General features: G+C 40.2%; 1 protein-coding gene across 1 annotated transcript; it reads left to right on the top strand.

Annotated features, from left to right (window-relative positions):
- Window positions 26,739-52,151, top strand: MYLK4 (myosin light chain kinase family member 4). The gene is made up of 13 exons (XM_021386373.1): window positions 26,739-27,359; window positions 36,990-37,029; window positions 37,912-38,010; window positions 38,993-39,449; window positions 40,291-40,310; window positions 43,103-43,208; window positions 44,076-44,169; window positions 45,222-45,331; window positions 46,412-46,553; window positions 49,976-50,046; window positions 50,730-50,858; window positions 51,361-51,513; window positions 51,864-52,151. Exons 1-13 carry the CDS (start codon window positions 26,739-26,741, stop codon window positions 51,949-51,951), a joined length of 2,130 nt encoding a protein of 709 aa, XP_021242048.1. The 3' UTR covers window positions 51,952-52,151.

Below are 72,089 nucleotides of genomic sequence, written 5' to 3'. Positions count from 1 at the left end.
GCCTCTGATGTTGTGGGCCAACATAATAAAATAGGAGGCGCTATTTTCAGAGCAGCCATTGTATTTTCCAGATTTTAAGACCTAGTGTATTAATCGGTATTTCTTAGCAGGAAGACTATATCCATTACATTGTGAATGAAAGAGATTTTAAAATACTGTATGTTAAGACTGTTAAAGATTGCTTTCTAGTCCTTATTTGTGCTAAGGCATTCTTTTCCTAAATTTTTGCATAATTTAGTGACTGTCTGAGCTCTCCATCAATGTTGTTGCTCACATCACAAATCCACTTTTGAAATTCCAAGTGGTAGCACCTGTCAAACTTCTGTTTTTTGATTGCTTCTCACCTTACGTTTGTTCTTTTGAGTTACAGGTCTCATACAAAGTGCAAAGTTCCCAAGATATCTCTTAGCCCTTGTGCATAGAAAGGTGACATGGACTCAAAAGTATTCCAAAAGCAGGGCAAGCTACCTTGCCCGAGACTGTCAGTAGGGCTGTACTTATGCAGGGACTCCTGGATAATCCTTGGCTTTGGGAGGAAATGAGCCAATAGCATGCTGAGACCAAGACTGCTGTGTCATCTCAGGACTCCATGGCATGTCCATTCCAGACTCATCCTTCCCCTTCTCTTTCTAGGGAAGAACTGTTGTCATCTGCAAGGAAAGCACCCCTAGAGCTCCCTTGTTCCTCTGAATGATGATGTGTTACTTGTGGCTATCAGACCTGTGAAGACTTAGACACATTGGTGTGATCAGAATGGCTGGTGATCTCTAGTAGACGTTGTATTTAAGAATGGTACTTTATGAACTCCCAGACTAGGGAGAGAAAGGGATAGGATCTAAGAATGTCTAGGAGGATCTTGCTCACTTTTCTGTGATTCTGGAGAAAATGTGAGTTTGGCTTCCTAAGGGATTCTGATGGAAAAGTACTACCATTTGGTCATGATGCTTCCTCCTCAGAGCAAAGTTAATCAAGAAAGAAAAATTAGAGCTATAACAAATAATTTTTAGTGAATGCATTTTCTTTCTATATGTCATACTCCATTGGAAGCATATTTTCAATGGCAGTTACCTATACTTTTGTTAAGCCTTCAACCATCAAAGAAATGAGGTTTGCATTAAAAACATTTATCCTATCCTATTAACATAATTGATCTCTTGAAGGCTGTGGATCTTACTGGTCGCGTGCCTTTTGGTACCTGTACTCTTGGACTTTTCTCTTTTTCAAGTGGCAGGTTACACATAGCTTAAAGGAGTCTGGATTACTGATCTCTGAACAAGTTATATATTTGGGCACGAGGCCGTCACATCCCTGACATGTCATTTTGCCAGACGGATAACAGCTATGACTGAAAGCAGACATCCGCCTTGTGTCCAGTTCTGTGTCTTGTCTCTGACAGACCCATTAGTCAGTTACTAAGCACTCAGTTTCCACAAAGATTATAAAGCAGCACTGGAAAACATGATGTGCAGAAGAATAAAATGAGCTTTTAAATAGCTGTTGTTTCCCTCCTTAGTTTTGCTTTTTGTAGCTGCTTAGTGGGTTGTAAAGAGCCTTTTATACTTATTGTATGCGTTATTATGAGCAAACAGAGACCCTAACTGAGATTATGTGAGGCACTGTACAGATAGGACCTACTCTGAAGAATTCATTGTCTGAACAGCTGGATAAGGGATTAGTAAAATGAAAAACAGACGCAGAGTTGCTCGTCAGGTCATGCCCTCAGTCAGTGTCAGAGACATCTGTAACATGGAAATGAAATTGCTGACTCTCTGTCTAGTATCCTCTTTACATAGCTATACACTGAGATCTGCGGGGAGGCATGCCTCAGAACCCTCAGCCTGCTGGATCCCATCCATTTCATGAATGCTTATTACTTTGCAAAGTTCCTTCATGCTATTTGATCCAGAATCTAAAATTTCAGAAATCTGCAGCAGCTTCCTAGAAGTTTTCATTATTTTTCTGATGTTCATTTACATGCAACTTACTCCTTCCTCCCTGAGATCATTCTCCTTGGTTTTTATTTAGATTGTGAATACTGTGCTGAGAGGTTTATCATAATTTTTGGAATTTGTGGCTATTAAAACATATGACAAACAGATCAGTTTTGATACATCAAAGGCATAGGTGTTTATTTCAGTGTAAAAAATTATTGATCTTGGCTGATTAGAAAAATACCTCCTTCCATTTAAAACTTCTCTTTGCCCTTGGACGCATGGCTTAGCATAGACTTCTTTCAGCTGTGATCATTCAAAGGTTTCTCATTACGAGTTACCTACCCAGCCAATTTGTAATACACACTGAGATGGAGGGAGATAAATCCAGACCATCCCTGTGACCTTTATCTTCTGGCACTCTTGTGCAATGTCTAGTGGACGCGTTTAGAAGTCACAGTGCAATAAAAATGACTTTCTAGTGCTGAGCACAGCGTGATCATTCCAAACAAGGGCCTTTGCACAGGAGAGGTCACATTTCTGTCATCTCAAACAGAAACATCGTGTAATGAACATTTTGATGAGCTGGGGGATCTTCATTTTTCCCCTTACATGGGCAATCCAACATTGATCCTCATGTTTGAATCTTACATGTGTACTGAAAATATTTCTTTTTCACTCATGAGTTAAACAATTCCCTTAGTTGCTTGTATAGAAAATGTAACTGTCAGGTACACATTGAACAGTATATAAAGAAGGGCTTTTTAGTCAAATGCGTTTTAAGTGCTTGATTGGTATTTACGAATGAAGTTCCTGGGAGAATTGAACGTAGTGTTCTATAATATGTCCTTATGCTAAAGAAAGCCCGCAAGATATTGCTATAATGCACATAAAGGAAATTATTAGTGATACTAAAGGGAGAAGAAAGTATATTTCCATAGTTCTTTGTCTTCAAGGCCAACTAAGACATAGTGGTACACAAGATCTCCCTAACTTCATGCCTGGACTAAACAGTGATTAAGCAGATACATGAGCAGACAGGTTTAATTTCATATATGACTCTATCTAGTTATGAGCCTGTTTATTTGACCTCATATCTTAAATAGTGACTATAGCTGAAGATGGTAGGAGAAAATTACAGCCTTTTATCTTAACTATTGGCAGTGAGACAACAAGGTGCAGGATAATTTTCTGTTGACCTTTGATGATACTACAGCTCTTAATAGCATCATTACATATTAAAGCACATGTTCACCAAGTGAAGTGTTGCTTTTGCCAAACCAAATATTTTCCGCTGTTTTGCTGAAATTCATGGTGTTTCATGTTTGGCAGTTCTGAATGTGGAAAAACTGCCAAAAGCATCTTGGTCTTACCTATTCTAGACAGTCCTAGAGATAACAAAGGCTTCTTATTTATGCCTACACTACACATTTTTTCCATTTCCATGTTAACAGGGAATTATTATAGTTTTGTAAGAATAGAAATAAACAGCATGGAAATACAGCTTGCTGGTGAGGGCATCTTAAAAGCTGGAGGATCTTAAGTCCATATAGCACCACTAATATAGAAGAATCACCAAAATCCAGGCAATTAGGACAAATGAATCAGAGAAATTTATTAAAACTGTTAGCTTATTTTCTATGAAGAGGTACTTTTACCTTAATCACTTATAATCCTCTAAGCTGTTCTTCTTTCAAGGCAATATTCTAGCTGCTAAAAGGCGGAGGATCCGTTTCTTTCTAGCACTACATCCATGATCAGTATCTTTAAACTCTGCTGTCTAAAAGCTTCATTTTTAGCTATAGAAAAACCCACTGTCTGTTAAAATTGAGACAGACAGAAAAGTATGAATATATGGAAACACTTAAATTACCCAGGTCTTTGAAGGTATTTTCTCTTTGTTGTCCTGCTTCCACATGGTGAAAGTGAAGTGCATACATACAACTACTGCCTCTCTTGTCACGTGTTACTCTGTTCATTAAGCACAGTACTTTCAGCTCTCTCCTAGCTGTAAGGAGAACACCTTGTACACAAGATAGTACATAACAAAATATGTATTACAATTCTTTATAATAAAGTTCTACAACAAATGTAAGTCATACATTCAACTGCAAGTCACTTGAATTAAAAATTGTTTGTTTCTGTCAGGCAGAACAACCGTGGATGTCTTTGGTTAGGAATTCACGGTTAGAATTCCTGACAAGTCAAATGGATTTTATTTAATGATCTTCTTAAAGAATCCAGATGAAATATTTTCTGCCTAACAGGAATTGCCAGAAGAGTGATTCAAAATATTTGTGAGGGCTAGTGTGGGATTTGTAAAGAAGGTTTGTGTGATGCCTGTTTGCACTATTCCTGGCCTACTTGGTCCCCCTGCTTCATTAGTGGTTATTTCATGCATGGTTAGATAATTCAGGAGGCCAGCTTAGGATGCACATTTGTTCTTTAATTTCCTCAGACGACACAAAGTTTTACTGCGTTAGAGATTACTTATGCGCAATGTAAATGAGTGACACTGGTCACATCCGAGACTTTGCAATGTAAGTAGGCAGGCCGTTCTGGAACTGCATAGAGAAGCAGGGGCACAGGGGGATGGAAAGAAACATCCAAGGTCACCCAGCAGATAACTGACACAAGCAGGGCTATCAGCCAGCCTTTCTGACTTCCACGCCAAGACTTGAGACATACTGCTGCTGCTGTGTGATCCTCTTGTAATAAAAGAAATGTCTTCCTCATCACACCTGTTTCTTATATCTGGGAACATATTCTCTCACAGATGTTGTATGAAACCCTTTGTGTTTTTATCTAGCATTTGCCAAGTATGTGGGAGATCTTTTTTTTTCTCAAAAAATTCTTCAGTCATCTCCATTTCAGCATTGTGAGACTGCGGTAGAGAAAACTGCCTTCTTACTAGGTTCCAAAATCAAAGGAATGCCTAATTGGAAGAATATGAATTGGCAATAATGATTTGAGATGTATTTCCAGATCTGCCAAGTCTCGCCGAGTTCCCAGGATCTCCTGCATCTGGAATCATATGCTTAATGTAAGCGGAGTCTGGCACTATGAATCGTTTCCCAAAGTCTTCAGCAAACACCAAAGAAAAAAATAGACTCTTTAAAGTTGAAATATATAGATATCATTAACACTTGACTTCAGAAAGTGAATTATGCAGTTCTGCGTAGAAATCTTGATAATTTATAGTAATTAAGCAATACATGGAAGGTTAAGAAGAAAAGAAGTGCATATCTGTAGTGTTATATAGAAGTTTTATCAGCATGACTTTGGAATGAGGCTTTATATTTGAGTTTCAAATGAAACACTGAAGTTTATGCCAACAAAACATTTCACAGGGAAAAAAATTAACATAGATTTGTAGTATCTGTTGACTCATTGTTCAATATGTGTTCTGATTTTTTTTCTCGTCAGCTTATAAAGGCATGCTTCCTTCAGTCTTTGTGGTACTCCACTGTAGTCCCAAAGAGTCATTAGTTATCTAAGAACGAGACGAAGCTAAAAGGTGGGCTTCTGAACTACATCAGGCATTTAGTAAAGTACAGCTGTCTGTTAGTGAATTATAATTGCAAACAAGCAAGTACTGTTTGTTCCAAGAAAAAGCTAAGATTTTTTATCTTCCCGTGGGCTAAAACCACGTGCTAGAGGATATGGCCAGAGAGGCTTCAGCATGTGGGTGGTCCTGGACTAAACATTATTGACAGTGATGGAATAATCACAGTGATCATGTGCTTAAAGTCAAGCATGTGCTGAAATGCTTTGTTAAATCAGAGTTGTTAGATATTATTAATAACATATGTATTTATTTGCACTGATGTTGTGAGTAGGATCCTCAGTCCCACATACATCTAGTAAAAACACAATTATTCTTTCAAGGACATCGTATTCCATGTGTAAATAAAAATGAAAGGAGAACAAAACAATGAAGCAGTCAAGTTATCGTGCAGTGAACTTGTCATTATTGATATCCTTTGCTTAACCATTGAATGCTTTAATCACATGAGAGAATTTTTTTAAGCTTCATTCTGTAGGGTTTACTTTTTGTTGGGATTTTGCCGTATCATGAGTGGTATCAACAAACTTCCTTTGGTGATTCTTGAAATAAGTTAAAATGCAAAAGAGTAAAGGGAAAGCTGAGAGGTAAATAGGAAGAAAGATGAAAATCTGACTCTTCTAAATTTCTTTTTAAATTGTCGGGGACCCAGATTGCCTCTCTTTTGCAGAAGTTCTCCATTTGGATCAAACCAGGCCAAACTCCTTCAGAGCTATTCTTGACAGAAGCCAAGAATTGGTCTGGTGTGTTTCCATGAGCAGAAGATATAGAAACCTGTGTTTAAACAATTCCCTTGGACGTTTGTCTCTGCTACCTGAGTATCAGTTTAAGATCCATGACGTATATAGTGTCTATACTCTACTACCTGTTTGAATGGCTGGGCTAGGAACCGTTTGAAGGGTTGTTCCCAATAATGGTCTTCTGAAATGCAATGAAAAGAGAATAAAACTGCATGAACAGGATGTAAACCTTCAAACCTAGCTTGCTTCTATTTTTATTAAGAATGTTGCCAAACATTTATCTTTTTTTTAGAGATCCTACTGAAGCTAATCCTACATTCATTTTCTTAAAGAACTTTGATTTTTAGGAGGTATTAGGTCTTCCACTGTGTCCCCATCACCTTACCTACTCTTAGCTTCCTAGTGTTCAGGGAAAGTGTCTGCAACACTGGAAAAAGAGGCAAACTGACAGATGTAAAGCTGGTCACCGTGTTTATGAAGGCATCTGCCAAGTGCTTTGCTTGAAGTTGGAACAAGAGTAAGTTTTCCTCCAGCAGTGAGAAGAAGTCCTCAACAGTTAGCTACAGGTATTTTTCAGATACTCTGCAAGTGATATTTCAGTTCTATCTCAGCCCAACACATGGATCCTACATACCTTCCCTACAGTTCATTTATTTGAGGGTCTGATAAAAACCAGCTAAAGTTTAGAGTGACCTCCAGTGGTGAAAAACCTTCTGGAAAAATGACATAGCTAATATCCCAGTTCTGTCTGGAAATCCTTCATCAGAGGTTTTAGGTGATGGGAATCTCAGTTTCATAGAATGTTTTATATTTGTATTTATTTGTTTATCATGTTTTGTGCTCTGTTTCTGTTGTTGCTTTTTTTTATCTTGGATTTTTCTTATTTCAGCTGTTTTTTTCTTTCAGGATTCTTTTACTTTTTGGATTGATAATAGTTGACAATGGTCATTGGAGCCGTGTTGTCTGGGAGCTGCATGAGGCTTTGCTGATTATGTGTTTCCTAGTATTATAGCATGAGATCAGTTCTGGTTTTTCTCCCCTCACAAATCTTAAATTTCATTCTTATTTTCTGTAGCCTTCCCAGTGCTCACAATTTCTTTCAACTCCTTCCTCATTTGTCTTTCTAGATTTTCCCTGTATTTACTAAGTCTCCCATATGTTGCTCATTGAGAGGACTTTTTCCATTTCATTTAAACTGGCTTCTTCAGTGTTCTTTGTTGAGGATTGACTCTGTAGTGTTTTAGCCATCTGGCTAGCCCAGACCTCACAAAAAATATGAAAGAAGGACTGAATTTCTGGAATTGGTGGTGCTGGAAGATGGCATTGGGGGTGGGGGAAGATATTTCCGTGTTTTGCAAGGCAATATATACCTTTATGCTTTAATGGCACAGCAATTTTTAAAATAATACTTTTCTTTGCCTACTATGACTTCTACACTGTGGGTAGCTCAGATTAGTCTGGCTGACATCAAATGTATGATGATCTTTACTTACATTTGTTAACGTTACTGAGCTTTCCCTATAGGAATTATGGAGCTATCTTCAGGGGTGAAAATGGAGCTGGATTTTACAAAGAGTTTTCAAGATGTCAGGTTATTTGTGGTTTTATAGGAGAGAGGAGGAAAATTTTTTTTTACTAATATGATACTGGAATCACTTGCCTTTTTTGGATGATTTTCATTCTTTTGCACTTCATATGCCACATAACTGGTACATACACTGGATGTAAATTCATGCGTGCGTGACTCGACTGGACATATTCTGAGTTGCCACTGAGCTAATAATGGGAGTTGTCTTTTCCTAGGAAAATGGTATTTGAGAGATTAGCAGAATGAAGTACCTTGTTTTGCTTGAGACGGGCTAAAGTTTGGCAAACAATCAAAGTAATTAAATAGCACAGCAGAGAAGCCCACTGAAATAAAGCATAGAATTATTCTTCTGTAAACTGCTTGGACTGACTGTCGTAACTCCTTCCTAAAGACATCAGCTGTGTTCTGCTGCATTTCATTTTAAGGGGTTTTCCACATCTCTGCCACGGCCATATTGCATGGAAGTTTTCCCTCTAAAAGAAAAGGAGATATTGCCCTTCTTCATCGAACTTCTGCCTGGCTTACTCTGAGTTTCAAAGGGGCAGCTATGCTTGTAAAGGAGAATATTCAAGTCCTAACCGATAGGGAGCTTTTGTGCCGTACTGGCGAGAAGCCAGTGTAATCTACAGAATAATCAAGCCAAGAACTGTTCTGCTTATTTTTGTCTGGGAATCAGTCTGCAGCTTGCTCCTTGTGAACCTTGCAAAGTCCTGGAAATGGAATGCCTTTTCCTAATGTGCCGTGGAGCAAACACACATAAGAATAGCTTGTTCATTTGATTTGCAAGTAATAGGCGTAACCATGGCTGATTCTGCAGGAACAGACATGTTGCTCACTCTGGGAGGGTTCAGCAGTGATCTCCAGGCACTGGAACACAGACATCAGGTTTCACACCCCTGGGTGAGGTTGTGGACCTCTGCAGAGACGGTGATGGTACCAGGGCCATTTGAAAAGTTAGCATACTCTAGCTGTCAGCAGCGTAGCAGGTGTTGGTGTGACAAAGGTTCAGACCTGTGACATGAAATTTAATGATACAGCGGCTGTAGCTGACTCCTTTGTCCTGACTTTTAAACCTTGAATACCAAAACTAGCTGGGAACTGAAGGAACTAAGCCCCAAAGTCTCCTGAGTTCACTAATCATGATGTCCAATGAGATGAATGTTAACTATAGCAAGGCCACCTCTTTCCAATTGTTGCAGTTCCTTAAATGGCTCCAGGCATGTTCTTTTATCCCTGCTAATAATAGATAGGATTTACAGATGGCTTATATGCCAAGGATTTAATTCCAAGCGCTATAAAAATGTGACATAGCCTCAAACCGTAGTCTTGAATGTTCTCTGTGAACCTACTTGTGTCAGTACTTTACAGGAGTGCTTTCTGAGGACAGCATTGTTTCCTTTTTTGGTTCGGCAATGACAGCAGTTTTCTGAGGGATCCTTGACAATCACAGGACAATCTTAATGAATTAATGCAAGCTAATTTGAATATATGATTATAAACTTCTAGCTGTATCCTAAGATCTACAGATCTGTGAGTCTCTACATTAATGTTAAAAAAATAAAGCTGCTGGCACCTAACAATCTTCTTTCCCTGCTCAAGATGAATCATAGAGTCACAAGTTTTGTTCCTCCAGGCAATCAGTATCTTTATAAGGAAGGCACCTCTGGTACTTTCCGTAGAGATTATCATGAAGGAAGGCCAGAGTACAATCCAGTGAAACAATTTCCAGTTTAAAGGCATTTGCAGGGGCTCATGTTTCAAATGATTGTTGTGTCTGCCTCCACTTTGGTGAGGTGGGATAGAAAGAAGGGAAAGTGGAAGATCTGGATTTGTTTTTACTTATTTTTCTTTCAGCCTAGAAGTCTCTCCTTCATATTTTGTGGGCTCACATTTTTCTGTTATGTGTTTTAAAAACAAGATTTTAAAATAATTCAACACAAACGGTCTCTCCTGAACTTGAGCAGATCAACCAGTTAGTGAAGGAGGACTGCAACACAAGGGAGGCAGACTGAAACCTTCTGATATGCAGCCAGTTTTAACTCTGTGCAAATTTTGATGAGCCTGAAAACCTGAGAAACCTCAAAAAAGCAAATTGCATTGTTTACTGATATTAAAGTGCATCTCTGTGTTCCTGTTTGGGACACATAAATCACTGTCCCCCACAATGGAATAAGGTCTCCAAGGTTCATATAAATTTCTGTGTGTAGTTGGTCTCTTGTTGCAGGTTTAGTATGTTCAGGCAGATGAATGTGTAATTGTGCACTGAAACTGTGTGAAATTAGAGCCCGCCAGCAACTTGCTACTTACCCTCCACATCCACAGTCTTTGTATATGAATTAAGTCAATGATTCTTCTTTTACAGTTTCTTCGTACTTCCAAGGTCTAAGAAGTGCTGTGCATGGAGTTAGTGTGAAGCAGAGAGTGTGCTGCCAGCAGGTGCTCTGTAGTGTCTAAATGCCCAGGTTGCAAGGATCCACAGCTTTGCACAAAATGCTTCTGAACACTGACCTGAGAACAATGATAATGTGTTTAGGAAGAGTGGTGGGCTGGCAGGTACTTCTTGCCTGTATGAATACAAGACCAAATCAGTGTTTGGCAGAGAGACTTTCTGCTCACCTAAGAGAACAACCATTTAACCACCTTTGCCTTTGCTACATTAATTCTTGATGTCTGATGGTGAAGCTGCGGAGACACAGTCCCACAATGAGGTTTGGGGCATTATCTGCTCCCCATTCTGTGACACGTGACACTTAATTCCTCGCAGTTACAGTCCTGAGCCACGACACTTGATTCTGGGCTGTGGCAAGCCAGACACCTGATACTTCGTGCTTGATCTCTGACACTGGATCTCCATTAGGAAAATTACTGGTACCTGATCTGCCTGATCACAGCTACTTGATATATGGTGATGATCCCCATTGTGGCATGTTTACCACTGAAAGTAAATTTGAAACAGCTAGTACAGCAAAACCAAAGAATTGAAGGATCTGGCTTTACTCCGTGGACACTGTGGCTGAAACATGATGTTAAGAAACCATATCATTTAAAGAAAAAAAAAGATGAGAAGAGGAAGTGCAGGGATAAAAGATAAAAAATAAAGAAAAGAAGAAATATAAAAAAGATACACTTATGCAAATCCCAATGGATGTATCTGTTGTCAGAGCTTCGTGCTCTACTTTAACTCTGTGTGTTATACTTAGCATGGATCAGCATTTAAAACAAAACCTAAAGTAACTTCCCTCAGCTTTGCATAGGATTCCATTTTAATGTCAAATTTAGTTGATTCTGCTTCATAGTTATAACTCAGGTTCAGCCAGTAGCTTTTCAGAAGCTAATAAATACTTTGACTATTTTGACTTTGACTATCAAAGCTGGTTGAAATTAGTTTGAAAAGAAATTGATAATCTGGTTCATTTCATAAGGTTTTCAGTTTCACTATGATCATTTTGTGCTCGAGAGGAATGCAATAAACAAAAGTGCACTGAAATAAAAAGTAAGTATGCGTCATTCCAGTAGTGTTACAAGCCTTCTTCACCAGTTCATTTGGACGTAGCATGTTCTCATGTGTCCACCAAAGTCTTCAGTTTTCATGAGCCATCATTTTCCAATGCGTTCCAGTGTTTTGTTTCAAAACTCTTTGATTAGCTCCAGTGACAACTACTTCTAATTCTCGCATTGGATCGTATGATTCACAGAGGGAGTAGAGGCTTGTGCTCCTGATAATCTCAATTCATTTTACATGATGTCAGATGAAAAAAGTTGAGTAAAAAAGTGCAGTGGTCATGAAATTGAATCTCGCAGGCAGAAAGGTGAAGAGCTAGTAATTGTCTATGCTATTAGGTAGCACAGACCTAGAAGTAAGGAATATGTCAACTATATTCCAGTGGTAGAAAGGAAGGATTACAAGCAATCAGGGAGGGACTTTCATTTGAATAGTCTGAATTTAGATCTAGGACAGCATTCCAGATTTGGTAGGAGCATCTTAAATTAGGGAACATGAAGTGAGGTTCTTCCCTGGTGAAACTCATTTAGCTTCAGGTAGGCAGACAGAAGTTACATCTTCACTTTTGACACGAATGAAAATATCCCTTGTTATTTTGTGCAATGCTTTTTTTTTCTGTCTGTTTACCCCCATTGCCCCCAGAGCAGCAAGTAATTAGTGTGAGCATCCCTTGTTTCTCATTTTAAAGCTTTTGTGCAATAACTGTGTTGAGCATCTCCATCCTGTGCTGGGAAAAACAGCAGTCACTTCCCATTCATCTTCTCACAGTGACCATGATTTTTTAGAGCCATGATACTACTTGCAGGCATATGCATAACTTCTCAGTGAATACTGAGATTAAGGCAAGAGCACTAGTTAGAAATGGCAAATTTCTTTTAAAAATTAAAAGAAAAAAAGAGCAAATGAAAGAAATGAGGGGCTAACCATTTTATGAGACTATAAAGCTCGCTAAGCAGGCTAACAAGAAACCAAAGAGCAGTGCGTAATTGCAAAGTGAGCTTGTTGTGTAAAGTTGGCTTGCCTTTCCAAAGATTATGGATTTGTTCCAACTCATGAATATTGCCTTTCCAACAGCAATATCCAGTGGATGTTTTGCAAGGAATAATCCCTCTCAGGGTGCTCACCTGTATTATTTATGCAGTGTGAGGAAATAATCTGTGGTTTCTGATCACAGCCTAATCCATCACTCCTGCAGATGCTATTCCTCCAAGCAACATGACCAATATATTGAAAGGAGTCATGTCAAAGACACTGTCTACCACATCTTCTCACAAATTTAAAGACTCACTACTTAATGTTTTGAGCTGAGACTAGACTGTTTTACTGTTGTCTCTCAATGGAGACTACTCAACAGGTTGAGAAGAAGCAGAGGTTGTCTGGATTGTCCTTGACAAACTTTAAATGACATTGAAAGGCATAATTCAAATTTCTGCAGTGATGACAGTCTGTATTCTAAGAAAAAAAGGTGAGGTTAGGCTTCTCTGTCCATCACCCTTGGAAAACAGGATGTCCCTCAAGTCAGAAGGGAGAGCACTACCACCAGGGACTTTTCCTCCTGTCTGTCCTGTGCAGCAACTCTCCTGTAGTGATCTCTCTCTTTCTCTCTCTTGACTATAAGGGGTGCTAACCTTAGGCAAAACATCTTATAGGTGACTGAAGTTAAGATTTATGAGCTCTGGAAGTTCTGTAACTTCATTCTTCTTACGCTTATGTCCAGCATTAAGCAGTGTAATGGTACCAATTGCTTGAGGAGCAAAAGGAGAAAAAAATTATAACTTGTGTCTGTGATCTCAAAGACATTACGGCGTTTAAAAGAAAAAAAAAGGCTTATAATATAACCTTCCACCTCTTCCACCTGCTGCATAGTGGGATAGGACCATTTTGATCCTCTGCTCTGCCCTTCCACAGGACAGAGGCCATGGAAATTGGCCAGATGGTTTCTCTATGGAGCCCAAAAACCTGTGATCAAATTAGAGCAAGTAACATTGATGGAGTTCTGTAAATAGAAGAAGTAAGTAGATGAGGATAGGTCAGGGGAAGAGAGAAGAGGGCCTCTGAGGTAAGAGGAGAGTTTGTTTCATAACAAAACTGTTCTTCTCGTATTTCTCTGTCCCAGAAGCGGAGTCACTAGACACTCAGGAATCCAGAACTAATCTTTCATTAACATAAATACTGCAAACTTATTCTGAGCAACGTTACGCTTTGCTTTTTTTTTTCTTTTTATTATTTACTTACTATGGAAAAAGATAACAATACAGTCTGAAAGAATCATAAAATGCAAAAGATCAGGTTCCTCAAGAATCACAATTTTCTTACGTTGCGTATATATGATGTTTCTTAATCCCGCTGGTTTCTCAAGTCAGTTTCCCGTTTGTGAGGGTTTATTAAATGTTATACTGCGACACAGGTAGTTTACCGTGATCAGCTGTTCAGTGCGGCAGGAGTCATTTCTGTCCCGTTTTTCTCTTCATTTCAACAATGCAAACTTAGAGACAACTTTTAGTCCCCTTCATGCAGAAGCACAGGCAAGTTAGAGAGATGATCAGACCATCCTGGCTAAACATCATTGACACCTTTTGTGTTCTCAGATAAGAAAACCCACAAGTGAGTGACACAAGTACATGGGGCAAGTGGGCAAGGTGAAAGTATGAACGTTTTCCTTGTCTTCCTTTTTGCTGGACAAGTTTCTGGGAGAGCACTGAGGCTCTCTGGGAGGCAGTGCTTGCTCCAGCCACCTGCTTCACTAAAAAACTAGGCCCACTCCCCAGCGCATGCACCTGGAGTCCTGCATGAGCTGGTTAGAGGATGGACACTTACATGAGCTCTCCCTCCTGTAACATCACAGCACAGGCGTTTTCAACTAAACACTCAAGGAGGGCATCAGAAGTTCACAAGTAAGAATAAACAGCAGGCAAAACTTCTCCCCTGAGATTTTCAAAGAGCAGTCAGAAATGCTTCTGGATGCGCGCAGTGATACAGGAGGGTGAAACACAGAAACATGACCACCTGACCACCTGTAGCAAAGGTTGCCTTGCACCTGTTCTGGCCACTGGAGTGGAAGTTCCTTCCTAAATGGATTGTACTTAAGTTTGCGTGTCCTTAGCCTAAAGTCCTCCTCATAAAATTAACTCCGAACCCCACAGCGTGGACTTAGCGAAGGCTTAGAGCTTCCAGGTCGGTAGCCTGCAGGTGTGCAGTGTAACTGAATTTTAATTTGAAACAGGTGATAACAGGAAGCACAATGTGTGCATTTTGGCAGAAGGGTGACACAACTGGGGCAGGCTGAGTGGTTTGGTTCTCCTGCACTTGCTGGGAAAATGTGTCTTGCTTCAGATACTTGAGTGCTATGCTGAACAATGCTTAAGCCATTTGATTTAGCACTAGGTTTTCATTCTGGACCCAGGTTTATTGATGATGATTGCTGGGGTCCTTCAAGGTGTGATGAAGCACTGCTTCATGTTTTCTGGAAAAGTAAAAAAAACCTGGTAGTCACGTGGAGTCAGATGTGTAAGAGGAAGGACTGCAATTTTCTAAGTGATAATATGTGGTAGTGAGGTGAGGCTTCTCAGTAAGCAGTGTAGCACTAATAAAATACTTTTTTCTAAAAAGAAAAAAAGTAATTCCTAGCATTTTCAGTCCGAAACATGCTTTTTCAGCAGTGGAATATTAATGAATTGGTAATAGTAGACTGTTTTATTTAGCCAGCTTCTGTAACACTGTTGTACTTCATTGTTTATTCAAACCACAGACTTATCCAGCAGTTAATGTTGATAAAAATTCTATGAAAAGAAACTTCTGTCTGGGAACAGCTACAGCTGGCCAAAAGGAGTGTGCTTTTTGCTCAGCCAGCTGGGCTTCTCCCAGAGGCCAAGCACCTTAAATCTTACATGATTTTATGTCTCTTGCACATTAAAGCAGGGAAATAACTTTCCAGGTATAGGTGCTGCAATCCTGCTGTGTGTCTTTTGGGTCACTGTGCTCATAAGATGCCCAAACTGACCTCAGACGACGGTTTCCTTTCAGCATTTCTGTAACATAAAACCTTAGCTCATCTTCTTTGCTAAACGATCAAGATGTCATTCGAATCCTGATCTGCCTTAAGGAACATTGCTTCCCAAGAAAAGCACTGAGAAGCTGGAAAAATGGCAGAACTGCAATATCAGAGTTTCTCCTCTAATTCTTATAGACTGTCATAGCATCTGTCCACTTAGAAGTTTTTAGTGACCTTCCTAGATAATAAACTGGAGACTGTTACAGCGTCTTTATTCTTAGGATCTTTTTTCCTTCCCCTTGAATGTTTCCTTTCTTGCTCACTCACTTTATTCCATTTGAGCAGGTTCTTTGCTAGTTCTAGGCTGCCTGATGTGATTGTGCAGGGGTGCATCTGCCAATGCCATTGCAGGCTCTTGAAGGCAAGAGAAGCACCTGCAAGGAAAATGCCCTCCAGGATAGCAAGTTCCAAGCAAATATAATATTCAGAGAATGTGTGAATGAACAGACTGTGTGAAATCCCTTTTGTAAGAGCCTTAGAAGTCAATGATGTCTAAGTGGTTCTTTATTCAGTTACCAAGGGCAGGTAACTGTCAGCAAGACTCCTCTCCCCAGTTTTTGTATAAGTGGTAACAGCAATATATTTAGCAGACACTTCTTTTTCTCTTGGAAATCTTTGAATTTGAATTTTTTACAATTGTAAGTCCAAAAGTTATGTTCAATTTTTTGGAATTTTTAAGTTGAACTTTTAAAGTTCGATGATTTTATTCTTTTAAGGAAAAAAAAAAGTTTTGTCATGGAATATATTGGTGATTCTCAGTTTATATGGCATACTATCATTCTTCCAGCTACCATTTCATCTTTCAGATCTCATCAGGTAATTTAAAACTGAAGTACCATGCAGGATCTTTCTAATGCCTTGATACTGATGTTGATATTAATTTCCTTGAACATCTTTGTTTGACACTGATTGTGGCTAATCTTTACAGCCAGGTGGCTGGGCATATGGAATGATCATTTACTTGGAATATGTGGGGGTTCAGGTATGCAAAAATAGGTGATGACTGTGATGGCTTTCAAAGTTCAGCTGTAAGGTTAAGAGCTGGCCATGTTTCATTTTGTTGGGATGAACGCTCCACATGAAAGAAAATAGCTGCAAAGGAAGACATGTAGCTGAAAGACCTTTCTGTCTCTGAGAATATCCACTACTGCAAAACAGCGTTAACACATGTACCCTGGGCAGGTCAGCAGGACAGAAAGGCAGATTTCAGGGACCTTTACCACATGCCCACTCATGCTGTCATATGAAGTTGAGCAGTATGGGCTATTAGTTTGGGAATAAAATAAATGGATCAAAATGAATAAAAGCTATAATTTTTATCTCCCTGGATTTTAGGGCTTTTTAATACAGCTCAGAAGTTAAATTTTATGTAACACTTTTTCTTTGAATTCTTCTCCCCTAAAGCATGAAAGTATGCTATGGAAACTTGCCAGGTGCAATTTACAATCTATTAAAATATCAACAAATATAGCAAATCTTAAGAAGACCAACTCAAATTACCCTTTCTCTAAAAACACAAGTCTCCAGTGTATGTGTCTCAGGATGCTTTTCCTTCTTCTTCTACACAATCTTGGATTCTGACATTTATGCTGCATATGAATGTGCTGTTTATTTCACATTTTTCTCACTAGACTTCTAGAAGAAGAGATCAATCAAGGTGTTTTCAGCACGCGGCTTTTCATGTTGATTTGCTTAGTTAAAATCTGTTTAATTCCAACTCTGGTTGCAGTCATAGTGGTAAAAAAGTGTTTGCTTCAGCAGAGCCTGCCTGGGTAAACAAACACTGCCCTGGCTCACCTGCAGAACAAGCGGGTTCCTGGTTTTGGTGCAGTGCCTCAGCAGCATAGGAGGATAAAATAATTTCTTGGTGAGTATATGATGCAAGAATAGGCAAATAGTGTTGTGGATAGAGTTTGCTAGTATTTTACAAAACAAACAAGCAAAAAAACCCCAAACTCTTCTTCCCACTTCTGCACTTCCATAACCAGTCTCACAGCAGAGGCAGCGGGGAACCACCACCGCAGGTGAAAATGAGTTAGCACGTTGCCCTAGTCGTTACTCTGAGACCCTCGCTAGCCTGGGGATTGTTATCTTTGCTTTGTTTCACAGTAAGGAAAACAGTAGGTTAAGTTATGACGAATCTGAAGGTAATTGCCTTCGCTTGTTGAAGATTTGTTTTATAAAGCTATCTGACCACAGAGTGGCAGCTCGAGACACACAAAGATCTCAACTGCTCCTTCTGTTAATATTAACTGTTGGGTGGGCAGCCACCACAGACAGCGCTCACTGTTCCTGTTACCATGGGCTCTGATACCACGGACTGGACAATAGGTATGTTTTACAGCTCGATCTGAGCTGTCAGTATGCTTCTTCTGGAGGAGATAATGCATCATTTGTAACACTTCTGCCTCCCAGAAGGCCAGGCAGCTTTGGGGCTCTTCTCCACAGCTCTTTTAAAGATCTTTTAATCAATATAGTTTCCCTTTCTCGCCGAAATTACATTTGCTATATTTTTAGTATGTTCTGATGGAGCGAAAGGTGTTACTTACATCCAATTTTCCATATAACCACTTCTGATGACTGTCTCTTTCAAGTCTTTTCAGCCTATCCATCCTGAATTAACTTTTTTGTTAGAAAAGGCCATTCGTGGTTTATAAATTTTAATACAGGATGCTAGCCGCCAGAAAGTTTTGGAATGCTACCAAAGACTTTAACCAGTCTACCCAGCAGATGAAATGAGGTACAGCTCCTGCTGCACCTGGAGACAGTGCTCCTTTCATTGCTCTGTTTCAGAGTTATGACACCTCAGCTTTAGCCTCAGAAAGTCAGGAATTTTCCTTTAAACAGGCTTCCTGGAACTAGAGTTTTATGCTATTAATGGGTAATTTATCACACAGCATTTTTCAGCCTTAAAAAACTCTGGGTTTTGAGGTTTGTTTTGTTTTTAGTGTAGTAAAATGGGGACAGCTAAGCAGAGGTGACACTTTTGAGGTGGTTTCTTGACAGTGGGAGATGATAGTGGCGACTGGCCCTTGGTGAAAGACTGTCATGCGTTTCTTTGGAGAATTGCTTCCAGCTTCAGCTGTTAAGCATGCGGATGATGATTACAGTGGCTTCTGTATGCCCTGTGTGGTTCTTACTCAGAGAAACCTATTTGCTGTGCAATGCCACGTGTGACTGAATTGTGTGCGAGCTGCACAAACGCTGCACCTCGCAACTTACAGTAGATGAACCCTACTAAGCAAATTGTTTTCCATACAAAAGAGATCTTTAGAGTTATGCAGTGTGGGGAATATCACCCCCAGAGTATGGACAGTGTCTTCCATCATCATTTTCATCTTCAAAGAGCTAGACATTTTCTACAGTGAAATACACAGAATCATAGGAATCTGTTGAGTTGGACTGGATCTTTAAAGGTCATCTAGTCCAACGTAGATCAGTTAACTTTTTTTTTTTACTTCTTTTTCTGCAAAGAGTGATCATATGAACGCTTTCAGAGAGGTTCCAAATTTGGAGGTGATAGTATTTCTGAAAGGCCAGCACATGGCATATGTGGATTGATCACTGATCTGTAACCAGACTCACTCTGCAGTTTGTTTCGGGTACTTGCTTTTGGGATTTATCGCTACAGTATCTCCAGGATACTTAGTTACCAGAGTCATTATAGTAAAGGAAGTCAGAATTCGTAATTAATTAACAGGTCGCAGAATAGCTGCATGCAGAGAGCCCTGTGGAGCAGTAAATTCCCTAGTCCTACCTCATGAAGTTCAGTGCCAGACTTCCTCGCTGTACTCTCCTGCCCTGTATAAAGCTGTTTCCTGTTCTGACCTTGAGCAGAGTTCCAGACTAATGTTTTGGGCAGACCCCAGGGGAGCCATAAACGTATATCACTCATGACACAGTATGTCGCTTAATCTTAGTCATACGGTTATTTCAGCCCCCACAGTGAAAGAGTCCAGCATGACTGCTGATCATAGAAATGCATCATTTTGGATAAATGCCGTGATCCACACTGATGTGTCTTTGGGGCGGAGGGGAGAGGAAGGAGGGGAAAGAGAAGAGTATGGTTTTCCTTTTCAGCTTACCATCACTGACATCTGTGAACTTTCAGTAAACAGCATGGCTTTCTCAATCTGTTTCATAGGTTTCGTGCTTGCTCTCTAGTCTGTTTCAGAGCTGAGCAGCTGTAAGCTTATATTGTTTCTCAGGGAGTTGTTGCGTACTAGAGAAAGAGCAGACATGCTTTAATTCTCACTTGTGCACTCCCATATACAGTACTTTCTCTGCTTTGTGGCTAGCACATGCAATCCCTAGGTGTTTTAGACAGCAGCTCTCCTGTCCCCAATAGTCTAAATTTGTTTCTTACTTGAGACTGTGGAGATTTCTACTTATATATTATGTAAATGATGAAACAGTCTTCTTCAAAACATCTTATTTGCAAGTGGTTCAAGGAGACTTCTTTGCTAGGGATGTCTTCAGTTCATGACCAATATCACAGTAAGGGACAATACAATTATATGGTTTGCCTGTAAGACACTGGAACTGCTCTGCTAAGAGCCCTATGGCTAGTCCAGCCTCAAAATGCGCATCCCTATGGCCAATCTGAGAACAGAATCTGCATCTCCCTTCATCAGAGTTCCAGAAAAAGATTTTCTTTTGCTTGTTTGCAAAATATCTAGTACAATGGTGAATTTGTACTAGAACTTAATAAGAGTAGGTTAACAGATATTCTCTACTCTTTCCTGGTTTATGGATGAGTTTTCATTAAATGGATGAATACAGATCAGCCATGAGATAAAAGATGAAGACAGGAAGGTGGTCATGATCGCTGGAAAGGGTTCATTTTAAAGGAAGGAAGAAGAATGTGGAATTTCCGGGTATATAGAGCAGTGTACTGTAAGGCGACAAGTAGACACCGAAAGGAATAAAAATAAATGAACAGCGTGTGAAAAGGTGGCAGAAGAATAAGGAAGTTGTAGATGAATATAATCTCACAAAAGTCTTAATGTCTTACAAAGATCTTAAGTCATTATGAAACAGAACAGGTAGATAACCATTTTGCTGCTGTTTGTTTCTGAATTGCTGTTATTCTTTCATCTGTTCTGAGATTTTATTTTAAGGATTTGAGCAATTTTTTTTTTATAGAAGGGAAAATCAATGCGTTCAAAGGAAATTCGAATCTTATTTTATTTTATTCTTTTTTTTTTTTTTTTTTGCTAGGAAATGCAACATAAGATGCTTACCACTTTCACAGAGGATCTGGTCACACATTCCAACAATATTTTTGAGTATTTTCACCTTCCTAAATAAAAAAAAAAAAACAAACAACCCATGATCTATTCCTCCTTTTTTTCTCAAGAAGAATGCTGACCACTTCTAGAAAACTGTACTCAGTTTTTCTGTAGAATATTTATATATTTATATATATCCTAGAAAGAAGTCCAAGAGGGGGATGCAGTAATAAGCTTCAAGTACGTAGGAGGCATTTAGAAAGGAGAAAGGAATAAATGTTTCTCCTTGTGCATAGACAGGACAAGAAAAAATCAATTTCAGTGGTGCCAAGGGAAATTTAGATTAGGAAAACTTTCTAACGTAGAAAATTATCACCACTGCCACACATCGCTTAGAGAAATAATGGAAGTTTCAGCACTGGAGGTTTTTAAGAGTCTCAATATATGAGCCAAGCTCAAATATGAAAAACTTTATTTGCTACCTGCTATATTTTAGCTGCATGAAGAAAGCTGCCTTTCCTCCACATCTTCCCAGTATTTTAATAATAAATGCGCAGGATGATTCAGTATGGATATAACTTGAAATTTATCATGTTCTATCAATTCTTACCTAGATTGTGTGAAAATGCATACAGTTAATATCTGTGTGATTGAGGGAGGTTGTTTTCTCAGGTTTCCTTTTCTGAAAGTGGAGGACATGGTGGCCTGGTGTAAATTTGCACTTTTACGATAGAGCTAATTGTTCACACTTCTTTTTCCTTAACATATACCCCATGCAAACCAGATTCTTGCCCAGGTGTAGGTATGGGAATGTCAGAAGAACAGATTTGCTTACATACAAGAGCGAGTAATGGTTGGAATGTGGAGCATGCGTCACGCAGGTGCTCCAAACTCCTGAATGGCAGGGATCCACATTTTATTTATGAAGAAAGAGCAGAGGAGAGACACTTCAAGCCTCTGCAATAGTAAAATATTAACCCAGATATGGGAGCTCTGAAAGTATGTTGTCTAGAACAGCTTAAGGTTGATGAGCATGGCACTGTGCTCTCCAGATAAAGTTCAGTATAGCATATCCTGGCACGCAGCTTAGAGCCCAAAAAGTTGGAATTCAACTCAAACATTTCCACTTGCGCTCTTGTTTATAATGGTTGATGCCAGCAGCCATAAATTTACAAGGCGCTCTGTCTGGGCCTTTAACAGTTAGTAAATATGAAGAACTGAGCTGAACTGAGCTAAACTGAACAGACTCAGGTTAAAAAATGTGTTGGGGAGGAAAACTTCTTATAACATCAGTCTGATAGAAGAAGAAAAGGTAAGGCAGGGAAGTTAGCATCTCAGCAGTATGGTCAGAGGACCAAGAGCTGGTGAAAATCAAGTGTACAACTCTTTAAGCAGAAAGCAGTTCTCAGGCTTTATTTGCACTGATAAATTATCAAATACGAAATATATGTTAAAAAGCAAGTATTAGCTCTTTTTCTGATTAGACTGGGTGTTTTGGACTATCAGGATTTTTTCTGAAGTTGTTTTTCTCTTATACCTGTGAGACTGTTATCCAATCAAAAAGATCAGAACCTGCTAAGAGCTTGGTCTGGACATCTCTGAGCCTGAGGCTTGTGGTTCAGAAGCACAAAGCTAACAGAGCTGGGGTAGCAAACTGGCTCGTCTGTGATAATTTCCTAATGCTAGACTGATTTTTCATATTCACGTGTACAGAGAAAATAACACTGACCACAGTGTGAGTTCAAGAGAGAAAGCAGAAGAGACTTTTTATTTCTCTAGCCTGTCTGGTCTTCACCTTCAACCCTTTTATCAATCAAATGGCTGAACTGGAACCTACATATGTCTCTTCTTCACGACTGTAACGCTGATGCTACATTTGAAGTTTTAGCTCATCTTTTGCAGACTTGTTGTATCGTGTCTGTAGAGATGTTAAAAATGTGAAAGTCACAGGAACTCTCAATTATCCACTGCTACTTTTTTTACTCTTTCTTTCAAATTTCAGACGCTTTTGTACTACAGACATGCTGCTTTCAGTCTTTTTCCCACACAACTTGAAATAAACAAAAACAGTGAGGTTTTTTTTGTTTGATTTTGTGTTTTTTTTTTTTATTGTAAATCATTCAACATGAGCTGAGCAGCAATTGTATGGAAGAAACAAAACTTTTTTAGGTAGATTACTAAATGCAATGATTTTATCACAGTTAATTAGCACTATGTTATACAGTGTGTTACTGTGTGTAAAAATTCCCGGTGTTCAGTATCAGCCGTTGGGTTGGTATTGTCACCTCCACGATGTAGTAACCTAATACTAATATTCCAAAGCACAATATTTAGGTACGTGGGAAACTGTGTCATTTGCAAAACTAGTGGAATTGTTTTCTTTTTAATTTTTCATTTGGGTGTGTATTTTTTTTTTTTTCCATTCAGGAAGGGTTACTTTTACTGCTGTTTGAGCCCTTAATGTCCTACAGCCATTTTTGCAGTTTCGGTGCTGTGCAAACTCAAATGATTGACTACTGTCACAGTGATACCGCGAGCAGAGGAGGAAGGGCATGGATGAGGAAATATCATCCAGTTAAGCTGGTATCACTTTTTTTTCCTCAGAAGAGAGAACTGAGGAACTTCAAAACTCAGAATCATTCAAGAGGCTTTCCAACCATCAAAACAATGTTCCTGAAATCTGGCACCTGAGGTAGCAGGGATATAACCATCCTCCTCTCTAGGCACTGTGGGAACTGCTGTTACAATTCTGCATCCAGTTTCTGCTCTAAGCAAGATGGTGTTGCTCTGAGTTCTGACTTGGAGGGTAGATTTATGTTGGTTTATAAGGATCAATTAGAATAACAAGTTCAAAAATGTGTCAGAAACATTTTTCTGGGGCTAAGTGAAAACTAAATGTAGTCAATGAGCTCGAAGCTCATTAATGAAACAGGCCATGGATAGTTGAATGAAGGAAAACAGGAAGAAACCATTGTAGTAAACTCAGTCATCACTAAAACTTGTAAGAGGAGAATAAAAAGCTGTTGTACAGGCTTATTTCGTGTGCTAGTGATATATATGTAGTTGCTAAGAGATTATTTAAATTATTGGGAAAAACATTCAGGTATTCGGCTATTAAAATATCTCAAATTTTTCATGTATACTGTTATTGAATTTTATCCAGTAGTTGTGGTAATGGTGCACACTGCAAAGAAAGAAATGTGCAAATACTTCAAATAATACTGGTTTTTATGGAAGACATTACCTGAAATAACTGACTCTCACTGAAGTCCTGATAGAAATCCGAGTATGAAAGAGTATTTCCAGTTTGCAGAGCAAGAGACAGCAATCAGATTCCCAGTTCTGAAGAACTTACTGGCAAGGCCTTCCTGGACCCAGGAAGCAAACTGCTGTTAAATTTCTTCCATTTATTCCTCTTCTAGCCTCTGCACAGCAGTACTCTCTCACAGCTCACGTCGGCTTCAGACAGAGCTAACACATACGGATAGGTTTGTAGTGAAGCATTTTAATAGCTGGCTTTCTACATTTGAAAAGTGCCTGGCATTTTTTCATGACGTGGCATAATATTAAATCAATAGGAGTTTACGGAAGATACCTGATAATTGGATTTTACCTCACAGAGCTTAAAATTTGTATTAGTACTTAAAGTATTGGTTTGAGGTATTTCACGTAACGTTTCCCTGGGCAACTGTTAGAAGAGATTTAAATGTTTAACATATGTGGCTGTGCACAGTAATGTAACACATGATTTTGCCATTACTATCCGCCTGTCCTTTTTTTTATCATTTCCTTGCTGTTACAAAATAATGTTCCTTTTGGAGAGGACCCCTGCGGCTGACAGGCTTTCCCTATGAAACCCCCTGAGCAGGAGCCCGAGCTGGGTGGCAAGGCACAACAAACCTTTAACCTCGTGCTTGTGCAGGGCAGTGGGGGTCGGGGGAAGCTCCCAGTGAGCTTCTGTGCTGACGCTTCACACAAGATAAATGGCTCTGCAAACCTGGCCATTTTACAGGCATGCAAACACCTCTCCTGGAATTCTGTGTCTAACAGGTTTCTGCAGATGTGAAACTGTCAGGAGGGTTTAGTTTATCTTTCTAACAGAGATGGACAGAAAAAAGGCAAAGGGATTTAAACATAACTGCTCTCTGCAGGAGCCTCCATGATCTTCTTTGCTTCAATCTTCTTCTTTTTTTTTTTAACTGCTATTCTGTATATTATTCTTTCCATGAAATAGGGATCCCTGAACACACTGTCATTTTTTTTCCCCCTGTCCTGTTTCCTATTTTAAAATCATTTAACCTTCTCAATCCACTCAACGAACATGCTACACACAATGACACGTGGTGGTCACCTCTTGGTAATGTCTGTTATGTAAAGAAGAGATTTCGATCCACGCTTCAGCGTCATGCATGGACACAGTTCACCTTTCAGTCACAGTAACACGCTGCTCCCAGGAGGTGACAAATGTACCTAGGAACTTCTTTCCTTTATTAACCTGTGGTAACCTGAGAACAAGCTCCTGAATTAGCTTATCAACACTGGCTGCATACTGATTCATAAATGACTGTGAGAAAATACTTTTTAAAATGTCAGCTGTGGTTGACTGTAAAAGCCACCTAGAAATGAGGAGAAGATCTTTCATATCCTTCAGTTTGTGAACAGAACCAATTTTGGCAGAATATTTGATGCATTAGATATTCAGAACTCACTACATACTTTAGCAAGTTATCCCTCACACTCGACATTTAAAGGATGGATGAGATTGGTTCAGTGGAGTCACCAAGAAGCTCTTGATCCTTTGAATAGGGCATCAATCTGTTTTCCAACCAGCTGACTTTACTTGTTACATTCTGTGAGAGGTGCTGCACAAGTGCAGACTGACCTATATGTGGTCAACCTATGACAGCCATTTGTCTAAGGTGATCTTTTCCTTGTCTCTCAAAAGTAGCCTTTTTCCCTCAAAGTGATCCATACTGATGTGCTTTTAGCTCATGTGGAATGTGGTTGACTTGAGACAAGAAGCTCTGATTTTAATATTTACTTTAAAATCTGCTTTTATTTTTCTAACTAACATGAGAAATGTCCAGCAAATCAGACTGATGTCCAGGAAAGTCCTATTCCTTGTCATGCCAATTCTTCTTTGTCCAATTTTGTCCTTCCGAAAATAATGAAAACCTTTTGCAAAAGCAAAAATTAAACAGACTGTTTGAATTATGAATACTAACCGCTGGTTTTGTGGCATATACTGACAGGCAAACAAAGTAAAGAACAAAGTCTATCAATTTTTGGAATTTTGTATGAACAGATCATAGTAAAACATAAGAGCCTCTTAATTTGTGGCAAGCTAGTATAGTCTCAGTAAATACAGAAGTAAATTGAGATTTTGGATATGAAGGGAATTGCTTGTGTGTAGAGAGCTAGATATGTTGTAGCTGAACCATAAAGCAGAAAAAAGGGCTCTGATTTTTTTTTCAAAAATCTGCATGCAGCGTCTCCTTTTACTTTCCTTAGCGTATTTGTTTTTAATAACTCCATCAACTTCCTGCTGGCATAAGATGCTTCTCAAGCAATAGAGGCTTTCATCTGAAAATCTCACCTTAAGACGTAGCAATTTCAGGCAGCCACACTTAAGGGCCCTGTGAGGGCCCTTATTCTCTTCAGAGCAAGGATCACATTACATATTAGGCTTCTGAAAAGCAGCAGCACTGCTGCCAAAGTGTCTCTACTTCTCATGTATCATGTAGCTTTTTTGCTGACAAATTCCTTTGGAGTGCAAATAGTTCTGTCCCCGCTGGGGCTCATGTCACTGAACCGAGTGCATTTAGGATGCTCATCTCTCTATTTGCTTCATTTGGAAACAGAGATATATATATATATAAATAATGGATTCAAGGCACTTTTATTCCTAAGTAATTTGGGTGTTTCTTTCCTCTGTTTTAGTCAAATGTGGGAGAGTAGTTTCTTAATTAGTTGAGTTGGAGTCGCCAAAGTAGGCTGTATACCAGTGCAGTCTGGATGGGAAGCCTTTGCAACTGATATTGTCCTCAAGCAGCTGAGCATCAGAGCATTTCTTCCCCCAGCCTAAACCTGCAAAATGACCACATCCAGCAGGCAGAGCTCTTCTACGTCTATGGTCAACAACTTGGCAAAAGTATTTGATCCAAATGCTTTGCAAAGCCAGGGGCCTGATAATACAATGGAGCCCCCACAGATTCATCATATTGTAAGCAGTGATGTCAGCACTGAAAGTTTTAACGTCATGGATATGAAGTTTGCCTTCCTTGAACAGAAAATAGATAAGCTGTTGATGCTGCAAGACAATGTGCTTAAGAAACTGAACAGCGTTTCCCAAGAAATCTGTTGCATTGAAAAAGATATTGAGATTGTAAAAGCAGAGACATCTGAGCCTGGATTGAAGATGGAAAGAAACAAAAATCTGAGAAATAATCACATGAAGAGGCTTTGCCTTAAAATGAAAAAATCTCTTTCTGATATAAACAGGAATGCAGAGCAGCAAGTTAAAAGACTAGATGGACTGGAGCACAGTGTTTCTGCAATACAGAAGCTTGTAGGGCCTCTGGCTGAGAAGGTTAAAGCATTAATAATACATCATTCAAGTGGAAAACATCATATTCTAAAACGTAAGCTTTGCAAGGCAGGTGATTATACAAAAGCAGCTGGACGTGGTTTTGGGATGCAGATTTTCTCGGAGACAACAGCTGATGCTCTGCTCAAGAAGAGGAGAGAAAAGGTGAGCCTAGGTTTCTTTCTCGTCTTGTCAAGAATCATTGCAAGCCATAGATATGTTGTCTTATATGCTTAGCTTTTTCATTTCATTAACATTTGAGAGAGAACAAGCCATACTCTTTAAAAAATGAAATGTATTAGAACAAACCAAGCAAGTTTTGGTGAAAAAAAATACAAAAATCTACTCAGTAACTACTACCTGTGCTTTTTTCTAATGATCTCTTTATTGTTATAAAACATAATTAGGGGTCACTGACATCAGATTGTCACAGAGTTCAGTAGGTTTGGGTATTGAACATCTATTTTACTGGATTTATAATTACTGAGCTAAATCAGGTTGCAGTGGTCGTGCTATATGTTGTGTGGTCTAGAGCTCAGTGAAACTGTTGAAAAGACTTCCAATGACTACAATAGATTTTGGATCAGGAACGTACACGTGTATGATGTCCTTTATTTCAAAGAAGAACTTAACTGTTCTGCTGTTCTGATCTGGTATTTCTGCTGACATCAGTGGGGAGGGAAGACTTCTAAATTGGGATCCAAGGTAAGGTTACTGTAATTGGAGCTGCAGCTTTTGTAAACTTCCTTGGAGGAAAAATGCCCGTGTCACCATAACGGGAGTTTTGTTATGTTCTTTACAGGACAGATTCAGAGAACACAAAAATCTCTTGAAAGGCTCCTTTGATTATCATAGGCTCTAGTAAGGTAGCTTAACTATTCTTTGTTGCATAAAGAAGCTCAGTAGAACTAGAAAATTAAGAAATTTATTCTAACAAATACATTGAAATGAGAATAAGCTAAAAATGTTGCCTTTGTTATTCTTTTTTGCTTTGCTTTCATGTCTTCCCCAAAATGTCATAATCTGGCTTCACTGCTTGATAATTAAAGAGTAATTTAAGGAGTTTATCTGACATTTTTGAGCAGGAGAAGCATCACGTGAAGTTATTACTGGAAATGACCTTCCTTGAAAACAGAGGTGCCCAGTATTACTCAGAATGCTGTCCTCAGCAAACCAGGTGCTTTTTAGCTTGCTTACTCTTAGGCAATTCAAATTCTCAGTTAGACAAGAAGCATTTGAGCCATTACAGGAAATATAACAGCAGCTGCTGCTGAATAGCAGCAGAGGAGCGTCATGTAAAGATCCATCCATTCAACTGGATGATCCAACATTATGTAAAGGTATAACCTGTGCAGCCTTGTTTCCAGAACATCAGTAACTAAAGGGAAAAGTAGCTGCCCTGCTAAGCAGAACAAAGAATAAAAGTGATTTTAAAGGCCTTCTTTGAACATCAAGTTGGACTGATTTTGATGACTGAATTTGAACAAAATACATTTTTTCACCTTTTGTACCATTATCTTGATGAGAAAAGATTATTTATTTTGAGCTTATGGCTTCTTTTGCTTTTTAAAACATCAGTGAAAACATCTGTTGTGAAAGTCCCATTCAGGAGACCCACAGGTCATCTATGTAATGGTAGAATTGCTCTAGCCTGTATCTGTGACAGAGGCTGGCTGTGGTACAATTGTGCATTAAGAGAGAGAAGGGGACCGTGGTGGCTTCACCGGTGAATGTGCATGTGCTGGTTTGTGCAGCAGATGAGGCAGGTCATGGCTGGTGCCGTGTGGAGGAAGTGATGCTCCAGACAAGGGAGCTGGGATGGGAGAGTTTTCAGCTGTGAAGAAGAGCGTGGTGGGCTTGGATTTGATAAAAGGACCCAAAGAGAAGAGAGGTGATTGGGATCTCTGTCTTTATTCCAACAGCATCTCCATTTGTAATCTCTGCACTAATCCACTGTCGTTCAGAGTGACTTTTGGTGAGGTAGAGTGTCCTTAGTGGTAACTTGTCTAGCATTAGGGCTTACTAGAGGCAGCAGGAGCATGTCTGGAGTCATGCTGGTGATACTATTACTTTGCTAATATTTTGTTTGTTTTATTAGATAGCATACATATGTTCACCTGTCATTACCTTCCTGTCTGTGTGTTTGATTTATTAGCATAGGACCGTCATAAAATTTTCTGCCTTTCTTGTGAACAACAGATGGCTTTAGTAAACACTTAGTCAACTCGGTTCTAAGTAAAAACAGACTTGAATTCATCCCTGCATTGAGAACAATGGAAGCGTACAATGTCCTTCAGCACAGATTGTCAAGCGTGCCTTTTGATTTAGAGGCAGCCAGCGTTTATCAGCATTCAGAACAAACAGACTCTCCTCTGCCTGAGGTGACAGAAAAAGCATCTCTGAGCAAGTTAGTGAAAAGCATGGTCCACGGACTCCATGAAGCTGGTTGCTTGTGCCTCTGCCTGCCACATATTCAAAACAGATTTACAAATGAGGTTTTGAATTATTGTGACAAAAGGAAAAAGAAAGGCAAAGAAACTGAGAAACAAGGGGTTAGATATCTTCACACCCTTGCAGAATTTTGCACCTGAGATGTACCAGTGATACCTGGTGGCATAGCAATGAATAGACCTACCCTGTGAAAATTAACCCTGGCTTCTGTTAGCAAAATCTTTATTGCTGTCCCTAGTCCCCACCTGAAAACAATTTCCAACAATGCAGAATAGTCAGCCACCAGTCAGTAAGATCAACATCTTTGTTATCCTGGTTGGCCTCCATATGGCATTACTGAGCTATTCTGCCATTAGTTTAGACATGCACAGCCCTGTTCTGTTTCCTTATGGCTGTGAGCAAGGCGATCCATTCATCTTACTGGAAAGGCGGTACCTGTTTTTGTGCACTGCTACGTGTGCTAGATCAGATGTTTGGGATGATGTGCCTTACCCACCTTTCCCAGTGACCATGCCACGCACTACTGACCTGAGGTGGCTGAGCTGCCTGACAAATAGCTGTCTGTCCTCAGCCTGGTTCTGCAAAATAATTCAGACATCCCAATTATTAGTAGGCTGTGCAAGAGGTGACAATGATGCATCCAGATAAAGCAGTGTGTTGAGTTCATATACTGCTTAGTCACCTGTCCTCCTATCCTTCCCTCTTTAGAGAGGTGCTCTTTGCTTTATTAATTACAGAATTGGTTTTGACCTTTTCATAACTGGCTCATTTTACAGAAATGGATAAAGTAGAGAGCAGTTGAAGAGATGGAACAAAAGGGATAGCTGCCTCTGTTGGGTGGGAAGAAGGGCAATGGGAGAGAAGTAAAGAAGTGGTGATAAGCAGCTGATGATAAGCAATCTCTCTTCTGGCTTCAGCAACAGCTGGAACAGTTTCCAGATCACAGGCCTTACTGCGACTTTTTGTACTCTGCAAAATATAGGGAACGCTCTCCTCTGAAGCAAAATTTCTGTTTTCCTGCCTTTTACCGCCATCCTGAAATACCACTGCTGCCTCGTACAGGACCTTAGTTGATTTCTGTTTTGAGTTGCAGTTATAATATCGTGTAGACTGCAGACACTTCACGCTTTGTCAATGCTGCCAAATGTCTCCAAGCCATTTTCCACCACATGCGGCATGACCCCGTCACCAGTGGCTGAGAGGAGAAGCAGGCATTACTTGTTTTTTTAAGTTTTTTTCTCACTACTACCACTCAGGGAAATCAGCAGTTCTACAGCAGTGTCTTTAAACTCTTGAGGTTTTCCTCAAATTCACCTTTCTAAGTAGTCTGTGATAATCCTGTTGCAAAATGACGCTGTGACTCCACTTTCAGTCTTCCTTCCACCTATCAGGAAAGAGGGTAAAATAATACTTCACTTATTTCCTCCAAATTAAACAGTTTAGAGATTCTATACTAGTAACCTGCAAATACTCACCTGAAGGGTCATAAAGTCCCTTTTGTTGCCATTGTAAAGTGATGCTGAACTTTCTGCATTTGCTTGCAGGTTGCTGTAACTTTGGTCACTTGCCATTTCTGCAGGCTTTGCCACAGGACTAATAACTTTCAGCAGTTTGAGGCTGTTTCCCACAATAAAAACTCCCCAGCAGTGGGAGCTGTGCTTTCTGTTTGACCCCCCCTGGCCCTCCTGCACAGGGATCACAGCGCAATTGCAAGTCACTTGTTGCTTTAGTTGAAGTTGGTAATGAAACTTCTGTTTGCAATCTGTGTTTTAAGATACATTCAGCCTCATCTTGTAACCATTATTCTGATTCCTTCATTTTGCCTACAAATACTAACTGGTCCCTCATGCATTATTTTCCTTCTCTCCAGATTGGCCGTGTTCTGTGAATTTTTCATATTCCAGCCAAACAGGCAGAAGTTGTTTCATTTTATTTTTTATTCTGTCTGCAAGAGTTTCTGCAATCCTCAGTGGTTTTCAGGGCAGAGTCCTTCTGTAGGATCTCAGCAGATGTGTTTGCTGCTTGGGCAACACAATGTCAGTAGCTCTAGCTGCCTTTGTATTTGGGAGTGCTTCTCTGCCCCTCAGGTCTGATGCCTTTATCCAAATACAGCGTCAGTAGAGGTATTCCAGTTCTTGAGTGAGCCATAAATTGAGTTATAACTATCTCCCTCACTTTTTCTATCTATAAAGCCATTAAGTTTTCTCCAGACAAAATGTCTTCATCTTGTTTTGCCCTGCTTTCTCCCTTACTGACAGGTTTTTCATGCACTTCCAACTCAGAATGTTGTGGGTTTTTTTACTTTTTCTTTTAGTATCTGAACTTGCTGTTTGCTGTCAATATTCCTTGGTAGGATCCAGCCCTGGGCACTGCAGTTGTGGTTTTGCTCCCTCTTTACCTCTGAGGAATGTGTGGAATCAAAGCAGGCACTGCTGATTTCTAAATACCTGCACATAGCCTCAGATGGCTTATTGTCATGACATTAATGCCTGCATGTTACAGCCACCATTTCAGGAATCCACTACAATTCCTTTGCAAATCTCAAGAGACCTCATGAGATACAGAGGTAACTGGTGAGTGCAGGAGAGCAAGACAAAGAAGGACTTCAGGGAGCAGTCCTGTAAAAGAAGGCTCCTTGAAGAGAGGAGACAGTGGTAGGAGGGATTTGCTTGGGCAAGAAGTCTTTGCCCACTCCAGTTATCTAAAGTCCACCTTTTGACATCAGGAGTTCTACCTATACAATCAGTTTTCAGGTGTCCCCTAGCAGGAGTCAGATGTATCTGCCAGAGGTTAGGATGCCATGCTTGGATGCCTCCTCCTGTAGGAGAGAATGCCATTGCAATTAAATTCGGGGTCCTCACCATGTTGGTTTTTGATGAGAAGTGTACCTACTCAGGAATGCAATTGATTTGGTGTTGCATTGGCAGCACCCTGGGCTTTGCATACACATGCACTAGTGACAAGGAGCAGTGATGCCTGACTGGGCACCAGCCCCAGCAGAGCCTGGGATGAGTCCAAGTACATTCCTTTTGGTATGTGCTGCCTTTGTGGTAAGGTGCCACAGGAAAATATGCCTGTAAAGGGGAAATGAACAGATCTTCCCCCACACAGACACCCAGAGCTCCTTCTTTTTAAATGAAGTTCGTTATTAGGAAACCTGTCTTTCTGGAGTCCAATTAGAAGTGAGTCATCAAAGCTGCAGGGAATGGTTTTTGAAGTTTGTAACTCTTTGGAAATCTCCCAGCAGTGTGATTTCCCAAAAGTGGCTTCTGAAGGGCTGTTCAAGAGGTCTGAGCATATTTGCCATGGATATCATTACACGTTTAGCACAGATATGTTAGTAAAGGTGTGAAATATGAATGAGGCTTCTTAACTGATGCTGTAGTAAAGAATTGCTCCAGTAATTGATAGGTGGGAGATTCATGGGTTTTACTGAGTTTTGAGCTGGATTTTTCCTCTCCTTTCTCAAAGTGGAGACAGTGGAGCTCACTACAGACGATGAGACATTCAACAGTAATGTGAAAAATGTGGAGAACGGCACCTAGAAAGCTTTTGGGATGCGGTGCAGGTACATATGAAGCACATGTGCAACCTGTGAAGCACATAGGACCCTGTCAGTCATCACACATGAGAAGACATCAAGAAATGTGAAAAAGGAGAGATGTGAGGCAGTCTTATTTAGAATGATGTTATCCCAAGGGAGTTTTCTGTATTTCCTTTGTGTCCTCCTGCAGAGATTACTACCTATGTCTTTTTAAGGCAGCATGACACACACAAATTCTCTTTTATTTTCTAGAGAGGGAATTATGATTCTCATGGCTAACATGTTTTGGCAATAACATGATTGAAAGAGCCTTGTGAACTGAGTTTCATTCATACAGAAGAGTGATTTCTTTATCTACTTCAAAGAGCACTATAAGGATTGTGGAAGATAATTTTTTTTGCTAGAAGATGCCGGTGGATTGTGTAGCATAGCAAAAAATAAAGTCGTGTGGCAGATATACCACCTGCCAGTAAAAGCAGAATTCCCATGTGTGCATTTTCTACCATTTAGAAGTTTGTATCAGAAATGCATTTGTTCAGTATTGCTGGGTTCTTGGAAGGAAGACAAAAAAGGAATGAATATTGAAGAGGAAAAGTGAAGGAGAGGCTGGGTACTGGGTTTTGGGGATAGCGCAGGAGGCAACACCATGCATTCTGGTGCCCAAGATCTCCATTGCACAGAATGCATTCTCCCATGTACCAGTATGGAGGTACTGAGAGCATTCATCTCATGGTGTTCAGGTGGAAAAAAATATAGCTTTCTGGCTGTTAATGAAATGAAATCTTAAGGAAGCTTGAGTAACTAAAATCATACAGATGAACGGGTGGTGATCAGGTCTGATACGAAACCAGGATATCTTGTAGTAACAAAGCTCTACAAGGTATCTTAAGAACCTGAGAAACAGAAACTAAGTCGGAAAAGTCTTCTATACATCCGCAATGTTGCTTGTCTTGATATCGGATGAATGAAGTTGAGAATAACGTCTTGACATCAAATGAAATGTGATGGAGTGATAAAGGACCTCTAGCTAAAAGCTTGGGGCTGCTTCATGAGGCCATTCATTACAAAAATGTTTGCAGTAGGAAAAAAAATCAAAGAGTTTTATTAGGTGTATAAAAAAAAATTGAAAGTTAGCTAAGAAAACATTCCAAGGTTAGGACTGCTGCAATATAAAGAAGGAATTTAACTAAATGCAGCTCATTAAAAAAGGGTCAGATGTCTATAAAAAACATTAATCTCTCACTGCATTTGAAATCTCTGTTAAAATATATTATATTTATACATATGATTTCTTATTGCTTAATTTCTGCAAGTTTCATGATGTACTTTCTAAAGTCAATTTAAAGAATTTCCAAAAGTCTTTTTTTTTCATTGGTCTATACTGAAGTTTTAGCGTCCAGAATATCTTGCATTATTCTGTTATCACCTTGTGGGTTTTTATTCTCTCTCTGTTACTTAGGCTCTAGCAAAGTTCTTTATGGAAGAGTCTGTTTAAGTTTACAAAATGCATTTTTGAATACACAATACCAACTTTTGTAGGTGAAGACACCTTTCTTCTTTGGTATATTTTATGGGATGACAATATACATAACATTTTCTGGTATTACAATGAAAACTTCATTGAAAACATTGGGCTTGTATGGATAGGGAAAATGTCTGTAGTGCTATAATCCTAGTTGTATGTATTCAGATCGTTAAATAAAGGCAAAACAATAGGGTGGAAGTCTAATTTGCACTAAGAAATATTGATTCATATACTTTCAGAAATTATAGACAGAAAAGAATCACATGTCACCAAATTTCAGGATGAATAATACATGAATAAATGAAACCTCACAGGGATTGAATTAAAAGATCTCTTGAGAGAGCACAGTTATCAGAATGAAGGAAGAAACTCATTATGAAGAGTAGGCAGGCAGGATGGATAGCACTAACAAACCTCCATGCTTTTCAGACGAAGTTTTCAGAAAAGCATGATGTCCTTGGGTGCTCACAGGCTGCAGATTCATGAGGGGACTGGCCTGGCTGCCTGCACATAGACATTCTGGAGATGGATGTCCCCACCCAGGTGGACATCTTGGGGACACATGCCCTGGATGAACTCAGGGCAGGTTGCCATGTCTCCTGCAGCATGCGTCTGGCCAGGAGGAAGGACCCCACTGACTTCAGCTCCAGTAGACCTGGAACAATCTCACCCTTTGAGGGGAAGAAATAATGAGAGCAGGCTCATGCTTCTACTACTGGATTAAGTTTTGACAAATTGAAGTTGCATGTTGCTTACTAAAAGCAAAGCCCTTCACGTGGAGAGAACTGGAATGCACATGCATATACCACTGATATGTCTGCAGATTGTACTAGTCAAATATCTAATCCTTGTATTTATTTTTCTTATTTTGCTGTGCTACTGGCTTTATACTTACTGCAAATAGTTACATTTATTTATTCTGAAGATTGCCAGTAACTGTTTTATTTGTATTCTTTTTTTCTTTTCCTCTCATTTGGATTAGTATGAGCTCCTCATCTGCTGTTAAAAAGTAGGAGATCAGAGGTGATGCTTGAATAAACAGTGTAGTAATTTATGTAACACTCTGTCAGCTTCAGCATCATCCAATGTTCCACTAGGTGTGGATTTTCAAAAGCTGACTTCTGTATTTCACACCTGCAAACTACAGCAGTATTTAGTAGGAAGCACTGTGTGCCTGCAATTAATTCTGAATGCAGAAGTGAAATCTGGCCCCATGCATCAAAGAGCTTGGAGTCTGTTTCTCTGGTTATTTGCTCAGCTGACTGTATTTGATCAGAGCTGATGTCCTCAGTGGTGTGGTGAGGTTGACATACTTACAGGAATCCAAGTGCATTACTAATTGCAGTCACACTGCAGAATGAATAAGTCCAAGGGTTTTCCATGCTTCTTTCAGCACTTTCCACCATGAAAAACAGAATAAGCATTGGTTGATTCTTTGTGATCCACCTGGAACTGAGACATTTATATTTAAGTTCCATGTGAACAAGGCTCCAATTTATATTTCAAGGGTACTTGGCTAGTTCTATTTAGGCCTTCTTGCAGCTTACAATTTCCTGGGAACAACTGCATCCCAAATAATTTTCAATCTCAATTCCCATGTTCACCGTGCAGTCTCTTTTTCCCTTGCAGATCAACATTTTCTGAAGAAGTTCTGCTGAAATCCTTTCACACAATTTCATCCCGTTTTTCTTAACTGTTTTTGTTTCTGTCATGGTTTTATGATTTTCGGTTATTGGTATTCCACATCATAACATCATGTAGTGGATATACCTAGTTCTCAGAAGAGAAGGACTACTACAGTCCCCACGGTACTTTGCTCCTCTGTTACCATTTTCCAGCCGGAGGGAAAAGATAAAAGCCCGCAGTATAAAAACTTGCAGATCACGAGACCTCGTCCCTTTTTCCGCCGTCTCTCGTCTTGGCAGCACCTCGCTCTCCAGCCGTCTTATCGTCGGTAGTAGAGTAAGGCCTACCTTGACTTTGGGACATTCTCTCTCTCTGTGTTGGATTTATCAGCTTAAATTGTAATTATATTGTATTATAGTGTGTTGTTTTGCATTCCGATATTTTATTTAGTAAATTAGTTTGTTTCTCCTCAGATTGTTGCCGCTGTTTTTTGCTCTCAGGGCCATCTCCCTACCCTTTTCCCCTTTCCCCTTTTCCCGGGACGTGGGCCCTTGGGTCCCCCGTCCCCTTTGTCACGGAATCGGGCCTAACGCCTGTAAACCGTTGACAGTTTCTCATTGATTTTCTTTCATGCCTATTTTCTATGTAGCTTGATGAACTTAAAGCAACACCACCAACAACTTTACCTGGTTAAGACATTCAAAATTTAGAGCCTGACCCTCTATATTTTGTTGAAATGTATTACAAAGTTCAAAGAGAGAAAGTAGTCTCTCTGGAAAATATTTGGAGGTATCTGCATTTTTCACACCCTTTGGATCCATTACTACTAATAATAGCATCAGTTTCATAGTACTGTATGAAGAAGGCAGGTGGAAAAGAAACACAGGTCACCCTCCTGCCACAAGTCTAGGAGTGACTGATGAAAAAACACACTGAGCAAACTGGGTAAAACTGTTTGTAAATAGCCATAAATGTACCAGTAACAGCTGTTTTCGAGGAGCTGGCAAGGCGTAAAGCACCTCTAGATGTCACTGTAACATTGTAAAATACAGATAAGAGCTCACTAGAGAGCTGTCAGGATGGTTTATACTCTCTGATTCCTGGTAACTGTTTCAGTCAGCCTGTAATAAATTGTTGGGTCATTAAAAATGCTGTTACCAGATGTTGATTAACAGCAAAAATCTATTTGATTTTTTTTTTTTTTCAGTAAGACTGTTACTAAAATCTTTGGTAGAATATTAAATATTTCTAGTTTTCCTTTACCTAACCTAGTTTTGACAGCAAAAGCTAGTGCAGGGCAACAGCTGAGTTCTGGAAGGTTTTAAGTCCCAGAGGCTCACTCTTGATCTTTTCTGGGCTATATTTGTGCCAGTGGTGATGTTGGTTACAACTGAGATCATTTATCCTGCTCTACGCTGATACCAGTCTGATAGCTTGGTAGTGATTAAAACAAGGACCATAATTCACAGGAAAAACATGAGTCAGATCACAGACTACTTGGACTCAACAGAGAAATCAGGCTGCAGTTTCATGAGGAGCAATGCAACATGAACACTCTATTTGCTGACTAGTATATCTACTGGCTTTTCCACAGGTCATCAAAGAAAAGTCACATTTGAGTGAGACGGGAACAAATTCTATGCAAGAGGAGGAGCCACCAGATTCAGCAGGTTAGAATGTTTTTTCTTCTGATCAGTTTCAAGTTTCTACGAGTAAAGCTGCAAAGCCCTTACTGCTTCAGTAATAACCCTTACAGAAGTAACTCATGTTCTCCTGAGCAGCTCTTGCTTGGGTTATGTGTGTGCTCACCAGCATACGTGAGAATAGTACAAGAAACATCATGTTGCCATCACATCCAAGCAACTTGACATGTGCCTATGTATAAAGAATCATGGAATCATAGAATCATTAAGGTTGGAAAAGACCTCTAAGATCATGTCCAACCATCGACCCATCACCACCATGCCCACTAAACCATATCCCTCCTCAGTGCCACATCTGCATATTTCTTGAACACCTCCAGGGACAGCAATTCCACCACCTCCTTGGGCAGCCTGTTCCAATGCATTACCACTCTTTCAGAAAAGAAATTTTTCCTAATATCTAACCCGAACCTTCCCTGGTGCAAATTGAGGCTCTTGCCACTGGTCCTGTCACACATGAGAGAAGAGACCAACCACCCCACCTCACTACAACCTCCCTTCAGGTAGTTGTAATGAATGATAAGGTCTCCCATAGGCCTCTTCTTCAGACTAAACAATCACAGTTTTCTCAGTCACTCCTTGTAAGACTTATGCTCAAGACCCTTCACCAGCTTAACTGGTGGCAAACTGCTCAAAGAAATGCTTTGCATGAGGATCTTATTAACCTGACAATAAATTTGAATGAGAAAAGCTTTTTCCACTGCTGCTTCTGAAAGGGAAGAATCTCTGGCGCATGATATCCCACTCATGAAGAAAAAGAACTCTGCTAGAGCCTATAACTTTTCTTTTGCTTAGGAGATATTTACACTGAACTTGAAAGTGGGAGAGGGAAGCAAGTGCCTTGTCCAAAATACAGTGGAGGTGATTTTGAGCATGAAACTTCTACTTCAATATGGTTACTGACTCTCAGAACTACTGACATATTCCTTGCTGATCTATTCACTTACAGAGGGGGCCATCCAGAACAGCCAGTCTTGTTGTCGTGAGGAAGAAGTTGATAAGCTCAACAAGGAAAATGCTGAGAGGGAAAGTACTGTTCTGCTACAAATGGATTCTCCTGAATTTCATTCTCAAGGAACAGAGGAGAAAGAAGAAATAGCTTTTGAAAGCTGTTACAGGAGAAGCTCTGTTCAGAAATCCTTCACTGTGGAAAGTCAGCAAGAAGATGATGCTGTTGATGATGCCTGTCAAAGGATAACTGGGCAGGAGATAGAGAGGGAGTCTCCAGCAGATGAGGAGACGAAGGAGGAACTTCAGGTGCCTGGAGCTGAAGAACAAGAAGAGAGGATGGATGAAGGGGAGGGAGCTGCTAGTAAGAATGAAAAAGAGGATGAGGAACCATCAGCACCTTCCCAAAATGAAGATGAGGCAGAACAAAGCCATGATCAAGAGGCACCAGAGGGAATGTAAGGCCTGAAACTCAGACTGTACATTCTTAAGAGACCCTTGCTTTAGAAAAACCTGTAGTTCAGGTTTTAAGTCAAAGTGGCTGCTTAGTATAAATACTAGTAAAAATCGAGTCCAACACAAAAATATAAAATGAGTTTATCTGACTGATCTAAGCTCTAAGCCTAAAAACAGACAGTCAATCTACCATACATAGTACTGGCAGTGTACTTTGGTTGTTTTCTTGGGATAAAGGATAAGAATATGAGAATTGTGACATGCTATTCTTAATCTTTGATGAGCATTCTCCCACTCTGTAATGTTTATTCACAGCAGCATCATACAACATATGAACAAATTAATGTTGTTAGGTTAGGCCATGTACCATTTGGGAATTAAGTTACTACAACATTTAGTAACTTACTTGATAATATAGAATTGTAAAACTTTGCCCAGAAAACTAAACTGATAAACTTGTTTACTGTAATTCTTTCTGTGCCGCATTTATATTTAGCTTTTCAGGGATAAACCAGTTTAAGCTCTCAGGAACCTATAAGAACAGAATGAAATCCCAGTCCTCTCCCATTGCTTTAAAGGTGAGATTGATAGCCAAATGTTAAAATCAGTAGAACTCAAGTAGGCATTTCAGTAATGAAGAATCATTTTGTTGTCATGATTACTTAGAGGTCATTTTATTCCTCTGAGTATTAAAACAGTTTATTTAACACCATTATTTTACACCATTAAGCAAAATAGCCTAATGTTTGAATGCAGTATGTGTGTAGGTGTTTTTCATGTATATTTCTAAATTGTCTCTGCTTTAAGTATACCTTGCTCTAATGCCATGTTTTGTCTTTGCAGGTGTAAAGGCTGTGGAAAAGGTACAGGAAATTATAGTTCAGTCATTGAGCAGACCTGCCAATTTGAGTACAGTGGTAGCAGTAACAGTTGAGTGAATGTTGAAGGCCTAATCAAAGATGACAGTAGAGCAGGCTACATGCAGAAAGTTCTGATGGAACATGTAAAACTAAAATGAAACCCAGGACTTGTACAGGAAGTATTTCCAAAGGCAAAACCAAACCATTTTATTTCACTGGTATTGAGTGTAATGGTCAGACAAAGACATCCATAGAAAAGAATGACATCAGGATCATAATTAGTAAGAGGAAAAGAAGTGCATGGTAACTCTAATGGGAAGCAGTTGTTCATGGACCACATCATAAAGTGATGGGAAATACCATGGTTCTGTTTGCTTCCATCAAATTCTCCTCTACCTGAGGAGTTGGCTTTTGTTGTCGGCTTCTGTTCTTACAGAAATTAGTCACAGCTGATTTGCTTTTGCCACAACTACTCCACTAATACTATCCTCTTTCCCTCTTCTTTTCACAACAGAGCTAGTACTTTTAGACATAGAGTAGGGGGAGAAATTACATCATTTGTGGCAAAACTAGTTGACTTGTGGAAGTGCTAAGAACATATATTAACACAGAATCTACAGTGCTCTGGATGTAGCCTGAAAAATCTAATTCCTCGTATTAGCGCTGTAGCAATCTGAAGTGAGAACAACTATAGTCTATAAAATAAAGGAGTACAAACTGCTGTGTGGAGGCCTGACTGATGCTTCTGAAGAGTCAGATAAATGGTGTTCAGGCACTAAACTCTGAAGCAGAGTGAAGCAGAGATTTCTAATACCACTTCTGCTTGAGGATTTCAGTGCCTATCCCTGCATATGAATGATGGAACATGAAGTGATGGCCTGATGGGTTTGAAGATATATATATCTGCATGTGCATACATAGGAAACAATGAACTGCTTTGCTTTGGGAAAGCAGAGTGAAGTGGGAAAAGGAAATAATGAATTAAATATCTATGTGAGGCTCTTAGATTCTCTAACAGAAACAGGTGATTGTAAACTAAAAATCTAAACTCATAAGCTGTCCTGAGCTCTGGCAGATTGTTAGAGATGGCATTAAAGTTAGTGTCTCTCCTGGAGTGCCTTTCATCTGTAACAGCAGGACGTTCTTGAATAGTGAGAAATCCCCTTTGGTATGCAGTAAAAGAAAAATGGAGGATTTGTCATTGAAAAAATCTTGAAGGCTAAAACTTAGACACATAATCTGACTTCTTTAAATGAGCATTTTCTTGCTAAAAGTTTGGTATAATTTGAGAGTTGAGCATTCCAAACCCTATATTTTACTTTCATTCTGGGGCCCTTGGAGTTTGTGTCATTAGGGTCAAATTCTGCCTTTAGGGTAGAGGCTTGTTTTGGTAACATACAAAGGCTCGTACTTAAGGACATGCAATTCATGCTCTGCAGAATCCCAAGTAGGTGGCAAACTTCCAGGAGCCCCAGCTTTTCACAATTCCTTGACCATGAACTAACTTCCTGACCATGTAAGTTATTAACACTGTCAAAAAAATCTAGGTACACAGCTGGTATCCTGGAAAAATGGACATTCACTTTGAATAAGGACAATCCACTGTTACATTAATGACCAAACTGTTCCTGCCAGCTACATGCTGTCATGTTTTTTTGTTTTGTTTTGTTTGTGGTTTTAATCATTTTCACTGGAGGAATGAATGGCTTTCAAATTGCTCAACAAGCTCCCCACAAAAAAGACCTGGCGTTCCAGACCAGAGAGCTCATGTTAAAACACTGTGGCTCTAGCCCTCCCAACCAGCTGAAGTATTTGTCACCTTGGTCAGCCAAAGGTCACTCTTGGGAATATAAATCAAGTGAAAAACAACATGAGTATGAATTTGAAATCACAATGCCCTGCAAAAAAAATCCAAAGAGAAATTAGGCATGCAGGGCTTGTATCCAGCAGGGATTTTGACATCAGGATGGCAGAATGGTCCAGTGTGTAAAAGTCTGGACAATAATACTGGAGACCTATATTTGTGCCAAAACTCTGTACCTGCTCCAGGAAGCTGTTGGGAAGCTGTTTCTTTACTGTGTCCCTCTTTTCTTTTTATCAGCCTTCTTTTTTTAAGCACGGAAACTCTTCAAAGTAGCATGTGTCTACCACATAGGACCCTGAGCCATAATGGAAACTCCAAGTGTTACATGACAGGATGAAACTCCATAGTGTGCACAAGCAGTAAATGTAATCTTTAAAGACAATAACAATGCTGGGGAGACTCAATTAGATGGCCAGTAGAGAAGGGATTCTTCACTATGAACATCATAAGGGAGATGACATCTACTAGCTGGGCTTACAGAAGAGCTCTGTATCTCTTTCTATACCAAGAGAGAATTACAGTACATACTCATCTATTAACAGTTCCTAAGAAATTAAAAATTGGTTAGGGAAAAATTCCTTCCGAATCTTCTAAACAAATTGCCCAGGCCTTTTGTGGCCATGAAGCTGCACTGGCTTAGTCTAGCAGTCTTCACCTTGCCTCTTGCTGCTCCTGATACTCACAGCGCAGAAGGTGCTAACTAAGTAGAGGAGTACTTATCTTAATTAGTGTAGCTCCCCTGTGACGCCATACTTTCTGAGCCAGAGCTCTGGAGTAAAATCCTTTCTAAATAACAGAGAGACCTATCTATTTAACTTACAGTAGGATGATTAAGTTCTTTATCTGGGGTAAAGAAGGACTGAAATATATGAGACAGACTAGCACTGCATGTGACCACTCATATGCTATCTGTTTGCTTTCTCTTCTGTAGACGATACTTCTACTCCACCAGCACCATTTGATCACCGGATTGTTTCAGCCAAAAGGGTGGGGATCAGCAGTTATTATAATGTCAACAGGAATGAAATCTTGGGAGGGTAAGTCAAGTGAACCCAATCAACGTGTAAAGCAAGGCAAGAATTTAAAGCCAGGAACCCCCAGGAGGTGAATGGAAGCATCATTCCTCCCTAGAGTCAGAGTCATGAAAGTCTAAGTTTTAACAGTACTTAGGAATGAAAACAGGAGGCTGATTTTACTGTGTGAGTGAATTTTGGCTGAAGGTTTGGCAGCATTAGACTTGGCTTGTATTTCGTGTTGCTCTAGGTCAGCCAGCTGCCCTCAGGCTTTGTCACAATGCTCCTAGGATGCGATAGTACCTCACATTGAAACCAAGAGGATGTAGAAACATGTTGTAGCCTTCTTTCCCTCAGCACTGCCCATCCCTGAAAATACTTGCATGTTTTCAGGTATATCAGCAAGCTAATCTGACAGACCATGTAATTGCTCGATCTCTCATGCTGACATAATTCAAGATAGAGTGATATTGTCATTTCTAATAGCAACGTGGTCTTGGGTAGGCTTTGTTTCATTATGAAATATCAGCCTTCCCTTGGGGTAGAATGATGATGTGGGGAGAGGCAGATTGTGCACATAAGTGAGTTATTATTGTTACAGTATGTATTGTTGTAAGCTTGCTTCATCAAGTATTAAAAGCTGTTAGAAGTAATGAAGTGAGTGTTAATGAATCATACAAATGGAATAATATCAGCTACAATAGTGTGATTTTGGCATGCCTAAATGAGTGATAGCAAGTCTAATTTACACAATAAAATAGCAGCAATAGAGCAATTGAATGGAACTCAATAGGAAGAGGATTATTTCCATTCTGTATAACTTAGTTTGCATTCAAGGCCAATACAACTGTATGGTTTTGATTAATATTTTTTCCCTTTTTTTTTTCCTAGAGGGCGATTTGGTCAGGTACACAAATGTGAAGAGAAAGCAACAGGTCTCAAGCTAGCAGCCAAAATTATAAAAGCCAGAGGTGATAAAGAGAAGGTTGGTAGAGTCTTTGTTCCCTAATGGACCCCACACTGTTCTTCAGCTACTCAACAGACCATGGCCAAGAGCCTTACAAGCCATCATAGTCATAAAACCTGCTGGATTACCATTGGCAGTAGTTCTGTTTCACTTCTCATCAAAGTCTTCTTTCTGGTTTTTCTCTCTCATGTTTTTGTTTTTAATCATAACTTTTCCAACTTTCTTTTCAGATTTTTGTGTTTCTTTGGCTTGCCTTTTTTTTTTCCCCTTTGTTTTCTACTTTTAATTCTATTAGTGTTTTCTCTAATGGTGAAAGTATTTGTCTGGCCTGTGACATAGCATACTTCCCCCTCCATCACAATCTATCCTTTACTGCAATGAATTCATGTCACTGTGAGGTACAATGATAACAGGCATGATCTGGGCTCCTGACATCAACACAAATAAAAATGAGAAGAATTAGTCTGACCTGTTTTGCAAAACTTGTGGCCATCTGGAGCTTGCTTTCACAAGAAAGACAAGCATGGCATCCTTTCTGTGACAGCTGTGTCATTAATGGTATTCAAGGTTGGGATTTGTCTCAGCTATCTGTGGTTCTCTAAGGCATAGCTCTCTGTGAGTAAGCTGATCACCAAGAATCCCATTACAGTCAGTAGAGAGATTTGCTCCCCTGAAGAATGACTCAGCCCACTCTAAACTGCATATTTAAAAAAGCTGAACTGAGTGGAGGTACCAGTCTTCCCCCCTGACTGCAAAGGGAGGTTTTGAGGACTGTCCTGGACTTTTCTTAGATAGATTACCATTTGTCCATTTCTCTTTCTTTCCCCTTCTTTCTTCTCTTAATGTATTACTGTAGCAGTTCCCTACTCAAGCTATGAGTTCAGTCTAGTTCTTACTGCCTTGACATCTACCATTGCAGGAACAATCACAGGCAAACCCTGGGTTTACTTGACACAAGTGAAAACATGAAGATAATGTAGATGTCTGGTTCAAGCTGACCCTGTCCTTGTTCATGTAGCTTTCTTAGAAAAAAAAAAAGCTTCTGACACAATATTCATGATTCTTTACAGAATGAAGTAAAGAATGAAATCAGTGTCATGAATCAGCTGAATCACGTGAACCTTATCCAGCTATATGATGCCTTTGAGTCAAAAAATGACATTGTCCTAGTCATGGAATAGTAAGTGTGTTCTTTTCTTCCCCTTTCTGTCTTTACCACTTCTGCTAGAACTATTTGTTTCTTTCTTACTTTGTCCTGAAATTAGAAATAAACCTTCTAGCAGGTGGAAAGGGCATATGAAAAATGTTCCTAGGAATAATAATTTTAAAAAATTAAGAAAAAGTGCCATGGAGCCATTTATGCTTTTTTTTTTGAGTGATGCTCCACACTCCAGGTGATGTAAAGCCACTACCCCATTTGAAGATAGAGCTGTTATTAGTTCCTCTTTAATTTCTAATGGTATTTTGTGCCAACGAAGTGACAGACATCTCAAAATATCTCCAATTCTGTGATGCAAATGCAAAGACATCTTACAATGAAGAGGTGCCAACTGTAGATGTTGTGGATAACCTTTATCTGGAAGCTTGAATTGATTACCCTGTCTTCTATGCTGGTTAATCAGGCTAATTAGGTAAAATTGGCTGCCTTAAAGACAAATCGATGTTGTTTTTAAGAAGCCAAAAATGATGCAACTAAAATACTGAAATGCATGGCACAAGGTATGAGCTTGACTTTTCTGTATGTTCTTAGGTAGTCCTATGAGCTTGGTTTGCACAATTATTATGACACAAAAGCTACAAGTCAGCATAGATATCAGTTGGTAAGATGGGGGTATTCTGAAATGTAATAAGAAGTTAAGAAGTCATTTTCACTGATTTTGTTGCTTCAAATTGAAAATTTTTATCATGTCCCTCTGAAACTCCAAGGGAGAAGACCAAGGATTTAATGCAATTGTGTAGCATGTTATCTTGGTTTTCCATGTGATTTCATTAATTCTATTGGTGCAAAATTATGTCCCAAGACAGCATCTCTCAATGAAGAGGAGACTGGGTTCTCAAACTCTGAAGAAATTCTGACTAGAATGCATCAGAACCAAGTATGTGGGAAGTTCAGATCAGTGTACAAGCTCATGTTGTAGACACCTTTCACTGAACCTGACTTGAATCCTTAAAATAGTCGATAGTTTTAATTCTATATTACTGTAATTGCATGGGTTTGAATTTGGACTTGATCTCCACTTTATTGTCTTTCTCTCATCAGTGTTGAAGGCGGAGAATTATTTGACCGAATTATTGATGAGAACTGCAATTTGACAGAGATGGATACTATCTCATTCATAAAACAGATCTGTGAAGGAATTCAGTACATGCACCAAATGTACATTCTTCATTTGGATCTCAAGGTAGAGAACTGACGTGTGGAAATTCTCTTCTGTAAGGGTAGGCCATGCAGCTTAGCAGATTCCTGTGGCAGAAACAACAAACAACTTTATTCTGCTTTCCTTGAACTGATGTATATTTACTTCAGCCACGTTGAGATCAATTAAATGACTACAGAATTAAGTAATTTAGATGAGAATTGTGGTCATATGTCATCAAGCTGCATAGCTCTTGAGTTTTCCATGGAATTATTTTACAGGAAGCCAGAAAGATATTGGCAACAATATCTTGCTATTTTCAATTTTTCCATTTGCATCTCAAAATACTGTGCAAATATTATTTAATTCAGCTGCACAAGATCTCTGACTTATGCATCAGCCATGGGATAGGAATTAACCCCATTTACACTATGCTGAAGCCAAAGCATGAGTGAGTGAAACTAAATTCAAGAGTCATTTGGGGTCATTGCAAACCCAGCATATATTTCTAAGGTCTATGCTACACTGTTGTGGTCATGAAAAGCATCAGTAGATAGCAAGCTTGAGAGAAAATACATTAGAAAGTATTTTCTAAATGAAAGTAATAAAAAAAGTAGTTGATGCAAATAATACAGCATCTGTTAGATTAGACAATAACTGCCAGTACAGCAGTTATTGTCCAGAAAGACCAGAAAAGAGTGACAGATTCTCCGTTAGGTATTTGCTTAGGTATCTGAACTATTTAAGTGTATACACAGAAAGTCCCCTTACTTCTATCTAAAACCAATTTTACCAACTGCATATTCTTACACTGGTTGATTGCTAATCACTGTCACTCTCAGAAAATAATTTGTAAAGATATTTTTCAATAGTCTGGACATGTGAGCTGGATCTTTTTCCCTTAAACCAAGTTTTTATTAAATAATAGACACAAATGGGAGAGTTATGGATTTGAAAGTTGGACTATTAGGTGGATAAAGAATTGATTGGATAGTTGTAGCCATATGGTTGTTGTCAATGTCTCTACAGCCAGGTGGAGGTCAGCCACGAGTGGCGTCCCCCAGGGGTCCATTTTGGGGCTGGTGCTCTTTAAGATCTTAATCAGTGACATAGACAGTGGGACTGAGTTCACCCCCAGCAAGTTTGCTGATGATACCAAGCTGAGTGGTGCAGTTGACACGATAGAAAGAAGGGATGCTATCCAGAGGGACCTAGATGAGCTCAAAGAGTGGGTACATGAGCATGAGAACCTAATGAGGTTTAACAACATCAAATGCAAGGTGCTGCACTTGAATTGCAGCAATCCCAGATTTGAGTACAGACTGGGAGAAGAACTCATTGAGAGCAGCCATGCAGAGAAGGACTTGGGGGTCCTGATGGATGAAAAGGTGAACATGAGCCAGCAGTATGCTCTTGCAGTCCGGAAGGCAAACAGTATCCTAGGCTGCATCAAAAGAGGGGTGGCCAGCAGGGCAAGGGAAGGGAATTGTCCCCCTCTTCTCTGCCCTCTTGAGGCCACATCTGGAGTACTGTGTCCAAACCTGGCACCCCAGCACAAGAAGGATGCAGAGCTCTTCGAGCAGGTCCAGGGGAGGGCCACAAAGATGATTAAAAGGGCTAGAGCACCTCTCTTATGAAGAAAAGTTGAGGAGTTGGGGTTGTTAAGCTTGGAGAAGAGAAGACACCAGGGAGACCTCATTGCAGCTTTCCAGTACTTGCTGGAGCTTCCAAGCAGGAGGGAGACCGACTTTTTACAAGGTCTGATAGCAATAGGACAAGGGGGAATGGCCTTAAACTAAAAGAGGGGAGATTTAGGCTAGATATTAAGAAGAAATTTTTTACTTAGAGCATGATAAGGTGCTGCCACAGGCTGCCAAGAGAGGTGGTGGATTCGGCACCCCTGGAGGCATTCAAAGCCAGGTTGGATGGGGCCCTGGGCAGCTTAATCTAGTGGGTGGCAACCCTGCCCATGGTAGGGGGGTTGGAACTAGATGATCTTTAAGGTCCCCTCCAACCTTAGCCTTTCTATGATTCTGTATTTCTTAACCTTATTTAGTACAGAAATAAAAGGAGATGATGTCTTTAGTTTTATGACTGTCTATAAAGATCCCTGAGCTTTATACTAAAGCAAAAAAGAGCTAAGAAGTCCAAAGAGGGTTTTGTCTTTGGTGAGATTTTTATTACAGCTGCTGTTTTTGGCTTGTAATAACTGAATTGTTAACATTTATATTATTGCACAGGTTAAGGAAATGAACAGATGCTTGTTGAGATCTGCTTCAGTTGCTTTATCGATGACCAGACTTACTTTTCTCTTTCTTTATAAACATCTAGATAGCTAGAAACCTATCAAGAAGAATTTCACACAGGTCTTTGAGACATATTAATTATGTTCTTGGAGTTGGCACAGTTTTTATATGTCATACTGCTGACAAAGTGGCCCATACACAATCCAATGAATTTTTCCCAGAGAACTCTCTTTTCATGTGCCAGCCAGCTACAGCTTCTCCATTCTGTTTTGCTTACTCATAGGTTGTTGTCAGTAACAGATGAGTTTGAGGAAGAATGCTTGAAATTGAAAGAAATTCATCTTGACCATAATCATCCAGGACCACAGAAACCATGGACATATGATGTTTACAAGTCCTATGTTTAAAATGAATTCATAATGGTGACAAAGGTTAACTAATGTTTTAAGTGTTGAGGGCTGTTTTATTTCAAAGAGGACTCAACGAGCAACAAGACAAAGTATATAAAACTATAAAACTGCTGGCAGTGAATATGACTCTGTTTTAGATATTTACATTTCAAAGACAATTGGCCAAATTCTGTCCTTGCTCCCTTCTGTTTGAATTGGGAGTAATTTAGGAAGCCAGTGGATTCCTTCCAGGGGGATGAAGAATAATTGGCCCCGTGAAAATCCAGAGGGATTTAACCTATGAATCCCCCCTTTTGGTAAAATACCTGATGAAAGCATAAAGCTGCTATAACTAGCATAATATATCAGTGCTCAATCAGACAGTTACTGGCAGAACATCCATGAACTAAGAAACTTAAAGCTATAAGATAAATTTCAAAGCCCAGTAAATTTGTTTTGTTTTGTTTTCTTTTTTTAAATACCAGTGTCAGCTTACTAAGGTCTGTAAAATCACCGTGCCAGTATCCTGAAACCTCACTTTGGAAGTCTGCATTCTCTATCTCACTCCCCCTACGAGTTCTTTATCTGAACTGCTGCCTTATGTCAAATTGAAAAGCAAGAAGAAGCAGTTATAAGGCATAGAATACCTAACCTCGACTGCAATGTGATAGAAGGGGTTGTACCCAAACAGAGAAATCTGATCAGGGAGGAAAGCAAAAGGTGCTTATGGCATGTTTACCTTGTTTTTAGTGGTTTTCACCCTACAGTTTTCTAAAAGCCCAGTTTGTCATGCTTGCTTCTCATTGAAGTGTTTTCTGGTTTCTCTTGGTAGCCTGAGAATATCCTGTGTGTGAACCGATCTGCAAATCAAATAAAAATTATTGATTTTGGATTGGCAAGAAGGTATGTGCCTGTGTTCTTACTAATTTTAAATGAACTAGGAAACAATCAAAGTATTACTTCTTTGCAGTTACATCTTTGACCCATAATGTTCTCCTACTGTTCTTGCAACAAGTTGGTTCTTTTAGCCAAGGACGTCTTTTCATAAGGAATGTTTGAAGTTGGGTTAAAAAGTTTTGTTCTGGAACCTTTATTTAGGTTGCAGGTTGAAAGAGGTCTGATTCTAACAAGTAAGTACATTGGTACAGCTAAAATCGACAAAATTTGTGGAACCCCATGTCTATTCTCTTGTCCCAGTGTTATGAGATTCTTCAAAAGAGAGTGTGAGAGGCCATTAGGGCCTTTCACGAGATAATTCATGCTATATCACTTCCTTGTTGAAGCAGATACCATAACGTATGATATGGGGAAGATTCCAAAGGATGATAACAGCTGCCCTCAGTAGTTCTAGAAATCTGAATTTCTTCCTTTGTTTAGCTGTTGAGTTTTACCCTGAAGTATGATACAAGTTTACAAATGTTTTTCATTCCTATATATGGGTAATATTTATTTCTAATTTGTACTTCTATCTGTCCTTGATTTCCTCCTGAATGTCCCATATGCTTCTGAAATCCCACTAAGTGCTAGACAGCTTATAATATAACTTTAAAGCTGTAATGTCCTTTGTTAATGTTTCCTTTGCCTAGATATAAACCCAGGGAAAAGCTTCGAGTAAACTTTGGGACTCCAGAATTTCTTGCTCCTGAAGTTGTGAATTATGAATTTGTCTCCTTTCCTACAGACATGTGGAGTGTAGGAGTCATTGCTTACATGCTGTAAGTAGGATTCAATCTGCTTTGTAAGCTGTTTCTAGGTTATTCTGTGTCAGTCATCCAAATTTGTTGTTATTTGGAAGACTGACAAAATCTGTACACAAAATAGAAAATACAGGCCCCTTTCCAAATTCCATATTCAGTAATCTGACTCTTTTTTCAACCATTAACTTCTCTTCTTTGTTTTGCTGCACATTTATCTTGAGCAATTAGGTATTGTGCACCACTTGATAAACTCCCAGTGTATGTCTGCAAAAGTGGTCAGAGATCTGGAAAATATGACCCTCAATGAAAGACAGTAATGTTTATTTTGTTAGGGGGAAACGGTGATTATTTTAAAAAATGTAAATAGAGGAGAAAATCAGAATGGTCTGGAAACATTTTTAGATAAAAAAAAATTTTAAGGTGGGCCAGAAGTAATAGAACAATCATAGATGCCACATCAGAGATCACGTACAGGAAGGGGAGAAGACAGACGGACTTAACATATTCCTTTTTACTTTAGCCTCAGTGGATTGTCTCCTTTTTTGGGTGATGATGACAACGAGACCCTCAACAATATCCTGGCCTGCAGCTGGGATTTTGAAGATGAGGAGTTTCAAGGTGTTTCTGAGCAGGCCAAAGATTTCATCTCAAAGCTTCTCATCAAGGAAAAATGGTACGTGATCTCTGTATCTTTGAAATGGGTGTTCGATGCCATCGTGTCATTGTTGTCTCACTTGTACTGCTCCACTGCAGAATTATCATCACATATCACAGTTTTTAATGTCCATGTAAAATATTATGATGCCATTTTACTGATGTTCACTAAATCTATAAAATTCTCTGAAGCTATCTGAATGAGTTTTTGCGTTGATGTTAGTGGTTTCCTGGATTAGCTGCCATCTGGCATAAAGTGTCCTGAAATGACAGCATTGCATGATGGCAGAACACAAGACCTGTAGGAGATAACTGTTGAATTATAAGATTCTAGGAAAAATACTTAATAGTATTCTGTTTTTCTTTTAGCTGGAGAATAAGTGCAACTGCTGCCTTAAAACACCCATGGTTATCAGACCACAAGCTCCACTGCAGGCTCCAGGTTCCTAAAATTTAAATATCCTTGTGCATTGTAGATCTGCTGTAGCCTGTCTCTGTTGCCATATCGCTATTTGCTTTGATATTTCCCTCATCTGTTTTTGAGTCCATCTTGCTGCTGTATTTCTTGCCACTGTAAGCCATGTGTGTCCCTTTGCCTTTACTTAGCTGCTATAATATCCATGCTCACACTTGCTCATCAGACCGTGCCTGTCTGGGAAGAAATATGTGGTCGCGTCACTGGTGTGTGTTGCTGAGTGGATCTGTTTCTTAGCAAAATGGAGTTGTTTAAATAATGAGTGCTTAACTACCATATGTTAAAAGAGATGATTCTGCTTACTGCTTTGAAAAGCCTTTTAGACTGTCCACAAGTCCTCCATGAGTGCTGTTAGATTTCACCCTACCTCTTCCCAAGGGATACTTTTCCTGGAAGAGCCTAGAACCTCAGCCAGTGTATATCTTTACACTTATGCACCTTAACTACCCTTTGAGGGTAGTCAGCTCGGTGGCTAACAGAAAAGAAGCAGTTGTTTGTTCACCCCCAAAATTCCATTTAGCTGATGTGGAGGATCAACTTGTTTTAAATCATTTTGATTATTTCTCTGTTAAGTAGTTGATAAGTGCGGGAGATTCAGACTGCTGACGAGCTTCCCGTTGAATGAATCTGAGTCCACACTGTAGTTCAGTGGTTCAAGGGAGGAATCATTTTAATCACATTCCTGATTTTTTACAGCATTTAGAGAGCAATATTCACTGCAGATAAAGCAAATCCAGGTTAAATAAAATGACTGCTGTAGTGCCTAGGATGTATATGTTATTTAGAGTTAGTAGACTGTCTTTTTAATTATTAAAATAATCTTAATGAAATAAGATCAAGGATTGTGATGATAGTAAAAAAGTAGTAGATCTGCTGATGAGATGGTGCGGGTTTGGGGTAGGATGGACTGAATAGTGTCCTAACACTCTCCGTCTTTGAGAGATATTCCTGTTATACAAAGTAAGGGTAACCAGAAGTAGTGTAAAATGGGAAATAATAATAATCAAATAAATTATTATAAATTTAGTTGAAATTTAACTTTCTTGGTAACATCCCAGAACAGCAATGCCCTCGAGATTATTAGATTTAAATATTGTGAGCACAGACAGTAAAAATAAGAGAGTTTGTCACCAGTTTCATAAAATAGCATTCAGTCCCTTTTGTCTGGCTCCAGTGAAGCTCTGATTGTTGCAACCTGGAGAACAGGCTGTCTTTTCCAAACGCTGCAAGGTCACAGGCTGCTCACCTGGCATGCTGCTTCCTATTACCAATTTTTGTTTAAGAAGAGTCTGCCCCTGATAGAAACCTTGCAATTCATTCATCCTTTGTGGCTCCTCCCCTGGAAACCTTTTGTTCATACCACTTGCACTTTCCAAAATAGCTTCACTAAACATGCTGATGTTGCAGTGTTTTACCATTACCTTAACTAGAGTTGAGATGTGACTGATCTTCAATTAATGCTCCAATAATGGCAGCTTTCTTTTTTTTTGTTTTTCCCCAGAAGAAGGTTAAAGGTGACTGTGAGTCCCAGGCACCTTCAGATCCATAATCTCTGAAAGAGCTGCAAAACAGAAGGTTTGTTTGGGGTCCTAAGTGGGGTTTCTTTCATACATAGATACCATTGCACTGTGGAAGTGATCAGTGGGAGGCCAAAAACCATACACAGTTCTAACTGCACATTCCAAAATGTATTCACCACCATCCTTACTGTTGTTTGGAAAGCATTCAAAATGTAAGCTGGCTCTATCACTCGTACCAGCTCACAGCAACGTACAAAAACCCTTGTATATATGAAGCCATATGTGCTGCAAACCCTGGCCATTTTAGAGGGAATGGTTACGCTCCCCCTGACTCTCATGGGGCAGCATTTCACCCAATAACTTTTCAGCGTTGAAAGCTTTCAGATTTTCATGCTGTGGTTAGAGTATGGTTTTTAAAGGGTAGGAATATGAAAAGTAATTACTTTTTAGCAAAGGCATGGGCCAGACCCTCAAGGCAGTTCCAGTAACTGTACTGAAAGGAAAGTGAGGTGTCCCCTAAAAGAAGCTGCTCCACACTTTTGAGGACCTAATTTTGACAGGGCACTTCTCTGTCCTTTCAGCCTGTAGCATCCACAACAATGTTGACAGATTATCTCTCTGACCATTTTTGTTCTGTCTTTCTGTCTTTGCCTTTTCATTAACAAACACTTCATTAGTGGTTCTCAGTCTGGCTTGGCTGCCTCCTCCATGGTGGCCAGGGAGATTCAAGTCCGCTCTCACGTTCTGTCTCTGCTCTTTGACCAAAGCATACTGGCTCAGCCACTTTGAAATCCAGCTACCTCGGGAGGTGTGGTATCTCCATAAACCAGTATAGCAATTCCCACAGCCCCTGTTACAAACTACCACAGATGTTACTGACTCTGTTGAAGGACCATGGGAACGGCTCAGAGTCTGGGGACACCTCTGGGCAAAACTCAGTGGAGGGTCAAGACGTGGACAAGGCTGAGAACACACACACACTGTAAAACCACTTCCTCTTAGTCATGCATCATGAGTAGCAACCAGGATACCAACATAAAAGTAGTGCATTTTTCACTGTGTGCAAGTTTTTAGTGCTGCCATCATCCACTCTGCTTGGTAGGGCAAGGGATGCGATGGATTTTATTTGCAGTAGGTTTTGTCCAGAAATATCTGAAAAAGACAGATTATTGTGAGAGGATGAATTTTTTGTTCTGTTTTGACTAACCATAGGATTTAAACACTTAATTTAAAAATTAAGTGTGGTATAGTCCCACACAAGTTAATGGACTTTAAATGGGCTATCTTGGGTATGTGAAATTGTCTTTCCATGGTACACTGGAGGTCAGCGAGGACTAAGGTGCCATTATTATCTCCTACTTGCCATGTGAAACCACGTAACTGCCTGATACGTAATGTCTCAGCATCACCTTCTGCAGTGGGAATCCATTGGGAATGAATCTTCTTTGTGGTCCTCAGCATTCATCCCCACTTCACTGGTGCTGGAAGAGGTTACCTGGAGCTTTGGTCCAATCACTTGTGTGCTTCCAGCACAGTACATTTCAAAACAGATTTTCTTGACCTGTTGCAAGACTAACAGGTTCTTCTGTATTTACCATTTCAAGTTACTGTCTGCACAGCAACCAAATACTGAAAACTCTCTAATCCAGGAAGTGCTGTATTACACGCATTTCTATTGCAACCAAGATCAACTCTGAGGTAAATTGACTGTTCAACAGCAGTCAAAATTGTTTTCAAATAAACATTTTATAGCTTTGTAGCACAGTAACTCACCCATGACATAACATGCAGGAAAACCTCGTTTTGGCTTTTGCAGTGTTATTTCCTCTGCGTGTTTATTTACATTTGGAGTTTATTTGAGTTTGCTTAATGAGTGGATCTAAAGTCATAGTCCTGCTTTGTTTTTAAAGAATCCCTTCAGCTATTTTTATCAGGGAAATAGTGTGGTTACCACATTTACTCCCAAATAATACACTCAAGTGCCAACTGATTTAGACCTGGCATCATAAATGCTTGCAGCAGTAACACAAATAAATGGAGAGGTTTACACTTTCCCTTTCCACGCTGGGATCTGTACAGCATGAGCAACAAAAGAGCAGAGCAGATGCATTTCAAGAGAGACCTCCAGGACCTGTTCTCCACCTAACAAAGAGGCCTTGTCTTTTTAGTGTTTTATAAAACATCCCACAAATAAGATGTCTGCAAGAATCCTTTGTAAGCAAGGACCTTCAGCACTGCTTTCTTTTCCTTATGCACAAAGAAACCGCCGTGTGGTTGTCTTAGAATGCTTAACTAAATAAAAAAATGTATACTGCTGAAATAACTGGATTCTTCTTTTGTTTGTTTTGCAGAAAAGCTGCTGTGTGGTAACTGCTGCTAAGAGATTTGAAAATATCAGCAGTCTTGGTGCTTTACCTCCCTGCCATGACTGAGTCTTCTACTAAATGGACCAACAGTGCTTTTGCTGCAGGATAAGTCCCAGAATCTCTGAGTTGCTGCTTCTCTAGTCAGCTTTCAAAAGAAGGAAAGAATTTTTCCAGTTTGAGAAGTTGTTTCTTCTGGAGCACCATGTTCTCCATGTCCAGGAGTGCCACATTTGCTTGGTTTCATAACAGAGTTTCCTCTATTTTGTCCTCCCCTCTCATTTAATTATCAAAAGTTCCTTAAGGTTCAAATTACCAGGTAAAGTTGACTGTTTCTCCTCAGCCAGAAGGCAGCTTGGCACTTAGTTATCTGTGTAGCCAAGGTTGATTTGACAGTGGAATCAAATAATAAAAAACACAAAAAACCAACCAAAACCAAACCAAACCAAAAAAAAACCCAGTCAATTTAAAGCTGCATAATGTAGAAGATTTGAAGTTTTTTTTCCCTGTCACGCTAAAATGAGCTAAGGATTAGCTCAACTGAAATTAAAGCCATGATAATTTAAGAGCAATAAAAGTGAGAATTGAGGCTTTCCTTGCAGGTAGGCGAATTTGCTACAACCATAATACATTTTATGATTTTTAGCCTGGTGAATTACTGTTCATTTTAAATACACTTGGATTAATTCCATGAGAAAGAAAAGAAGGCACTATTCAGTTGTGCCCAAGCAGACTCTCTTCTCCACTATGCAAGTATAACTCAGAGTTATTTTCACAGAGAGTGATTTTACACCAGCTACTTTCCTTATTGCTAAGAACTGATTAAGATTATTGGCAAAGAGGAGAGTCAGTCTTCTTCTCATTATAACCTCTGTTTCTCTAAAGATTTATTTTCTTTCTTTTTATCTTACTCCCAAGCCTTTCTAAGTAAGGAAAAAACTGGGAGTCAGAACAGCTGAATTCTGATACTGTTTGAATATGGTTCTTTATTAAGTGAATCTGAGTCTTACTTGCCTAGGCTGTGAGGTTAGAATAATGAGACTTATTCCCTGCTGTATATGGCTTTCTGACCGCTTGGTTTCAGAACTACACACATTGCAAATACTTTATTCCATGATGCTGACATATTGCAGTGCCTTTCGTTTTTCTTTGATTAATCCAGTTCTGTTCAAACTACAGATTAACATAGTTATCTCTATATATTTATCTATACATTTCATACATGTTTATTTATGTCTTTTATTAAAGGGGATCAACACAAAGACAAAACTGAACAGCGTTATTTATTACCACCCAATGAATTATTTTCATACCTTCATCCTTTCTGAATAGCACTCATTTATGAAATAAAAGGGGCCCATTAATGGGACATCGTGGCCATGACATTATCTACAGCCAGTTCGATCCAATGTTTTAAAGCCATTGTGGGAGATCTATTAAGACTGCTTCTGTAAACCAATAGGGCTTCTTACGGCTGTGAAATCTGAGAAATATTGATGTGTTGTAATAGTTGTGAATAGATGAGAACCATTACTACAATCACACAGTGATTTGCCGTGTAACTGTGATAGCATGTAGAGCACTGCCACCTTTAAAATCCTTATCTGTAGTCTTAACTGAAGTAAACTTTGACTACCAGAAATGGAAGTTTCTCTGGGAAAGCTGCTCTTGAGCAGCCTCAAAGCAAGAAAACCAGAATATGACCTTTAGGTAGAAACTAGGCTGCCTATCTTTAGTCACCATTCATGTTTCTCTGTGCAAAATAAACAGAAAAGCTACCTTTCTGTTAGGGCTGGAGTTCCCACTCCTATCTGAGTACCTTCAAAATACTGTTAGCTTTTTGTACAGTAAAAAAGTTAATGATCAGACTCAAACACAGCAGGCTGACTTTGGAATGACAAAGTCAGGTAGGTTTGGGGTTTTGTTTTTCCTGTGGTGGACATTTACATAAGTACGAATAAATTGCATGTCATTTTGAATCTTATTAACTGTACTAAAATAACAGTGTGACTTTAGTCTTATCTGCTTTGTTGCTCAGTTGAGTTCAGAGAATTCATCACTTGTGGATCTGTACAGGTGAGTCATGATTCAGAGCTTCATGCCATAAGGATCAGCCCATGTTAGAGTGCAGTGTGCTGAGTTGGCCACTGATACTCTGGAAGATTATTGAGGAACATGGCCTTTGTTATGCACATCCACCGAGTTCAGCTGTACAGCTGTCAGAAATACACATGTGAATTACTAGGAAGGATGGAAGAGCTTGACATATTTCAAGTGTTTTGAGAGGGAAGACCCTTTCAAAAGGCAAGAGTTGAGGAGGGGGTACTTCTCTACTTCCTTGCTTGTGCAACTGGGCAGGGTGCTAAAATATTCAAGGGATTTATCTTTCAATCTTACTAGCGTGGATAATGATGGTCATATTCTTGAGTCTTATCTATAAGCTGCCCAACGTTTCATCCTTGGAATGGCTCCTGTAGCAAAGGATGAATGGGACAGCTGGAGGAGGTTTGCCTGAGTGAGTGCCTGCAGTGTCTGAAGGCACTATTTGGTTCCTGGCACAAGCACAGGCCTGCAGGTACCCAGCTGAGGGGAAAAGTTCTGAGCATACTTCTTGCTACTGCCTCAAAGTCTCTAGATCCACAGCACAGAGTCAAAAGGGAGACATGTGCATTGCTAAAATCATTGTTGCTATTAAGGATAAAAAAAATTACACTGCTGCATAATTATCACTATAGCAGTGTGCCTGAGATAAATGCCTCCAGATACGCTTGTTTGTATCCTTGCTGGCTGTTGCAATTTTAGTCAAATAATGCTTGACACAGCTTCATTTTAGTGCCTTTCTAATTTTGTCTCATTGCACTTTGACCAGCATGCTGTTCTGTGTGTGTTTGTTGTTGTACTCCTTAAATACATTTTAAAATAACTAAATACTGTTATATTAAGTTATTGTTTTGACACAGCATTATTTATTTTCTACTAGGTAATAAGTCAGTTGGGTTCTATTAAGTCAACTGCATCTATGTGAGTTTGCTTATTGATCATTTTTGTTGCATGTTGGTTTAAGAGACTTTATTTGGAAACTGTGAATTACTGTGCTTGAGAGCTGGTTTAGGCGTGAAGGGCACTTTATTAGCTGCAGTTACTCCATTTAGCCTTATTTCCACAGACAGAGATGGCTGCAGGTACTACAAGAGCCACCAGGGAACAGAATGATATAGCAACATCATTGGTGGTAGCAGGGATAAAGCGTCAAGATGCAGTATTTGCTCTGTGTACATCACTGTATTTTTCCAGACATGTACATATTAAAGGTGATATCATTGGAGCACAGGGATTTATACCAGGTGAAGACTTGACCTCCAAGTTTGCATACAGACTCCCTCATAGAAAGCAGAAAGAAAAAGAGCTTTCCATCCACGTAGGCAACTTAAACAATGATATTATATAGTGACTGCTCTGTAGAGATGACCTGGGGGAATTCACAGGAAGCTGACAAATTTTCCCAGGGTCTTGGGAAAAACCTTACTCAGAAAAGCAAAATTTCATTTGCCTGACATTTTCAAGAATTGGGATGCTGTTATTTCTACTTACATACATACAGCAGAGAGACTCAGCTAGATAAAATCTCAGAATTTTACCCAGGATACACTAGAGTAGTCTAACATTAGCATCAGAGTTACTAACAAGTTTATTTGATACAAGGTGGACGCTAGTGGCTTTCCAACTCTTTTTACATATTGAACAACCTGTAGGCTATGAAACCAGTAAAAACCTACACGACATAAACATTTCCCTACTGTCATATCCATATCTGTGAGAACCTGAAGGCAGTCACTTCCATGTACCCTCCTAGAGTACGCAGTTGGCAACCTGTGATAATCTGGTCTGGAGATAACAACAGAAGCTACTTTTTAATTTCTTTTTCATGTTCCTTCCAATGTCAGATTCTGAATGAAATTAAAGCCTAAGCTAATCTCTTCCATAACTTGATTCCTACCAGAAATAACAGCGCAGCTCTACAGAATTAAGGGAAATATTCGGTTCACATTTTGAGATGCAAGTAGCACTGGAGCTGAGCTTAATCTTCCATTCTCACAAAAAAACACAAAAAAAACCCACCTACTTTGCCTTAGTCTTGACCAGTTAAAATAAAGAGAACTTTAATTTCTTAACAGTTGAAGAAGTTCAGTGAAAATACATTTTTTTCTGCTGTGGTTAAATTGCTCCAGTAGGAGTCAAGATATTTTAGCATCTTTTGTTTTATGCTGACATTATGAATTACAGGCAGCCTCTTTCAGTAAAACAGCCCTCGCCAGGAGGTGTTCTGCTCTTCTCTGCCAGTGGCGATCTGAAAACATCCCATCCCCTTCACCTGGCCCCACCAGTGAGCAGGGCACTTCCTAGCTGGTGGACTCTTAATATGGGATAAGAATTGTAGTTCTGCTTAGTGCCAAAGCCACAGAGGTGATGAATGAGCACTGATGCTCCAAATTCCTTCCTGCTTTCTGGGAGGATGCTGCATCTTTGCATACTACTTTTATCATCACCGATATAAACTTGTCCTCATGTCTTGTGTGAATAAAACTAAACACTGCATGAATCCGCTTAGGGACATTAGACTCTTTCACCTTCCGTGAAGGCTTAATAGCTGAACAACTAACTACCTGTTTAAAGTATTAGTTGAAGAGTGGTAGAGGTAATGCTTTGTAAATATGTTGTTTAGTCATGTCAGTAGAGGTAGCAATCACATTCTGGTGTGGCAGAACTAATGTATGTGTACCCCACAGCAACTTCTCTTAGAAGACAGGCATATGAGAACTAAATCACAAAGCATGTGGATTTTCATACCATCTTGCATATCTGGTTTTGTAGATGAACTCATGTTTCTCTGGTATGTGTTCTTTTGTGAAAACATAAAGCAATCTTGTAAACAGACAACAAGAATAAATGCTGATTTTGTTTACTCCAGAGTTTTTGTTTGTTGTATTTAATGTGCATGTCATTTATACTAGGAAGTAATGGAAACAGTGCCCTTTCCCCATGTACTAGCTATGAAGGTATATAGATACACAAAGGAAGAGTCAGTTCCACTGAAATAAATGTAGGTACCTAAATCGAAGATCTGCTCAGGCTCATGCCTTGTACTTGTGCCTTGAAGCAAAGCCTCTGCTCTCTCTGCAGATAACTGGGACTTGAGGTGCTTTTGGCTGAAATCTTGCCACAAGTCCTTAGATGAGGTCTCTAGGGAGAAAAGAAGACATTGCTGAAATTTCTGGTGCTTATTTAGCTAAAGGATCTCCTTTCTCCCTGAATTGTCATGCTTTGTACTGTTGGCCTGTTATTTGGTATTGCTGTCTGAAGAACACACCCCATCTACAAGTTCACCAACTAATAACACAGCCTGAAATCAGAAGAAATATTTCCTGCAGAGTTAAATCAAACTAAAATTGGCCCAGCTAGTGAAAAAATGAAGAGCAAGATCTATATTCTGTAAGCAGCACTTTTCCTGCATGGTTTAAGCACAACTCTGACTTCAACACTTTTACCTTGCCTGAGGACCAACAATGCTTTCTTGCGCTGGAATTCCCATGCAACTTCAACCTGCATTAATCAAGTCTGGGCTTTCCAAGTATAAGATCTAAAAAACACTCTCCTAGCTAAATTGTAAGTTAAATCAACCAAAGAGTTATCCCTGTGGAGCAGCACACTCCCCACCAACACAACCAAGCTGGTAGATAGCGGGGCTGGGGGAAGTAAAGAGCCCAGGAAACAATTTTCTGAGGGCGGAGTGTAGGACACACTCTTTGCACCAGCTCCATGCAGCCCGGAGACCACTCATCATTACAGCAGAGCTGTGCCGGGTAGCCTCTTCCATTGGCATGTGTGCTGTACGAGGAGGTGAGAGATTACTCCTCCTAGTTAGTTGACAGTGTATTCTTTGTTCAAAGGCTTTGCTTTCCCTTTCTCCCAAAAAAGTCTTCTAGTAGTCCTTAACTTTATCAGTGACTGTTGTAATACTGCTCTATTATTAAGGTGCTGTACCCACATTTGATCTTCATGAGTTTTCCTGAAGCCAGTCACTATGATTCAGATTTCAATGCCTTTGAGCCTCATCAAGGAATTGTTAGGTTTTTTTTCTTGAAAATATTAGCATTTGTGCATTATGGCTGATGAGGAAGATTTTGTCATAGTACTTCAGTCATCTCAGCAGCTCCTGCTGAACACTTGCCACTGGCAAAAATAAAATAAATGTGGATAAAATAACACTCAGCTCCCAGTATGTGTCTGTAAAGCAATTCTACACTTTTAAAATGTGTTCACTGAGTCCATGTGGTTAAAAATATGTTGACTACAGGAAAAAAGTCCAACAAGGGACATTCATAATTCTTCATTAATTAATAGTCAACCCTTTTTCTCCCCCAATTATTTCAAACACCTGCTCACAGTAAATTTCCTTTGCAGCTTTTTAATGCTACTTTAATATTACTCAGGACTTGGAAACATACACTAAGCTTCTCTTATTTTTAATTATTTTCAAATTAATTTTAGTTTTCTGAATATTTTCAGTCGTGCCCATTTGTTCAATAAAACTGAATTTTAATTTTAATTTTTTTTTTCTTAAAGGCCTCCTAAAGTTTCCAGAGACTACTTTTATGGGCTGTTTTAATGAAAGGTTTTGGAAAGGGACTGGAGACTTCCAAATTCCTCTCTTGAAGCCTCCTCATCCAAAAAAAGAAAGAAAGAAAAGACTTCAGTCAGGGGGACTCACATCTTGCATACAGCAGGTATCCATCCATCTGTCTCCACCTAGCACTGGGGACACAGCCAGATGCCCCTCAGGTCTCGGTGATTTGGCGAGAGATACCTGGCCACTGGCACTGCCAGTGCTCGCAACCCCAGGTAGTGCCATCTCAGGGCTACTGTAAACTGTGCTGAAAGTGCAGAGTGAATCACAGAATATCCCAAGTTGGAAGGGTCCCACAAGGAGCATCGGGTCCAGCTCCCAGCTCCACATAGGACCACCAAAAAACAAACCCTATGTTTGAGAGCATTGTCCAAACACTTCTTGAACTCCGCAGCTTGGGGCAGCGACCTTTTCCTAACCCCCCAACCTGCCCCTCCCTTGACACAGCTCCATGCCGTTCCCTCGGGCCCTGTCGCTGTCACCAGAGAGCAGAGCTCAGCGCTGCCCCTCCACTCCCTGTGAGGAGCTGCAGCCGCCATGAGGCCTCCCCTCAGCTCCTCTGCTCTGGGATGAACAAACCCAGGGACCTCAGCCGCTCCCCACATACCTTGCCGTCCAGACCCTTCCTCATCTTCGCAGCCCTTCTTTGGATGCACTCTAATTTATATCCATACTGTGGCACCCAAACCTGCACCCGGTGCTGGAGGTGCTACCGCACTGTACAGTGCACCGTGGGACAACCCGTCCCCGCACCCAGTAGCAGTGCTGGGCCTGGTGCACCCCAGGGTACAGTTGGCCCTTTGGGCTGCAAGGGCACACTGCTGGCTCAGATACAACTTGCTGTCAGCCAGAACCCCAGATCCCTTTCTGTGGGGCTACTCTCAGCCTCTTGTACCCCAGCCTGCACGTATATCCCAAGTTGCCCCCTCCCAGGTGCAGAATCTGGCACTTACTCTTTTTAAGCTTCATGTGGTTGGTGATTGCTCAGCCTTCCAATTTGTCAAGAACTCTCTACAAGGCCTCTCCACCTTCCAGGGATTCAACAGCTCCTCCCAGTTCAGTATAATCTGCAAACTTACTTAGTATGCATTCAAATCCTGAGTCCAGATCATTTATAAAAACACTGAAGAGAGCTGACACTAAAATGGAGCGCTGCAGAACCCCACTAGTGCCTTCTGCTCTCTGAATCAGATCCTAAATGGAGCACATGGCGGAGCTGTGCCCTGTGAGCCACAGGCTCCAGCCCCCTCTGGATGCAGCAGTGCTGCTATCACCCCCTGCAGTGCCTCTAGTGCTGAGCTAGCAGTGTCTGCCCTTGGGTTGAGTATAGGCAAAGCTGTGGTCATGAAAAAACACACTCAGAAGCAACCTTTAAAAGGAAATAAGTGCAAGCCAACCAACACTAGCGTAAGCCAGGTGACGTGCTCTGCTAGAAGCAGAGCAAATTCCTTGAATTTATCAATCCCAGTGTGGACTGTATGGGCTCAGGGGATGGAGATGGCTTAGAAATACATGGCAGGATCTTGTCTCATTAAAATGTAGCAGTCTCAGTGTGGCAATGGAGTGCTGGTGCTGAAGCACCCTGTTGCCTGCTGCATGGTCCCCTCTGTTCTGTTAGGCCATTTCCCAGCAGGTTTGCAATCATTCATCAACAAAGCTTGCTTCACTGGTAGCATTTGAGTAAGCCAAACTACCAGACTGCTGAAAGGAGCTGTTTAACTGGCATCAACATCTGCTAGGTTTCTTAGTTTTGCTTTTAACTTCATTTTTTGTTATGATTCACTTGCGCAAACTTAAGAAAAATTCACTGGAAGGAACTTTCATCTACTCTGGTCTTAATGCCTGCCAGTGCCCACCTTTCAGGGTCTGGATGAAACTTTCTAATGATGGAATGTCTTTTTTTTTTTTTTTTCTTCCTGTGATAGTACTGCCCAAGAGCAATTTGGAAGGCCTGAATTGTTAGACTTAGTCCTGTGGGCATTGGTAGGCAGAGAACAAATCGAAGTCCAGAAGCAAATAAAAATTGTGGTACGTCACAAAAAGTTGCACTTTGTTTTTCGGGTGGCAATGCCTCATAGTAATGAACCAGAAATTTTTCTGCAATGTATTTAACATCAAATCAAGGTAGAATTTTATCTTGTGATAATCTGTTGCCCAAACGCTTTTCAGTTGTTGTTGCTTTCACACTGCATCATGATTGTATGCTGAGCTTCAGCAGCGCTTGGCCGTGCTCAGCCCTCCACGATTGCTGTCCACCAGGCAGCTCACTGCACAGCACGTCAGGCAATCCAGGCAGCCAGCTCGATCCCTCTGCCTTTACATGCCAGGGCCAGGCAGCCGTGGTACCCTGCTGACGAGCAAGGGCACCGGTTGAGACACCGTGCTGCAAAGGGCTCGCGCGGCCACGAGAGGTCACCATTGCTGTTTCTTATTTAAGAACACAGTCTCTTCGATGCCTTTATTGGGAGGGTGCTTTGGAAAGTCAAGGCAGACTTTCCAGCACGGGTTTGGGTTGGCATTGTTGTGGCACCCCAAGTCCCAGCTAGGGAACACCTTTCCAGCCCATCCACGTGGAGCTGGGTGGCCTTTAACATTGCTCCGACCACCTTATTTTCAGGATCTACACTAAATATGGGTTTTAACCTCTTCTCACCCCAGGCCTGTTCTTTGCAGACCATGAGAAGGGCCTAAGGAAGAGCCTGAGGTATGATACCAGAAAAGTATCACAGTTTGTGCAACATGGATACTGGCCAAGGCAGATGTGGGGAATGAATGGAGGAACAAGGACTGCTTCTTATTTACTGCAATTTCATACTATTCTCACTTTAGCAACAGCACTACCTTAAGCTCCTCTGCAGAACCTGAACAGAATACAGATCTGATTTCGGATTTGCATGCAAATCTGCTGACATAAGTAGAAAAACATGAAGAAACTTGCACACTCCTGTTATAAATAGAAAACTTCACACCGTATGGTTTGTACATCAAGAGAGAGGTTCTATAAGATGTTAAATACATTGAGTGAGATGAAAACTTCTCTTATACTGGCTTGAATGGGATGTGAGGGCATTAGCTAGCTGCTAGTGTTGATACTTGATCTAGTAAAACACCTATTCTGTCTTTGATCCATGCACAGGAATGCTGTGGTTGTCCTAAGGGAAAGTGCGAGAATGGAGATGTGAAGATCCATGCATTATCTTTTCCTTGGTTTGTGTAAAAGCTAAATGATCATTATTGAAATAGAACCAGAAATTATATGGTCAGAGAAGTCCTCTGTGATAGTCATATTTTATATTTAGTGCATAAATGATGTAAGACCTCATACAATTAATTTATTTTTGATTTTCCTTTTTAGTACCTTTTAGAAGTATTATCTTATGTTATCTGCTTTTGTTCACCAAGCCTTTGGCTCTTGCTCTATGTTTGCCAGGTTGAAAAAATCCCTACTGGCAAGTGTCTTCTCCTCACCTAAATACTTCTAGACTGACTGCCCAAGCCCATTCTTTACCTTTTCTATAAAATAAGCAGAGTAACTCTACCTTTTTCATCACATAATTTTTGAATCATTTTCATGGATCTCTTTTGTATACATATTTTTTTTTTTTGCAATGACATACTGTAGGCACTGTAATACAACCCAGTATTCCATTAGCTGTATCCTCAGAGACATAAGCATGTCTCCTTCAGGCATAACATAAGCAAAGAATCCTTCCTATTCATTCCCCAGTTGCCCATTTCCATGCTCTTGATTGCCCTTAGCCTCAGTGATCATCAGATCACTGACTTTCAACAGTGACCTTCAAGTTTCCAGTTCCCAGCCGCCACTGCTACCTACAAGTTCCCAGTACTCAGCTTTCACCACATTTTGTTCTTCCAACTCATGTTGGACTAAGTCCCTCACCTGCACAGTTTGTGGTCCAAGCAGACAAAAAAGCCAAAGGCAGCAACAAGAACAGAAGTGCAAAGTGCCTTGACCAAAGTCTTTACCGTTCCAGCATTGGTCACACATCTGTATGCCCACTGAGAGCAGCTCTGAGGAAAAGGACTTGGAGGTTCTGGTGGGTGAAAAGCTCAACATGAGCCAGCAGTGTGCTCTTGCAGCCTGGAAGGCCAACAGCATCCTGAGCTGCATCAAAATAGGGATGGCCAGCAGGGAGAGGGAGGTGATTGTCCCCCTCTGTTCTGCCCTCGTGAGGACCCATCTGGAGTACTGCCTCCAGGTCTGGGGCCCTCAGCACAAAATAGATGTGGAACTGTTGGTGCGGGCCCAGAGGAGGGCCATGAAGATGATCAGAGGACTGAAGCACTTCTGTGAAGAAAGACTGGGGGAGCTTAGCTTGTTCAGTCTGGAGAAGAGAAGGCTCCAGGAAGACTCCAGTACCTAAAGGGAGCTTATGATCATGAGGGGGACCAACTTTTTACACAGTCTGACAATGATAGGACAAGGGGAAACAGTTTTAAACGAAAAGAGGGAGATTTAGGTTAGGTTATGTGTTTCTCACAGGGTGGTGAGGCACTGGCACAGAGAAGCTGTGGTGCCCCATCCCTGGAGGTGTTCAAGACCAGGTTGGATGGGGTCCTAGGAAGCCTGAGCTGGTGGGGGGAGCCCTACCCATGGCAAGGGGTTGGAACTGGGTGGGCTTTAAGGTCCTTTCCAGCCCATATCATTCTGTGATTCTCTGATTCTGTGATTCCATGATTCTAAGATTCTATGATTCTGTGATCTGCTCTGGAGTACTGTCTAAACCAGCAGCATCCCTAGCTGCTGATCACCACCAAACCATACTGCCACAACACCTTTCCACTCAGATGTGCTGCATTACTGCTTGTGTGAGTGCTCCCCTGCCTTTCCCAAGCAAAAGCAGAGAGCAGGCAGTAGATCATTGCTAACCCAGCTCATGCTGACAGAGTTCAGCTAATAAACACTTATGCAGCTCTGGCAGCAGGTCTGGCAGAGGGAGGATGATGAACAGCCAGGAGTGAGATGAAGCTCCTCATGTCCACAGCCAGCTCAGCTGCAGCCTGGTGGACCAGTGAAGACATTCTGTGTTGGGTCTCTGGTTCTTATCCCAGCTACAGATTCTGCTGTCTGCACATGTCCCAGGCACAGACAGGGAATGGGGCTAGGTCACTTCAGAGGGGTGACCAGTTCTCCGAGGATCTGAATGTGGGCCCCAGCAGCTCAATCAGACATTGAAAAATCAATTAGTCATCTGGAGGATGTAAACGGAGGGAGAAGGCGGCAGCAAGTAGTTCGTTACAAATACACAAAATCAAATAGCAAAAGGTAGAGGGCACAATTCCACTCACAGTCTGCTTTCTGCCATTATGAGCACCTCTGAAGTTATGGCGGTGTTACTGGTGATTTGGCTGGACAGGATGAGACCTTTGGTAGCACTGGTTTGTGGAAAAGGGTCTTAAACCCATGTGAAGTCAAATACTGGCTTAATTCTCTTGTCAACCCCAACCGTGTGCTCATGTGTTCACATTTAAATAGCAACGAAATCCACATGTGTACTGTATGCTGACACCAGCTTTCATGTATGCAGTGAGTTATCACTGAGTGCCTCACTAGCAAAGGCATGAAGGGTGGGTAATCTCAAAAGACAGCCAAGATGAGGTGGGCAGCATCTTCTCTCCATGCTACCACTTGAACCAAAGGAATAAGGAACAGACTGAAAGGGCTGGCAAAGCAAAAGCAGATAGTCTCTGCTCTTTATTTCTTGAGCAAATCCCTGTGTAGTGGCACATTCTGCATAAAGGTAGTATTGTCAATTTTGAGAATCAAAGCACCAATGCCTTCCAAAATCCTTAGCGTGGCTTAAAGATTCTGAGACTTCTTAAAAAAAAAAGTCAGTTTTTGCCTTTTATTTTCTTTTGGGTTTTGGAGTCTTTTGGGTAGAGTTTTATTCTCTTTGTTGCAAAAATAAAGGTTTACCTTTTGCTGTGAATGAATGTAGAGGGCCTTGGACTCTCCTGGTTCCAGCTTCTGAGTCTTCAAGGGAAACACGAAAAGTCATTAAGATATGCAATTAAATCATGACCGTGGCTAGCACAGCAAATACAAATGTAAACTCTGCCCTTGAGAACAAAGACCCATTCATTCTGCCTAAATTGGTTTTGAGACTTGCTTGCTGCTTCTTTTTTTTTCCCCTATCCTTATTTCTTCAGAATGAGGGGGAACTTTCTTGGCTTATGCCACATCCTGGATAGTAAGAAAAGCCCATGCTCAGCTGCCTGGTCTGCCTTGCCTCCTGTCTGCCACCCCTCCAGAAAAGTGAGGTTACAAGCAAATATCAGCAGAGACAGAACAAAAATAAAGAGCCTTGATAACTCTGGTAAAGTCACCATTATGCAACTACAAATGATAGGAGTAGAAATATAGATGCTGAAAATGTCTAAAGGCAGCTGAGGTTGCATTCCTTATTGGAAGTAAGAGGTGAAGGAAGATCAGTCAGTGGCAAGCGCTCTTACTCCATATATTGAGAAGGATTTGCCAGCAAAGGATATTAATGACCTGAGAGTGAATTGCAAGACCACAGGGGAAATCTGAACTGAAAATGGAAAAGACAGAAAGCTAGGCAGGGGGATTTGTATCGAGTTAAAGTGTCAACATTTAGAGATGGATGGATCACTGTAGCTCAGACTAGGAGAAACAGAAAAAAAGCTCAACAAAGAAACCAAAGTATACATCAAACCATACCACCAGTGTTTCCCTTTACTCCAAAATTAAAGCTCTGCCAGCCTGACTTTTCGTTCTTGGTTGTAAATGTGCAACCAGATTGGTTCAGAGCGAAAAGCAGCAGCTGAAAGAGTGGGGTAGATTGCCTCTGACACCTCTCAAAAACTTTTTGTTCCTTCTCTATATCCCTCAGGCCCTCTTTTTTATAACCCTCAATTGTCACTGTATACCATCTCTTTGGTACTTTGTGAGATTCAGCTGACCCAACACACATAAATGGATAAAAAGCTTTCAGAAGGTAATTCATCTGAAAAGATTGCTGGCCAAGTATGTTGAAGGGCCAGTGGTGCAATACTTGCGGTTACAGTTTTCGAAGACCACGATTTGTATCAGAGCATTCTGTTTTATAATCCTATCTCTGTTCCTGTCATGAATCCATACTACAAGATGTAATCTATGAAAAATGTCTCCCATATTTTTCACTCAGACGTTCTCTTATTTAAACGTGAGGACCACACATTTGAGATATTATGATTATGCTGCAATCTACAGGATGGGCTGGGGCGTTGGGTTGGTGTTTTTTTTTTACTGTTTCTTAGGAATCATTTAAGTTCTCAGCATTTCCATGACTATTTATGCCCTTTAATCCCTACAAACTGGCTGAGTGCCTTGGCTTAGTCTTCCTCTTTCTGCAATGAGGCATGGTCCTGTTGATCCCCTACTGTGAGCCAGAAGAGGGGCTGGGGGAGGACGGGGAGGTCCGTGCTCCCAGCATGGGGCAGGTCAAGGGAGGGCCCTGCCTGGGGATTCACAAGCCTCTCGTGCAGAGACAGCTGAGAGCTGGTCCAAGGAACAAAATACAACTGGCACAAAATTCCTTTTTCTTTCAAGCTACAGGGTTTTTCAATCAACTACAGATTTTAGCTGCAAGATGTGAAATTTGGCTGCTGCTTAGGCTTAATTTATTAACAGTTTAATCCAACCTTTCAGACGATTAGCCAAATTTGTTACTCTGAATGACCAAACTAGAAATTGGTCCCAGTTTCATGGGAGAAAGAGACTACTTGTAAGTTCCTCGTGATGTCTTGGTTTCAGATACACGAGAGGCACGTGCCCAACAAAACCAATTCTCCCCTCTACCCCAGTTTTACTCCTTCCTTTTCCAGTTCTAAAAGTGAGATGTGCTGAAGTGTGTGAAAAACATATGCCCACATTTCCCACATTTTCCCAAAGCTCAGCCTGTATTCCAGGAGACCGTGTGAGTTAGTTAGCTTTCCCCAAAGCCAGTCAGCCACTGCTAAATAAGACAGAAGAGGGAATTGGTCTACTTTAGGAGTTCACAACATAGTGTTCGGAGTGTTGATTTTTATTAAGTGGAAACCAGTCAAAGCTTCCTTTCATGTCACATTTCTGGTGACAATTCTTCCTCAAATTTTTCAATTTATCTCAGAAGAATCTCCCCACATTTTAAAGTTTAGATAAGTATTAAAAGTATTCTTAAAGCCTTCTATATACTTCTGTTTATTTTAAGCAAATAGGTTGAGTAGATAAAGACTAAGCAGCTGGGAATGAATATGCCTTTTCGGTAATTCTCACAAGAAAGGCTGAAGACATTAAGAAGTCCAGCCTATGATGAAGGCTCCCAACTTTCATCCCTTAACTTGGTGAAATGTCAATAAACTCTCCATGATCTGAAGAGGCAGCTTTAACTGCTTGTATGTCGGTTGCTCTGAAAGTAATGCCTCCTGTTTATTTCCATGGAAATCACAACAGATACAAAGACCACAATAACACTGATAAAGCAAATTCTCAGCTACAAAACACTGTTTTTCAACAGTCACCACTATTAGCTATGCATTTTCAACAGTGATGAACAAGAGCTTGCATGCTTGTAAAAACAGATGGATGAGCACCACCTTGATGTGGTGCTCAGGGACATGATTTAGTGGTGGGCTGTTAGAGTAGTATAGTTAGGTTTTGGTTGGTCTTGATGATCTTTAAGGTCTTTTCCAACCTGAGCAATTCTACAATTCTATAAAAAAAATGCACCAGAAGAGGTGACCCACTCTTTAACAGTTGCTGTGATGGTGTCATTGCTAGGAGAACGTTGCCCATGCAGTCTGTTTTTCATTGGCCCAAACAGATGGAAGTCAGAAAGCACCAAATCCAGACCATACAGTGGGTGTGGTAGCGTAGCCCAGACAAGCCTGGCAATGTGCTCTGTGATCTTCACACTGGTATGGAGCCTGGCGTTCTTGTGTTTGAAAGTTTGTCCTCTTCTTTGGCCTGACTTTGGAAGTTTGAGCCTTCAGCTTAGTCAGTGTCATGATGAAGCAATCAGAGTTGGTGGTTTGCCTGCATTTCAGGAAATTCAGAAGGGTCCCCCCTTTCTATCCCAAAAGACAGTGCCCATCACTTCGCCCACTGAGGCACTGTTGCCACTGCTGAAACCACCACCCACTGCTTCACTGTGCTGAAATCCATTGTCTGGTCTCCATAAATGTTCAGCAAGCATCAACAAATGTCAGTGGGGGTAATTTTTTCTACATGGAGGAATTTGATTCCACACCATTGCTTCATGCACATTTCCACCATTTTGTCAGACACCATTTTGTCAGACTGCCTCTCTGCTGCCATCTATCCCATGGCAACAAAATGTAAAGAAATACTGGCAGGAAAGTTCAACCTCTACTGCCATACCACCAGCATCTGCCTCTGACATCATGGGCCCATATAATAAAATAGGAGGCATTACTTTCAGAGTAGCCCTCATAGTTTATGTCAGGAAGTCAACAGATACGTGTTTTTTGAGATGTCCAGCAAGAGTTGCTCATTTGTGGAGCATTTCTTCCAGCAGAACAAGAGAAGGA

The sequence above is a fragment of the Numida meleagris genome, chromosome 2 (genome assembly GCF_002078875.1).
Source record: "Numida meleagris isolate 19003 breed g44 Domestic line chromosome 2, NumMel1.0, whole genome shotgun sequence".
NCBI classification, from domain to species: Eukaryota; Metazoa; Chordata; class Aves; order Galliformes; family Numididae; genus Numida; species Numida meleagris.
Note: the sequence above shows the minus strand (reverse complement) of the source record. Positions and strands in the feature narration are given on the sequence as shown.

What these genes read in the sequence shown, in the direction of transcription:
- MYLK4 (XM_021386373.1), top strand. Translation starts at nt 26,739, where the DNA reads ATGGTCAACAACTTGGCAAAAGTATTTGATCCAAATGCTTTGCAAAGC. An exon ending in ATTGTCCTAGTCATGGAATA is followed by an intron (nt 45,332 to 46,411) that starts GTAAGTGTGTTC and finishes TTCTCTCATCAG; the next exon opens with TGTTGAAGGCGGAGAATTAT. An exon ending in GGAGTCATTGCTTACATGCT is followed by an intron (nt 50,859 to 51,360) that starts GTAAGTAGGATT and finishes TTTTTACTTTAG; the next exon opens with CCTCAGTGGATTGTCTCCTT.